The sequence below is a fragment of the Oryzias latipes genome, chromosome 18 (genome assembly GCF_053564925.1).
Source record: "Oryzias latipes strain Hd-rR chromosome 18, Olatipes_Hd-rR_3.1".
Classification (NCBI taxonomy): Eukaryota; Metazoa; Chordata; class Actinopteri; order Beloniformes; family Adrianichthyidae; genus Oryzias; species Oryzias latipes.
In genome coordinates, this window is record NC_136254.1 from 15469748 (window position 1) to 15541836 (window position 72089).

At 30.9% G+C, this 72089-nt stretch overlaps 2 long non-coding RNA genes across 2 annotated transcripts; one reads left to right on the plus strand and one right to left on the minus strand.

Annotated features, from left to right (window-relative positions):
• The first annotated feature begins 24719 nt into the window (after window positions 1-24719).
• LOC144987133 (uncharacterized) lies at window positions 24720-26154 on the plus strand. Its single transcript, XR_013651009.1, has 2 exons — window positions 24720-25132; window positions 25882-26154. It is a non-coding gene; the product is annotated as an uncharacterized LOC144987133 (long non-coding RNA).
• A 6-nt stretch (window positions 26155-26160) lies between these two features.
• Window positions 26161-27682, minus strand: LOC144987132 (uncharacterized). The gene is made up of 3 exons (XR_013651008.1): window positions 27284-27682; window positions 26578-26657; window positions 26161-26499 (listed from the first exon to the last, which is right to left on the minus strand). It is a non-coding gene; the product is annotated as an uncharacterized LOC144987132 (long non-coding RNA).
• Between the last annotated feature and the right edge of the window lie 44407 nt (window positions 27683-72089).

The following is a 72089-nucleotide window of genomic DNA, read 5'->3' on the forward strand; positions in this document are numbered from 1 at the left end:
ACCAAAAAACAACACTTTTTTGAACTACAAATGAGATCATTGCCTTTTGAGTGCATTTTGTATTTAAAAATCATTTTGTCACTAAAAAGAAGCCAAAAGTGTCAAAAAAGCATTTTGACTCAAATTATGACTGTTTTGACTATTCAACTTGAAATGTGACCAAAAAACAACACTTTTTTGAACTACAAATGAGATCTTTGCCTTTTGAGTGCATTTTGTATTTAAAAATCATTTTGTCACTAAAAAGAGCCAAAAGTGTCAAAAAAGCATTTTGGTTGAAATTCTGACTGTTTTGACTATTCAACTTGAAATGTGACCAAAGAAACAATACTTTTTTGAACTACAAATGAGATCTTTGCCTATTGAGTGTATTTTGTTTTTAAAAATCATTTTGTCACTAAATAGAAGCCAAAAGTGTCAAAAAAGCATTTTGGTTGAAATTCTGACTGTTTTCACTTTTCAACTTGAAATGTGACCAAAAAACAACACTTTTTTGAACTATAAATGAGATCTTTGCCTTTTGAGTGCATTTTGTATTTAAAAATCATTTTGTGACTAAAAAGAGCCAAAAGTGTCAAAAAAGCATTTTGGTTGAAATTCTGACTGTTTTGACTATTCAACTTGAAATGTGACCAAAAAACAACACTTTTTTGAACTACAAATGAGATCATTGCCTTTTGAGTGCATTTTGTATTTAAAAATCATTTTGTCACTAAAAAGAAGCCAAAAGTGTCAAAAAAGCATTTTGACTCAAATTATGACTGTTTTGACTATTCAACTTGAAATGTGACCAAAAAACAACACTTTTTTGAACTATAAATGAGATCTTTGCCTTTTGAGTGCATTTTGTATTTAAAAATCATTTTGTGACTAAAAAGAGCCAAAAGTGTCAAAAAAGCATTTTGGTTGAAATTCTGACTGTTTTGACTATTCAACTTGAAATGTGACCAAAAAACAACACTTTTTTGAACTACAAATGAGATCTTTGCCTTTTGAGTGCATTTTGTATTTAAAAATCATTTTGTCACTAAAAAGAAGCCAAAAGTGTCAAAAAAGCATTTTGACTCAAATTATGACTGTTTTGACTATTCAACTTGAAATGTGACCAAAAAACAACACTTTTTTGAACTACAAATGAGATCTTTGCCTTTTGAGTGCATTTTGTATTTAAAAATCATTTTGTCACTAAAAAGAAGCCAAAAGTGTCAAAAAAGCATTTTGACTCAAATTATGACTGTTTTGACTATTCAACTTGAAATGTGACCAAAAAACAACACTTTTTTGAACTACAAATGAGATCTTTGCCTTTTGAGTGCATTTTGTATTTAAAAATCATTTTGTCACTAAAAAGAGCCAAAAGTGTCAAAAAAGCATTTTGGTTGAAATTCTGACTGTTTTGACTATTCAACTTGAAATGTGACCAAAAAACAACACTTTTTTGAACTACAAATGAGATCTTTGCCTTTTGAGTGCATTTTGTATTTAAAAATCATTTTGTCACTAAAAAGAGCCAAACGTGTCAAAAAAGCATTTTGACTCAAATTCTGACTGTTTTCACTTTGCAACTTGAAATGTGACCAAAAAACAACACTTTTTTGAACTACAAATGAGATCTTTGCCTTTTGAGTGCATTTTGTATTTAAAAATCATTTTGTCATTAAAAAGAGCCAAAAGTGTCAAAAAAGCATTTTGACTCAAATTCTGACTGTTTTCACTTTGCAACTTGAAATGTGAGCAAAAAACAACACTTTTTTGAACTACAAATGACATCTTTGCCTATTGAGTGTATTTTGTTTTTAGAAATCATTTTGTCACTAAATAGAAGCCAAAAGAGTCAAAAAAGCATTTTGACTCAAATTCTGACTGTTTTCACTTTGCAACTTGAAATGTGACAAAAAACAACACTTTTCTGAACTACAAATGAGATCTTTGCCTTTTGAGTCTATTTTGTATTTAAAAATTATTTTGTCACTAAAAAGAGCAATACGTGTCAAAAAAGCATTTTGACTGAAATTATGACTGTTTTGACTTTTCAACTTGAAATGTGACAAAAAAACAACACTTTTTTGAACTACAAATGACATATTTGCCTTTTGAGTGCATTTTGTATTTAAAAATCATTTTGTCACTAAATAGAAGCCAAAAGTGTCAAAAAAGCATTTTGACTCAAATTATGACTGTTTTGACTTTTCAACTTGAAATGTGACCAAGACACCACACTTTTTTGAACTACAAATGAGATCTTTGCCTTTTGAGTGCATTTTGTATTTAAAAATCATTTTGACACTAAAAAGAGCCAAAAGTGTCAAAAAAGCATTTTGGTTGAAATTCTGACTGTTTTGACTATTCAACTTGAAATGTGACCAAAGAAACAATACTTTTTTGAACTACAAATGACATCTTTGCCTATTGAGTGTATTTTGTTTTTAGGAATCATTTTTGTCACTAAATAGAAGCCAAAAGTGTCAAAAAAGCATTTTGACTCAAATTATGACTGTTTTGACTTTTCAACTTGAAATGTGACCAAAAAACAACACTTTTTTGAACTATAAATGAGATCTTTGCCTTTTGAGTGCATTTTGTATTTAAAAATCATTTTGTGACTAAAAAGAGCCAAAAGTGTCAAAAAAGCATTTTGGTTGAAATTCTGACTGTTTTGACTATTCAACTTGAAATGTGACCAAAGAAACAATACTTTTTTGAACTACAAATGACATCTTTGCCTATTGAGTGTATTTTGTTTTTAGGAATCATTTTTGTCACTAAATAGAAGCCAAAAGTGTCAAAAAAGCATTTTGACTCAAATTATGACTGTTTTGACTTTTCAACTTGAAATGTGACCAAAAAACAACACTTTTTTGAACTATAAATGAGATTTTTGCCTTTTGAGTGCATTTTGTATTTAAAAATCATTTTGTGACTAAAAAGAGCCAAAAGTGTCAAAAAAGCATTTTGGTTGAAATTCTGACTGTTTTGACTATTCAACTTGAAATGTGACCAAAAAACAACACTTTTTTGAACTACAAATGAGATCATTGCCTTTTGAGTGCATTTTGTATTTAAAAATCATTTTGTCACTAAAAAGAAGCCAAAAGTGTCAAAAAAGCATTTTGACTCAAATTATGACTGTTTTGACTATTCAACTTGAAATGTGACCAAAAAACAACACTTTTTTGAACTACAAATGAGATCTTTGCCTTTTGAGTGCATTTTGTATTTAAAAATCATTTTGTCACTAAAAAGAGCCAAAAGTGTCAAAAAAGCATTTTGGTTGAAATTCTGACTGTTTTGACTATTCAACTTGAAATGTGACCAAAGAAACAATACTTTTTTGAACTACAAATGAGATCTTTGCCTATTGAGTGTATTTTGTTTTTAGAAATCATTTTGTCACTAAATAGAAGCCAAAAGTGTCAAAAAAGCATTTTGACTCAAATTATGACTGTTTTGACTTTTCAACTTGAAATGTGACCAAAAAACAACACTTTTTTGAACTACAAATGAGATCATTGCCTTTTGAGTGCATTTTGTATTTAAAAATCATTTTGTCACTAAAAAGAAGCCAAAAGTGTCAAAAAAGCATTTTGACTCAAATTATGACTGTTTTGACTATTCAACTTAAAATGTGACCAAAAAACAACACTTTTTTGAACTACAAATGAGATCATTGCCTTTTGAGTGCATTTTGTATTTAAAAATCATTTTGTCACTAAAAAGAAGCCAAAAGTGTCAAAAAAGTATTTTGACTCAAATTCTGACTTTTTTGACTATTCAACTTGAAATGTGATCAAAAAACAACACTTTTTTTGAACTACAAATAAGATCTTTGCCTATTGAGTGTATTTTGTTTTTAAAAATCATTTTGTCACTAAAAAGAGCCAAACGTGTCAAAAAAGCATTTTGACTGAAATTATGACTGTTTTGACTTTTCAACTTGAAATGTGACAAAAAAGCAACACTTTTTTGAACTACAAATGACATATTTGCCTTTTGAGTGCATTTTGTATTTAAAAATCATTTTGTCACTAAATAGAAGCCAAAAGTGTCAAAAAAGCATTTTGACTCAAATTATGACTGTTTTGACTTTTCAACTTGAAATGTGACCAAGACACCACACTTTTTTGAACTACAAATGAGATCTTTGCCTTTTGAGTGCATTTTGTATTTAAAAATCATTTTGACACTAAAAAGAGCCAAAAGAGGCAAAAAAACATTTTGACTCAAATTCTGACTGTTTTCACTTTGCAACTTGAAATGTGACAAAAAACAACACTTTTCTGAACTACAAATGAGATCTTTGCCTTTTGAGTCTATTTTGTATTTAAAAATCATTTTGTCACTAAAAAGAGCAAAACGTGTCAAAAAAGCATTTTGGTTGAAATTCTGACTGTTTTGACTATTCAACTTGAAATGTGACCAAAAAACAACACTTTTTTGAACTACAAATGACATATTTGCCTTTTGAGTGCATTTTGTATTTAAAAATCATTTTGTCACTAAATAGAAGCCAAAAGTGTCAAAAAAGCATTTTGACTCAAATTATGACTGTTTTGACTTTTCAACTTGAAATGTGACCAAGACACCACACTTTTTTGAACTACAAATGAGATCTTTGCCTTTTGAGTGCATTTTGTATTTAAAAATCATTTTGACACTAAAAAGAGCCAAAAGTGTCAAAAAAGCATTTTGGTTGAAATTCTGACTGTTTTGACTATTCAACTTGAAATGTGACCAAAGAAACAATACTTTTTTGAACTACAAATGACATCTTTGCCTATTGAGTGTATTTTGTTTTTAGGAATCATTTTTGTCACTAAATAGAAGCCAAAAGTGTCAAAAAAGCATTTTGACTCAAATTATGACTGTTTTGACTTTTCAACTTGAAATGTGACCAAAAAACAACACTTTTTTGAACTATAAATGAGATTTTTGCCTTTTGAGTGCATTTTGTATTTAAAAATCATTTTGTGACTAAAAAGAGCCAAAAGTGTCAAAAAAGCATTTTGGTTGAAATTCTGACTGTTTTGACTATTCAACTTGAAATGTGACCAAAAAACAACACTTTTTTGAACTACAAATGAGATCATTGCCTTTTGAGTGCATTTTGTATTTAAAAATCATTTTGTCACTAAAAAGAAGCCAAAAGTGTCAAAAAAGCATTTTGACTCAAATTATGACTGTTTTGACTATTCAACTTGAAATGTGACCAAAAAACAACACTTTTTTGAACTACAAATGAGATCTTTGCCTTTTGAGTGCATTTTGTATTTAAAAATCATTTTGTCACTAAAAAGAGCCAAAAGTGTCAAAAAAGCATTTTGGTTGAAATTCTGACTGTTTTGACTATTCAACTTGAAATGTGACCAAAGAAACAATACTTTTTTGAACTACAAATGAGATCTTTGCCTATTGAGTGTATTTTGTTTTTAGAAATCATTTTGTCACTAAATAGAAGCCAAAAGTGTCAAAAAAGCATTTTGACTCAAATTATGACTGTTTTGACTTTTCAACTTGAAATGTGACCAAAAAACAACACTTTTTTGAACTACAAATGAGATCATTGCCTTTTGAGTGCATTTTGTATTTAAAAATCATTTTGTCACTAAAAAGAAGCCAAAAGTGTCAAAAAAGCATTTTGACTCAAATTGTGACTGTTTTGACTATTCAACTTAAAATGTGACCAAAAAACAACACTTTTTTGAACTACAAATGAGATCATTGCCTTTTGAGTGCATTTTGTATTTAAAAATCATTTTGTCACTAAAAAGAAGCCAAAAGTGTCAAAAAAGTATTTTGACTCAAATTCTGACTTTTTTGACTATTCAACTTGAAATGTGATCAAAAAACAACACTTTTTTTGAACTACAAATAAGATCTTTGCCTATTGAGTGTATTTTGTTTTTAAAAATCATTTTGTCACTAAAAAGAGCCAAACGTGTCAAAAAAGCATTTTGACTGAAATTATGACTGTTTTGACTTTTCAACTTGAAATGTGACAAAAAAGCAACACTTTTTTGAACTACAAATGACATATTTGCCTTTTGAGTGCATTTTGTATTTAAAAATCATTTTGTCACTAAATAGAAGCCAAAAGTGTCAAAAAAGCATTTTGACTCAAATTATGACTGTTTTGACTTTTCAACTTGAAATGTGACCAAGACACCACACTTTTTTGAACTACAAATGAGATCTTTGCCTTTTGAGTGCATTTTGTATTTAAAAATCATTTTGACACTAAAAAGAGCCAAAAGAGTCAAAAAAGCATTTTGACTCAAATTCTGACTGTTTTCACTTTGCAACTTGAAATGTGACAAAAAACAACACTTTTCTGAACTACAAATGAGATCTTTGCCTTTTGAGTCTATTTTGTATTTAAAAATCATTTTGTCACTAAAAAGAGCAAAACGTGTCAAAAAAGCATTTTGACTAAAATTATGACTGTTTTGACTTTTCAACTTGAAATGTGACAAAAAAACAACACTTTTTTGAACTACAAATGACATATTTGCCTTTTGAGTGCATTTTGTATTTAAAAATCATTTTGTCACTAAATAGAAGCCAAAAGTGTCAAAAAAGCATTTTGACTCAAATTATGACTGTTTTGACTTTTCAACTTGAAATGTGACCAAGACACCACACTTTTTTGAACTACAAATGAGATCTTTGCCTTTTGAGTGCATTTTGTATTTAAAAATCATTTTGACACTAAAAAGAGCCAAAAGTGTCAAAAAAGCATTTTGGTTGAAATTCTGACTGTTTTGACTATTCAACTTGAAATGTGACCAAAGAAACAATACTTTTTTGAACTACAAATGAGATCTTTGCCTATTGAGTGTATTTTGTTTTTAGAAATCATTTTGTCACTAAATAGAAGCCAAAAGGGTCAAAAAAGCATTTTGGTTGAAATTCTGACTGTTTTCACTTTTCAACTTGAAATGTGACCAAAAAACAACACTTTTTTGAACTATAAATGAGATCTTTGCCTTTTGAGTGCATTTTGTATTTAAAAATCATTTTGTCACTAAAAAGAGCCAAAAGTGTCAAAAAAGCATTTTGGTTGAAATTCTGACTGTTTTGACTATTCAACTTGAAATGTGACCAAAAAACAACACTTTTTTGAACTACAAATGAGATCATTGCCTTTTGAGTGCATTTTGTATTTAAAAATCATTTTGTCACTAAATAGAAGCCAAAAGTGTCAAAAAAGCATTTTGGTTGAAATTCTGACTGTTTTCACTTTTCAACTTGAAATGTGACCAAAAAACAACACTTTTTTGAACTATAAATGAGATCTTTGCCTTTTGAGTGCATTTTGTATTTAAAAATCATTTTGTCATTAAAAAGAGCCAAAAGTGTCAAAAAAGCATTTTGGTTGAAATTCTGACTGTTTTGACTATTCAACTTGAAATGTGACCAAAAAACAACACTTTTTTGAACTACAAATGAGATCATTGCCTTTTGAGTGCATTTTGTATTTAAAAATCATTTTGTCACTAAAAAGAAGCCAAAAGTGTCAAAAAAGCATTTTGACTCAAATTATGACTGTTTTGACTATTCAACTTGAAATGTGACCAAAAAACAACACTTTTTTGAACTATAAATGAGATCTTTGCCTTTTGAGTGCATTTTGTATTTAAAAATCATTTTGTCATTAAAAAGAGCCAAAAGTGTCAAAAAAGCATTTTGACTCAAATTCTGACTGTTTTCACTTTGCAACTTGAAATGTGAGCAAAAAACAACACTTTTTTGAACTACAAATGACATCTTTGCCTATTGAGTGTATTTTGTTTTTAGAAATCATTTTGTCACTAAATAGAAGCCAAAAGAGTCAAAAAAGCATTTTGACTCAAATTCTGACTGTTTTCACTTTGCAACTTGAAATGTGACAAAAAACAACACTTTTCTGAACTACAAATGAGATCTTTGCCTTTTGAGTCTATTTTGTATTTAAAAATCATTTTGTCACTAAAAAGAGCAAAACGTGTCAAAAAAGCATTTTGACTGAAATTATGACTGTTTTGACTTTTCAACTTGAAATGTGACCAAAGAAACAATACTTTTTTGAACTACAAATGAGATCTTTGCCTATTGAGTGTATTTTGTTTTTAGAAATCATTTTGTCACTAAATAGAAGCCAAAAGTGTCAAAAAAGCATTTTGACTCAAATTATGACTGTTTTGACTTTTCAACTTGAAATGTGACCAAAAAACAACACTTTTTTGAACTACAAATGAGATCATTGCCTTTTGAGTGCATTTTGTATTTAAAAATCATTTTGTCACTAAAAAGAAGCCAAAAGTGTCAAAAAAGCATTTTGACTCAAATTATGACTGTTTTGATTATTCAACTTGAAATGTGACCAAAAAACAACACTTTTTTGAACTACAAATGAGATCTTTGCCTTTTGAGTGCATTTTGTATTTAAAAATCATTTTGTCACTAAAAAGAGCCAAAAGTGTCAAAAAAGCATTTTGGTTGAAATTCTGACTGTTTTGACTATTCAACTTGAAATGTGACCAAAGAAACAATACTTTTTTGAACTACAAATGAGATCTTTGCCTATTGAGTGTATTTTGTTTTTAGAAATCATTTTGTCACTAAATAGAAGCCAAAAGGGTCAAAAAAGCATTTTGGTTGAAATTCTGACTGTTTTCACTTTTCAACTTGAAATGTGACCAAAAAACAACACTTTTTTGAACTATAAATGAGATCTTTGCCTTTTGAGTGCATTTTGTATTTAAAAATCATTTTGTCACTAAAAAGAGCCAAAAGTGTCAAAAAAGCATTTTGGTTGAAATTCTGACTGTTTTGACTATTCAACTTGAAATGTGACCAAAAAACAACACTTTTTTGAACTACAAATGAGATCATTGCCTTTTGAGTGCATTTTGTATTTAAAAATCATTTTGTCACTAAAAAGAAGCCAAAAGTGTCAAAAAAGCATTTTGACTCAAATTATGACTGTTTTGACTATTCAACTTGAAATGTGACCAAAAAACAACACTTTTTTGAACTATAAATGAGATCTTTGCCTTTTGAGTGCATTTTGTATTTAAAAATCATTTTGTCATTAAAAAGAGCCAAAAGTGTCAAAAAAGCATTTTGACTCAAATTCTGACTGTTTTCACTTTGCAACTTGAAATGAGAGCAAAAAACAACACTTTTTTGAACTACAAATGACATCTTTGCCTATTGAGTGTATTTTGTTTTTAGAAATCATTTTGTCACTAAATAGAAGCCAAAAGAGTCAAAAAAGCATTTTGACTCAAATTCTGACTGTTTTCACTTTGCAACTTGAAATGTGACAAAAAACAACACTTTTCTGAACTACAAATGAGATCTTTGCCTTTTGAGTCTATTTTGTATTTAAAAATCATTTTGTCACTAAAAAGAGCAAAACGTGTCAAAAAAGCATTTTGACTGAAATTATGACTGTTTTGACTTTTCAACTTGAAATGTGACCAAAAAACAACACTTTTTTGAACTACAAATGACATATTTGCCTTTTGAGTGCATTTTGTATTTAAAAATCATTTTGTCACTAAATAGAAGCCAAAAGTGTCAAAAAAGCATTTTGACTCAAATTATGACTGTTTTGACTTTTCAACTTGAAATGTGACCAAGACACCACACTTTTTTGAACTACAAATGAGATTTTTTTGAGTGCATTTTGTATTTAAAAATCATTTTGACACTAAAAAGAGCCAAAAGTGTCAAAAAAGCATTTTGGTTGAAATTCTGACTGTTTTGACTATTCAACTTGAAATGTGACCAAAGAAACAATACTTTTTTGAACTACAAATGAGATCTTTGCCTATTGAGTGTATTTTGTTTTTAGAAATCATTTTGTCACTAAATAGAAGCCAAAAGTGTCAAAAAAGCATTTTGACTCAAATTATGACTGTTTTGACTTTTCAACTTGAAATGTGACCAAAAAACAACACTTTTTTGAACTATAAATGAGATCTTTGCCTTTTGAGTGCATTTTGTATTTAAAAATCATTTTGTGACTAAAAAGAGCCAAAAGTGTCAAAAAAGCATTTTGGTTGAAATTCTGACTGTTTTGACTATTCAACTTGAAATGTGACCAAAAAACAACACTTTTTTGAACTACAAATGAGATCATTGCCTTTTGAGTGCATTTTGTATTTAAAAATCATTTTGTCACTAAAAGAAGCTAAAAGTGTCAAAAAAGCATTTTGACTCAAATTCTGACTTTTTTGACTATTCAACTTGAAATGTGATCAAAAAACAACACTTTTTTTGAACTACAAATAAGATCTTTGCCTATTGAGTGTATTTTGTTTTTAGAAATAATTTTGTCACTAAATAGAAGCCAAAAGTGTCAAAAAAGCATTTTGGTTGAAATTCTGACTGTTTTCACTTTGCAACTTGAAATGTGACCAAAAAACAACACTTTTTTGAACTACAAATGAAATCTATGCCTTTTGAGTGCATTTTGTATTTAAAAATCATTTTGTCACTAAAAAGAGCCAAAAGTGTCAAAAAAGCATTTTCTGTTGAAATTCTGACTGTTTTCACTTTGCAACTTGAAATGTGACAAAAAAACAACACTTTTTTGAACTACAAATGACATCTTTGCCTTTTGAGTGCATTTTGTATTTAAAAATCATTTTGTCACTAAATAGAAGCCAAAAGTGTCAAAAAAGCATTTTGACTCAAATTCTGACTTTTTTGACTTTTCAACTTGAAATGTGACCAAAAAAACAACACTTTTTTGAACTACAAATGAGATCATTGCCTTTTGAGTGCATTTTGTATTTAAAAATCATTTTGTCACTAAAAAGAAGCCAAAAGTGTCAAAAAAGCATTTTGACTCAAATTCTGACTGTTTTCACTTTGCAACTTGAAATGTGACAAAAAAACAACACTTTTTTGAACTACAAATGACATCTTTGCCTATTGAGTGTATTTTGTTTTTAGAAATCATTTTGTCACTAAATAGAAGCCAAAAGAGTCAAAAAAGCATTTTGACTCAAATTCTGACTGTTTTCACTTTGCAACTTGAAATGTGATCAAAAAACAACACTTTTTTTGAACTACAAATAAGATCTTTGCCTATTGAGTGTATTTTGTTTTTAGAAATCATTTTGTCACTAAATAGAAGCCAAAAGTGTCAAAAAAGCATTTTGGTTGAAATTCTGACTGTTTTCACTTTGCAACTTGAAATGTGACCAAAAAACAACACTTTTTTGAACTACAAATGAAATCTATGCCTTTTGAGTGCATTTTGTATTTAAAAATCATTTTGTCACTAAATAGAAGCCAAAAGTGTCAAAAAAGCATTTTGACTCAAATTATGACTGTTTTGACTTTTCAACTTGAAATGTGACCAAGACACCACACTTTTTTGAACTACAAATGAGATTTTTTTGAGTGCATTTTGTATTTAAAAATCATTTTGACACTAAAAAGAGCCAAAAGTGTCAAAAAAGCATTTTGGTTGAAATTCTGACTGTTTTGACTATTCAACTTGAAATGTGACCAAAGAAACAACACTTTTTTGAACTATAAATGAGATCTTTGCCTTTTGAGTGCATTTTGTATTTAAAAATCATTTTGTGACTAAAAAGAGCCAAAAGTGTCAAAAAAGCATTTTGGTTGAAATTCTGACTGTTTTGACTTTTCAACTTGAAATGTGACCAAAAAACAACACTTTTTTGAACTATAAATGAGATCTTTGCCTTTTGAGTGCATTTTGTATTTAAAAATCATTTTGTGACTAAAAAGAGCCAAAAGTGTCAAAAAAGCATTTTGGTTGAAATTCTGACTGTTTTGACTATTCAACTTGAAATGTGACCAAAAAACAACACTTTTTTGAACTACAAATGAGATCATTGCCTTTTGAGTGCATTTTGTATTTAAAAATCATTTTGTCACTAAAAAGAAGCCAAAAGTGTCAAAAAAGCATTTTGACTCAAATTATGACTGTTTTGACTATTCAACTTGAAATGTGACCAAAAAACAACACTTTTTTGAACTATAAATGAGATCTTTGCCTTTTGAGTGCATTTTGTATTTAAAAATCATTTTGTCATTAAAAAGAGCCAAAAGTGTCAAAAAAGCATTTTGACTCAAATTCTGACTGTTTTCACTTTGCAACTTGAAATGAGAGCAAAAAACAACACTTTTTTGAACTACAAATGACATCTTTGCCTATTGAGTGTATTTTGTTTTTAGAAATCATTTTGTCACTAAATAGAAGCCAAAAGAGTCAAAAAAGCATTTTGACTCAAATTCTGACTGTTTTCACTTTGCAACTTGAAATGTGACAAAAAACAACACTTTTCTGAACTACAAATGAGATCTTTGCCTTTTGAGTCTATTTTGTATTTAAAAATCATTTTGTCACTAAAAAGAGCAAAACGTGTCAAAAAAGCATTTTGACTGAAATTATGACTGTTTTGACTTTTCAACTTGAAATGTGACCAAAAAACAACACTTTTTTGAACTACAAATGACATATTTGCCTTTTGAGTGCATTTTGTATTTAAAAATCATTTTGTCACTAAATAGAAGCCAAAAGTGTCAAAAAAGCATTTTGACTCAAATTATGACTGTTTTGACTTTTCAACTTGAAATGTGACCAAGACACCACACTTTTTTGAACTACAAATGAGATTTTTTTGAGTGCATTTTGTATTTAAAAATCATTTTGACACTAAAAAGAGCCAAAAGTGTCAAAAAAGCATTTTGGTTGAAATTCTGACTGTTTTGACTATTCAACTTGAAATGTGACCAAAGAAACAATACTTTTTTGAACTACAAATGAGATCTTTGCCTATTGAGTGTATTTTGTTTTTAGAAATCATTTTGTCACTAAATAGAAGCCAAAAGTGTCAAAAAAGCATTTTGACTCAAATTATGACTGTTTTGACTTTTCAACTTGAAATGTGACCAAAAAACAACACTTTTTTGAACTATAAATGAGATCTTTGCCTTTTGAGTGCATTTTGTATTTAAAAATCATTTTGTGACTAAAAAGAGCCAAAAGTGTCAAAAAAGCATTTTGGTTGAAATTCTGACTGTTTTGACTATTCAACTTGAAATGTGACCAAAAAACAACACTTTTTTGAACTACAAATGAGATCATTGCCTTTTGAGTGCATTTTGTATTTAAAAATCATTTTGTCACTAAAAGAAGCTAAAAGTGTCAAAAAAGCATTTTGACTCAAATTCTGACTTTTTTGACTATTCAACTTGAAATGTGATCAAAAAACAACACTTTTTTTGAACTACAAATAAGATCTTTGCCTATTGAGTGTATTTTGTTTTTAGAAATAATTTTGTCACTAAATAGAAGCCAAAAGTGTCAAAAAAGCATTTTGGTTGAAATTCTGACTGTTTTCACTTTGCAACTTGAAATGTGACCAAAAAACAACACTTTTTTGAACTACAAATGAAATCTATGCCTTTTGAGTGCATTTTGTATTTAAAAATCATTTTGTCACTAAAAAGAGCCAAAAGTGTCAAAAAAGCATTTTCTGTTGAAATTCTGACTGTTTTCACTTTGCAACTTGAAATGTGACAAAAAAACAACACTTTTTTGAACTACAAATGACATCTTTGCCTTTTGAGTGCATTTTGTATTTAAAAATCATTTTGACACTAAAAAGAGCCAAAAGTGTCAAAAAAGCATTTTGGTTGAAATTCTGACTGTTTTGACTATTCAACTTGAAATGTGACCAAAGAAACAATACTTTTTTGAACTACAAATGACATCTTTGCCTATTGAGTGTATTTTGTTTTTAGAAATCATTTTGTCACTAAATAGAAGCCAAAAGTGTCAAAAAAGCATTTTGGTTGAAATTCTAACTGTTTTCACTTTTCAACTTGAAATGTGACCAAAAAACAACACTTTTTTGAACTACAAATGAGATCATTGCCTTTTGAGTGCATTTTGTATTTAAAAATCATTTTGTCACTAAAAAGAAGCCAAAAGTGTCAAAAAAGCATTTTGACTCAAATTATGACTGTTTTGACTATTCAACTTGAAATGTGACCAAAAAACAACACTTTTTTGAACTACAAATGAAATCATTGCCTTTTGAGTGCATTTTGTATTTAAAAATCATTTTGTCACTAAAAAGAAGCCAAAAGTGTCAAAAAAGTATTTTGACTCAAATTCTGACTTTTTTGACTATTCAACTTGAAATGTGATAAAAAAACAACACTTTTTTTGAACTACAAATAAGATCTTTGCCTATTGAGTGTATTTTGTTTTTAAAAATCATTTTGTCACTAAAAAGAGCCAAACGTGTCAAAAAAGCATTTTGACTGAAATTATGACTGTTTTGACTTTTCAACTTGAAATGTGACAAAAAAGCAACACTTTTTTGAACTACAAATGACATATTTGCCTTTTGAGTGCATTTTGTATTTAAAAATCATTTTGTCACTAAATAGAAGCCAAAAGTGTCAAAAAAGCATTTTGACTCAAATTATGACTGTTTTGACTTTTCAACTTGAAATGTGACCAAGACACCACACTTTTTTGAACTACAAATGAGATCTTTGCCTTTTGAGTGCATTTTGTATTTAAAAATCATTTTGACACTAAAAAGAGCCAAAAGAGTCAAAAAAGCATTTTGGTTGAAATTCTGACTGTTTTGACTATTCAACTTGAAATGTGACCAAAGAAACAATACTTTTTTGAACTACAAATGAGATCTTTGCCTATTGAGTGTATTTTGTTTTTAGAAATCATTTTGTCACTAAATAGAAGCCAAAAGTGTCAAAAAAGCATTTTGACTCAAATTATGACTGTTTTGACTTTTCAACTTGAAATGTGACCAAAAAACAACACTTTTTTGAACTATAAATGAGATCTTTGCCTTTTGAGTGCATTTTGTATTTAAAAATCATTTTGTGACTAAAAAGAGCCAAAAGTGTCAAAAAAGCATTTTGGTTGAAATTCTGACTGTTTTGACTATTCAACTTGAAATGTGACCAAAAAACAACACTTTTTTGAACTACAAATGAGATCACTGCCTTTTGAGTGCATTTTGTATTTAAAAATCATTTTGTCACTAAAAAGAAGCCAAAAGTGTCAAAAAAGCATTTTGACTCAAATTATGACTGTTTTGATTATTCAACTTGAAATGTGACCAAAAAACAACACTTTTTTGAACTACAAATGAGATCTTTGCCTTTTGAGTGCATTTTGTATTTAAAAATCATTTTGTCACTAAAAAGAGCCAAAAGTGTCAAAAAAGCATTTTGGTTGAAATTCTGACTGTTTTGACTATTCAACTTGAAATGTGACCAAAGAAACAATACTTTTTTGAACTACAAATGAGATCTTTGCCTATTGAGTGTATTTTGTTTTTAGAAATCATTTTGTCACTAAATAGAAGCCAAAAGTGTCAAAAAAGCATTTTGACTCAAATTATGACTGTTTTGACTTTTCAACTTGAAATGTGACCAAAAAACAACACTTTTTTGAACTACAAATGAGATCATTGCCTTTTGAGTGCATTTTGTATTTAAAAATCATTTTGTCACTAAAAAGAAGCCAAAAGTGTCAAAAAAGCATTTTGACTGAAATTATGACTGTTTTGACTTTTCAACTTGAAATGTGACCAAAAAAAAACACTTTTTTGAACTACAAATGAGATCTTTGCCTTTTGAGTGCATTTTGTATTTAAAAATCATTTTGTCACTAAAAAGAGCCAAAAGTGTCAAAAAAGCTTTTTGGTTGAAATTCTGACTGTTTTCACTTTGCAACTTGAAATGTGACCAAAAAACAACACTTTTTTGAACTACAAATGACATCCTTGCCTATTGAGTGTATTTTGTTTTTAGAAATCATTTTGTCACTAAATAGAAGCCAAAAGAGTCAAAAAAGCATTTTGACTCAAATTATGACTGTTTTCACTTTGCAACTTGAAATGTGACCAAAAAACAACACTTTTTTGAACTACAAATGAGATCTTTGCCTTTTGAGTGCATTTTGTATTTAAAAATCATTTTGTCACTAAAAAGAGCCAAAAGTGTCAAAAAAGCATTTTGACTGAAATTATGACTGTTTTGACTATTCAACTTGAAATGTGACCAAAAAACAACACTTTTTTGAACTATAAATGAGATCTATGCCTTTTGAGTGCATTTTGTATTTAAAAATCATTTTGTCACTAAAAAGAGCCAAAAGTGTCAAAAAAGCATTTTGGTTGAAATTCTGACTGTTTTGACTATTCAACTTGAAATGTGACCAAAAAACAACACTTTTTTGAACTACAAATGAGATCTATGCCTTTTGAGTGCATTTTGTATTTAAAAATCATTTTGTCACTAAAAAGAAGCCAAAAGTGTCAAAAAAGCATTTTGACTCAAATTCTGACTTTTTTGACTATTCAACTTGAAATGTGACCAAAAAACAACACTTTTTTGAACTACAAATAAGATCTTTGCCTATTGAGTGTATTTTGTTTTTAGAAATCATTTTGTCACTAAATAGAAGCCAAAAGTGTCAAAAAAGCATTTTGGTTGAAATTCTGACTGTTTTCACTTTGCAACTTGAAATGTGACAAAAAAACAACACTTTTTTGAACTACAAATGACATATTTGCCTTTTGAGTGCATTTTGTATTTAAAAATCATTTTGTCACTAAATAGAAGCCAAATGTGTCAAAAAAGCATTTTGACTCAAATTCTGACTTTTTTGACTATTCAACTTGAAATGTGACCAAGACACCACACTTTTTTGATCTACAAATGAGATCTTTGCCTTTTGAGTGCATTTTGTATTTAAAAATCATTTTGACACTAAAAAGAGCCAAAAGTGTCAAAAAAGCATTTTGGTTGAAATTCTGACTGTTTTGACTATTCAACTTGAAATGTGACCAAAAAAACAATACTTTTTTGAACTACAAATGAGATCTTTGCCTATTGAGTGTATTTTGTTTTTAGAAATCATTTTGTCACTAAATAGAAGCCAAAAGTGTCAAAAAAGCATTTTGACTCAAATTCTGACTGTTTTGACTTTTCAACTTGAAATGTGACCAAAAAACAACACTTTTTTGAACTATAAATGAGATCTTTGCCTTTTGAGTGCATTTTGTATTTAGAAATCATTTTGTCACTAAATAGAAGCCAAAAGTGTCAAAAAAGCAGTTTGACTCAAATTCTGACTGTTTTGACTTTTCAACTTGAAATGTGACAAAAAAACAACACTTTTCTGAACTACAAATGAGATCTTTGCCTTTTGAGTCCATTTTGTATTTAAAAATCATTTTGTCACTAAAAAGAGCCAAACGTGTCAAAAAAGCATTTTGACTGAAATTATGACTGTTTTGACTATTCAACTTGAAATGTGACCAAAAAACAACACTTTTTTGAACTATAAATGAGATCTATGCCTTTTGAGTGCATTTTGTATTTAAAAATCATTTTGTCACTAAAAAGAGCCAAAAGTGTCAAAAAAGCATTTTGGTTGAAATTCTGACTGTTTTGACTATTCAACTTGAAATGTGACCAAAAAACAACACTTTTTTGAACTACAAATGAGATCTTTGCCTTTTGAGTGCATTTTGTATTTAAAAATCATTTTGTCATTAAAAAGAGCCAAAAGTGTCAAAAAAGCATTTTGACTCAAATTATGACTGTTTTCACTTTGCAACTTGAAATGTGAGCAAAAAACAACACTTTTTTGAACTACAAATGACATCTTTGCCTATTGAGTGTATTTTGTTTTTAGAAATCATTTTGTCACTAAATAGAAGCCAAAAGAGTCAAAAAAGCATTTTGACTCAAATTCTGACTGTTTTCACTTTGCAACTTGAAATGTGACAAAAAACAACACTTTTCTGAACTACAAATGAGATTTTTGCCTTTTGAGTCTATTTTGTATTTAAAAATCATTTTGTCACTAAAAAGAGCAAAACGTGTCAAAAAAGCATTTTGACTGAAATTATGACTGTTTTGACTTTTCAACTTGAAATGTGACAAAAAAACAACACTTTTTTGAACTACAAATGACATATTTGCCTTTTGAGTGCATTTTGTATTTAAAAATCATTTTGTCACTAAATAGAAGCCAAAAGTGTCAAAAAAGCATTTTGACTCAAATTATGACTGTTTTGACTTTTCAACTTGAAATGTGACCAAGACACCACACTTTTTTGAACTACAAATTAGATTTTTTTGAGTGCATTTTGTATTTAAAAATCATTTTGTGACTAAAAAGAGCCAAAAGTGTCAAAAAAGCATTTTGGTTGAAATTCTGACTGTTTTGACTATTCAACTTGAAATGTGACCAAAGAAACAATACTTTTTTGAACTACAAATGACATCTTTGCCTATTGAGTGTATTTTGTTTTTAGGAATCATTTTTGTCACTAAATAGAAGCCAAAAGTGTCAAAAAAGCATTTTGACTCAAATTATGACTGTTTTGACTTTTCAACTTGAAATGTGACCAAAAAACAACACTTTTTTGAACTATAAATAAGATCTTTGCCTTTTGAGTGCATTTTGTATTTAAAAATCATTTTGTGACTAAAAAGAGCCAAAAGTGTCAAAAAAGCATTTTGGTTGAAATTCTGACTGTTTTGACTATTCAACTTGAAATGTGACCAAAAAACAACACTTTTTTGAACTACAAATGAGATCATTGCCTTTTGAGTGCATTTTGTATTTAAAAATCATTTTGTCACTAAAAAGAAGCCAAAAGTGTCAAAAAAGCATTTTGACTCAAATTATGACTGTTTTGACTATTCAACTTGAAATGTGACCAAAAAACAACACTTTTTTGAACTACAAATGAGATCTTTGCCTTTTGAGTGCATTTTGTATTTAAAAATCATTTTGTCACTAAAAAGAGCCAAAAGTGTCAAAAAAGCATTTTGGTTGAAATTCTAACTGTTTTCACTTTTCAACTTGAAATGTGACCAAAAAACAACACTTTTTTGAACTACAAATGAGATCATTGCCTTTTGAGTGCATTTTGTATTTAAAAATCATTTTGTCACTAAAAAGAAGCCAAAAGTGTCAAAAAAGCATTTTGACTCAAATTATGACTGTTTTGACTATTCAACTTGAAATGTGACCAAAAAACAACACTTTTTTGAACTACAAATGAGATCATTGCCTTTTGAGTGCATTTTGTATTTAAAAATCATTTTGTCACTAAAAAGAAGCCAAAAGTGTCAAAAAAGTATTTTGACTCAAATTCTGACTTTTTTGACTATTCAACTTGAAATGTGATAAAAAAACAACACTTTTTTTGAACTACAAATAAGATCTTTGCCTATTGAGTGTATTTTGTTTTTAAAAATCATTTTGTCACTAAAAAGAGCCAAACGTGTCAAAAAAGCATTTTGACTGAAATTATGACTGTTTTGACTTTTCAACTTGAAATGTGACAAAAAAGCAACACTTTTTTGAACTACAAATGACATATTTGCCTTTTGAGTGCATTTTGTATTTAAAAATCATTTTGTCACTAAATAGAAGCCAAAAGTGTCAAAAAAGCATTTTGACTCAAATTATGACTGTTTTGACTTTTCAACTTGAAATGTGACCAAGACACCACACTTTTTTGAACTACAAATGAGATCTTTGCCTTTTGAGTGCATTTTGTATTTAAAAATCATTTTGACACTAAAAAGAGCCAAAAGTGTCAAAAAAGCATTTTGGTTGAAATTCTGACTGTTTTGACTATTCAACTTGAAATGTGACCAAAGAAACAATACTTTTTTGAACTACAAATGAGATCTTTGCCTATTGAGTGTATTTTGTTTTTAGAAATCATTTTGTCACTAAATAGAAGCCAAAAGTGTCAAAAAAGCATTTTGACTCAAATTATGACTGTTTTGACTTTTCAACTTGAAATGTGACCAAAAAACAACACTTTTTTGAACTATAAATGAGATCTTTGCCTTTTGAGTGCATTTTGTATTTAAAAATCATTTTGTGACTAAAAAGAGCCAAAAGTGTCAAAAAAGCATTTTGGTTGAAATTCTGACTGTTTTGACTATTCAACTTGAAATGTGACCAAAAAACAACACTTTTTTGAACTACAAATGAGATCACTGCCTTTTGAGTGCATTTTGTATTTAAAAATCATTTTGTCACTAAAAAGAAGCCAAAAGTGTCAAAAAAGCATTTTGACTCAAATTATGACTGTTTTGATTATTCAACTTGAAATGTGACCAAAAAACAACACTTTTTTGAACTACAAATGAGATCTTTGCCTTTTGAGTGCATTTTGTATTTAAAAATCATTTTGTCACTAAAAAGAGCCAAAAGTGTCAAAAAAGCATTTTGGTTGAAATTCTGACTGTTTTGACTATTCAACTTGAAATGTGACCAAAGAAACAATACTTTTTTGAACTACAAATGACATATTTGCCTTTTGAGTGCATTTTGTATTTAAAAATCATTTTGTCACTAAATAGAAGCCAAAAGTGTCAAAAAAGCATTTTGACTCAAATTATGACTGTTTTGACTTTTCAACTTGAAATGTGACCAAGACACCACACTTTTTTGAACTACAAATGAGATCTTTGCCTTTTGAGTGCATTTTGTATTTAAAAATCATTTTGACACTAAAAAGAGCCAAAAGTGTCAAAAAAGCATTTTGGTTGAAATTCTGACTGTTTTGACTATTCAACTTGAAATGTGACCAAAGAAACAATACTTTTTTGAACTACAAATGAGATCTTTGCCTATTGAGTGTATTTTGTTTTTAGAAATCATTTTGTCACTAAAAAGAGCCAAACGTGTCAAAAAAGCATTTTGACTGAAATTATGACTGTTTTGACTATTCAACTTGAAATGTGACCAAAAAACAACACTTTTTTGAACTATAAATGAGATCTATGCCTTTTGAGTGCATTTTGTATTTAAAAATCATTTTGTCACTAAAAAGAGCCAAAAGTGTCAAAAAAGCATTTTGGTTGAAATTCTGACTGTTTTGACTATTCAACTTGAAATGTGACCAAAAAACAACACTTTTTTGAACTACAAATGAGATCTTTGCCTTTTGAGTGCATTTTGTATTTAAAAATCATTTTGTCATTAAAAAGAGCCAAAAGTGTCAAAAAAGCATTTTGACTCAAATTATGACTGTTTTCACTTTGCAACTTGAAATGTGAGCAAAAAACAACACTTTTTTGAACTACAAATGACATCTTTGCCTATTGAGTGTATTTTGTTTTTAGAAATCATTTTGTCACTAAATAGAAGCCAAAAGAGTCAAAAAAGCATTTTGACTCAAATTCTGACTGTTTTCACTTTGCAACTTGAAATGTGACAAAAAACAACACTTTTCTGAACTACAAATGAGATTTTTGCCTTTTGAGTCTATTTTGTATTTAAAAATCATTTTGTCACTAAAAAGAGCAAAACGTGTCAAAAAAGCATTTTGACTGAAATTATGACTGTTTTGACTTTTCAACTTGAAATGTGACAAAAAAACAACACTTTTTTGAACTACAAATGACATATTTGCCTTTTGAGTGCATTTTGTATTTAAAAATCATTTTGTCACTAAATAGAAGCCAAAAGTGTCAAAAAAGCATTTTGACTCAAATTATGACTGTTTTGACTTTTCAACTTGAAATGTGACCAAGACACCACACTTTTTTGAACTACAAATTAGATTTTTTTGAGTGCATTTTGTATTTAAAAATCATTTTGTGACTAAAAAGAGCCAAAAGTGTCAAAAAAGCATTTTGGTTGAAATTCTGACTGTTTTGACTATTCAACTTGAAATGTGACCAAAGAAACAATACTTTTTTGAACTACAAATGACATCTTTGCCTATTGAGTGTATTTTGTTTTTAGGAATCATTTTTGTCACTAAATAGAAGCCAAAAGTGTCAAAAAAGCATTTTGACTCAAATTATGACTGTTTTGACTTTTCAACTTGAAATGTGACCAAAAAACAACACTTTTTTGAACTATAAATAAGATCTTTGCCTTTTGAGTGCATTTTGTATTTAAAAATCATTTTGTGACTAAAAAGAGCCAAAAGTGTCAAAAAAGCATTTTGGTTGAAATTCTGACTGTTTTGACTATTCAACTTGAAATGTGACCAAAAAACAACACTTTTTTGAACTACAAATGAGATCATTGCCTTTTGAGTGCATTTTGTATTTAAAAATCATTTTGTCACTAAAAAGAAGCCAAAAGTGTCAAAAAAGCATTTTGACTCAAATTATGACTGTTTTGACTATTCAACTTGAAATGTGACCAAAAAACAACACTTTTTTGAACTACAAATGAGATCTTTGCCTTTTGAGTGCATTTTGTATTTAAAAATCATTTTGTCACTAAAAAGAGCCAAAAGTGTCAAAAAAGCATTTTGGTTGAAATTCTAACTGTTTTCACTTTTCAACTTGAAATGTGACCAAAAAACAACACTTTTTTGAACTACAAATGAGATCATTGCCTTTTGAGTGCATTTTGTATTTAAAAATCATTTTGTCACTAAAAAGAAGCCAAAAGTGTCAAAAAAGCATTTTGACTCAAATTATGACTGTTTTGACTATTCAACTTGAAATGTGACCAAAAAACAACACTTTTTTGAACTACAAATGAGATCATTGCCTTTTGAGTGCATTTTGTATTTAAAAATCATTTTGTCACTAAAAAGAAGCCAAAAGTGTCAAAAAAGTATTTTGACTCAAATTCTGACTTTTTTGACTATTCAACTTGAAATGTGATAAAAAAACAACACTTTTTTTGAACTACAAATAAGATCTTTGCCTATTGAGTGTATTTTGTTTTTAAAAATCATTTTGTCACTAAAAAGAGCCAAACGTGTCAAAAAAGCATTTTGACTGAAATTATGACTGTTTTGACTTTTCAACTTGAAATGTGACAAAAAAGCAACACTTTTTTGAACTACAAATGACATATTTGCCTTTTGAGTGCATTTTGTATTTAAAAATCATTTTGTCACTAAATAGAAGCCAAAAGTGTCAAAAAAGCATTTTGACTCAAATTATGACTGTTTTGACTTTTCAACTTGAAATGTGACCAAGACACCACACTTTTTTGAACTACAAATGAGATCTTTGCCTTTTGAGTGCATTTTGTATTTAAAAATCATTTTGACACTAAAAAGAGCCAAAAGTGTCAAAAAAGCATTTTGGTTGAAATTCTGACTGTTTTGACTATTCAACTTGAAATGTGACCAAAGAAACAATACTTTTTTGAACTACAAATGAGATCTTTGCCTATTGAGTGTATTTTGTTTTTAGAAATCATTTTGTCACTAAATAGAAGCCAAAAGTGTCAAAAAAGCATTTTGACTCAAATTATGACTGTTTTGACTTTTCAACTTGAAATGTGACCAAAAAACAACACTTTTTTGAACTATAAATGAGATCTTTGCCTTTTGAGTGCATTTTGTATTTAAAAATCATTTTGTGACTAAAAAGAGCCAAAAGTGTCAAAAAAGCATTTTGGTTGAAATTCTGACTGTTTTGACTATTCAACTTGAAATGTGACCAAAAAACAACACTTTTTTGAACTACAAATGAGATCACTGCCTTTTGAGTGCATTTTGTATTTAAAAATCATTTTGTCACTAAAAAGAAGCCAAAAGTGTCAAAAAAGCATTTTGACTCAAATTATGACTGTTTTGATTATTCAACTTGAAATGTGACCAAAAAACAACACTTTTTTGAACTACAAATGAGATCTTTGCCTTTTGAGTGCATTTTGTATTTAAAAATCATTTTGTCACTAAAAAGAGCCAAAAGTGTCAAAAAAGCATTTTGGTTGAAATTCTGACTGTTTTGACTATTCAACTTGAAATGTGACCAAAGAAACAATACTTTTTTGAACTACAAATGACATATTTGCCTTTTGAGTGCATTTTGTATTTAAAAATCATTTTGTCACTAAATAGAAGCCAAAAGTGTCAAAAAAGCATTTTGACTCAAATTATGACTGTTTTGACTTTTCAACTTGAAATGTGACCAAGACACCACACTTTTTTGAACTACAAATGAGATCTTTGCCTTTTGAGTGCATTTTGTATTTAAAAATCATTTTGACACTAAAAAGAGCCAAAAGTGTCAAAAAAGCATTTTGGTTGAAATTCTGACTGTTTTGACTATTCAACTTGAAATGTGACCAAAGAAACAATACTTTTTTGAACTACAAATGAGATCTTTGCCTATTGAGTGTATTTTGTTTTTAGAAATCATTTTGTCACTAAATAGAAGCCAAAAGTGTCAAAAAAGCATTTTGACTCAAATTATGACTGTTTTGACTTTTCAACTTGAAATGTGACCAAAAAACAACACTTTTTTGAACTATAAATGAGATCTTTGCCTTTTGAGTGCATTTTGTATTTAAAAATCATTTTGTGACTAAAAAGAGCCAAAAGTGTCAAAAAAGCATTTTGACTCAAATTATGACTGTTTTCACTTTGCAACTTGAAATGTGACCAAAAAACAACACTTTTTTGAACTACAAATGAGATCATTGCCTTTTGAGTGCATTTTGTATTTAAAAATCATTTTGTCACTAAAAAGAAGCCAAAAGTGTCAAAAAAGCATTTTGACTCAAATTATGACTGTTTTGATTATTCAACTTGAAATGTGACCAAAAAACAACACTTTTTTGAACTACGAATGAGATCTTTGCCTTTTGAGTGCATTTTGTATTTAAAAATCATTTTGTCACTAAAAAGAGCCAAAAGTGTCAAAAAAGCATTTTGGTTGAAATTCTGACTGTTTTGTATGGTGTCAAAATAGAGCCTAAAGTATTGCGCATCAAAACAGTAAAACCGCGCATCAAAACCCCAAATCTGCGAATCAAAATGCATAAATTGAGAACCAAAACCCACAATTTGCAACCAAAAGCCTTTCCCCAAAGCACAATCCTATTTCTCAGCTGCCGATTTGTTTTCTCGCCATTCTGAAATCCTGTTTTTGAGTTGCAGTTTTATTTTGAAACTGTCTTTTTGAGTTGCGCTTTTATTTTTTGAGTTGCGCTTTTATTTTTTGCGGTTTTGATTCTAAAACCTGTCGACACGTAAAAACAGCGACATGTCAGTCAAGGGGAGGGGAGGCGGGACATCCCTGATATCCAGAAGCTCATTGGCTACCGAATAAGACCGAGTCTTACGTCAACAGACCAGTTTAGAATGTGCCGGTAAGTTTCTCATGTTTTTCATATCTTTTACTATATTAAAATATCAAAATTGTACTTTATTTAACCAGAGGACGCCAGCACATTCAGATGAGGAGCTCCCCCAGTAGCTGCTAGTGAAAAAAGATGTTAGAAAGTTAGATGTTGCATGACAAACTATCAGCATTGTTCTCCTGTGTTAGCATGCTAGCTAGCTCAATGCTAGCGGGGTATCCAGCTCTTCTCATGACTTTTGTGGATTAAACAAAGTACATTTTTTACCACAGTGTCAGGATCAGTCATGTCAACCTGGGAATAATTGCCCGTGGATTGTCACTAGGGTTAATCAAATAGTTTTTTAAGAAGTACATTCATGTGTATATATAAGGTTTTTCAATATTTCCTTAGGGATTACACAGATGGATTGAACAACAAAGCAACATATTACTGCAAGAAAGTGACACCTTTCCTAGTTTGGGATCAAGTTAATCCCTATTTAAAATAAATAAATAAAAGAAACACAATTTTTATTTGAAGTACCAGAGCAAATTTCCCACAGGTGGGATCAATAAAGTTTTTCTGATTCTGAACTGTATTCCAAAATAATTTTCTCAACCTTAAAGATTGCAGGTTAACACAGGAAGTTACCTTTCACAATATGCAGCTACTGAGTAGCAATTAAGGTGTGTGTGTGTGTGTATATATATATATAAATATATACACACACACACACTCATTTTAACTGTCTTAAATACATTTTTCTTTGTGTGCAGGATGCTGTGGACATTGGACGACAGACTAACTTAAACCAGGCAGAGCAGGAAACTGTTGGAGTTGTTGTTCCCTCTGTGGCTTGTCCTTTCTCCTCTCAGACCTGTTCAACCCTTGTGGGACATCAGAAAACCATGGCCAAGACATTAACATTTATGTACTGATCTATGCATGTCATCACAGCAGGATGTAACAAAAACTAACAATGTGAACAGATCTCATCTGCCTTACAAAATACTGCCCCCCTTAAGAAAATAAATGGCTAATAATCACCACTGGTATTTTGTAAAGCTTCATTTTTTAATGTGTGACCATTGAATGTGTTTTGTACAAAAGACTGATGGTTTTGCAAAGATCTTTGAAACACAGAGTCAAGTGCATTAGGTTCTGTGAAATTCTGAACCACAATTCAGAGAAATTAAAATAACTGTTTTTAAAACTCCTTAAAAGACTTGAGGTGGAAAAGTCACTGTTTTCGTACAGGCACTAAGAAATGGGAAGCAGACAGTGTGGTCGAAATGGACAACTATTTTAAAGGCTTCTCTTTCAGTTGACAGGAGAGGTCTGTGAGCCTGCTGGACAGCCTTTGCATCACACTGGGACGTCTTTGGGGCCTGCATCTGGAAAGAAACAAAAACAGCATGGTTAATTAACCAAAAAAAGAAGAGAAAAATTAAGATTAAATTTTTTTTCATTACCTTAAAGAAGATGTAGACATCCACGTCGTAGCTGCCTCAGTATTCCTGCCTTTTTTGTTATGGTATGCATAACAACGGCCCTTATAGAAAACAACAAACATTCAGCAATAGTCAATTTTAAAACCACCACCCAATTAAATATACTAATAATTCTATTGATGTCTAATACTGGAATAATTTTAAGTGGAATAAAACACGTTTTTGCTGGTCTGCTACAATTTACTCTGCTCTGGTTCACTCGAATACCGGACTTCTGCCAGTCTGCATAGTGCAGACGCATACATTTTGAATAATATGGCACAGCAATATTGTTTCTCTAATAATTCCCTCTGTCTGTAAACCCTGAAAAATATTGAGAAACCTTATAGGTTATAACATATTTGATTAACCATAGTGACAATTCACGGACAATTATTCCCAGGTTTACATGACCGATCCTGACACTGTGGTAAAAAATGGACTTTGTTTAATCCACAAAAGTCATGAAAAGAGCTGGAAACCCCGCTAGCATTGAGCTAGCTAGCATGCTAACACGGGAGAACAATGGTGGTAGTTTTTCATGCAACATCTAACTTTCTAACATCTTTTTTCACTAGCAGCTACTGGGGGAGCTCCTCATCTGAATGTGCTGGCGTCCTCTGGTTAAATAAAGTACAATTTTGATCTTTTAATATAGTAAAAGATATGAAAAACATGAGAAACTTACCGGCACATTCTAAACTGGTCTGTTGACGTAAGACTCGGTCTTATTCGGTAGCCAATGAGCTTCTGGATATCAGGGATGTCCCGCCTCCCCTCCCCTTGACTGACATGTCGCTGTTTTTACGTGTCGACAGGTTTTAGAATCAAAACCGCAAAAAATAAAAGCGCAACTCAAAAAATAAAAGCGCAACTCAAAAAGACAGTTTCAAAATAAAACTGCAACTCAAAAACAGGATTTCAGAATGGCGAGAAAACAAATCGGCAGCTGAGAAATAGGATTGTGCTTTGGGGAAAGGCTTTTGGTTGCAAATTGTGGGTTTTGGTTCTCAATTTATGCATTTTGATTCGCAGATTTGGGGTTTTGATGCGCGGTTTTACTGTTTTGATGCGCAATACTTTAGGCTCTATTTTGACACCATAGTTTTGACTATTCAACTTGAAATGTGACCAAAAAACAACACTTTTTTGAACTACAAATAAGATCTTTGCCTATTGAGTGTATTTTGTTTTTAGAAATCATTTTGTCACTAAATAGAAGCCAAAAGTGTCAAAAAAGCATTTTGACTCAAATTCTGACTGTTTTCACTTTGCAACTTGAAATGTGACCAAAAAACAACACTTTTTTGAACTACAAATGAGATCTTTGCCTTTTGAGTGCATTTTGTATTTAAAAATCATTTTGTCATTAAAAAGAGCCAAAAGTGTCAAAAAAGCATTTTGACTCAAATTCTGACTGTTTTCACTTTGCAACTTGAAATGTGAGCAAAAAACAACACTTTTTTGAACTACAAATGACATCTTTGCCTATTGAGTGTATTTTGTTTTTAGAAATCATTTTGTCACTAAATAGAAGCCAAAAGAGTCAAAAAAGCATTTTGACTCAAATTCTGACTGTTTTCACTTTGCAACTTGAAATGTGACAAAAAACAGCACTTTTCTGAACTACAAATGAGATCTTTGCCTTTTGAGTCTATTTTGTATTTAAAAATCATTTTGTCACTAAAAAGAGCAAAACGTGTCAAAAAAGCATTTTGACTGAAATTATGACTGTTTTGACTTTTCAACTTGAAATGTGACCAAGACACCACACTTTTTTGAACTACAAATGAGATCTTTGCCTTTTGAGTGCATTTTGTATTTAAAAATCATTTTGTCACTAAATAGAAGCCAAAAGTGTCAAAAAAGCATTTTGACTCAAATTATGACTGTTTTGACTTTTCAACTTGAAATGTGACCAAGACACCACACTTTTTTGAACTACAAATGAGATCTTTGCCTTTTGAGTGCATTTTGTATTTAAAAATCATTTTGACACTAAAAAGAGCCAAAAGTGTCAAAAAAGCATTTTGGTTGAAATTCTGACTGTTTTGACTATTCAACTTGAAATGTGACCAAAGAAACAATACTTTTTTGAACTACAAATGACATCTTTGCCTATTGAGTGTATTTTGTTTTTAGGAATCATTTTTGTCACTAAATAGAAGCCAAAAGTGTCAAAAAAGCATTTTGACTCAAATTATGACTGTTTTGACTTTTCAACTTGAAATGTGACCAAAAAACAACACTTTTTTGAACTATAAATGAGATCTTTGCCTTTTGAGTGCATTTTGTATTTAAAAATCATTTTGTGACTAAAAAGAGCCAAAAGTGTCAAAAAAGCATTTTGGTTGAAATTCTGACTGTTTTGACTATTCAACTTGAAATGTGACCAAAAAACAACACTTTTTTGAACTACAAATGAGATCATTGCCTTTTGAGTGCATTTTGTATTTAAAAATCATTTTGTCACTAAAAAGAGCCAAAAGTGTCAAAAAAGCATTTTAGTTGAAATTCTGACTGTTTTGACTATTCAACTTGAAATGTGACCAAAGAAACAATACTTTTTTGAACTACAAATGAGATCTTTGCCTATTGAGTGTATTTTGTTTTTAAAAATCATTTTGTCACTAAATAGAAGCCAAAAGTGTCAAAAAAGCATTTTGGTTGAAATTCTGACTGTTTTGACTTTTCAACTTGAAATGTGACCAAAAAACAACACTTTTTTGAACTACAAATGAGATCATTGCCTTTTGAGTGCATTTTGTATTTAAAAATCATTTTGTCACTAAAAAGAAGCCAAAAGTGTCAAAAAAGCATTTTGACTCAAATTCTGACTTTTTTGACTATTCAACTTGAAATGTGACCAAAAAACAACACTTTTTTGAACTACAAATAAGATCTTTGCCTATTGAGTGTATTTTGTTTTTAGAAATCATTTTGTCACTAAATAGAAGCCAAAAGTGTCAAAAAAGCATTTTGGTTGAAATTCTGACTGTTTTCACTTTGCAACTTGAAATGTGACAAAAAAACAACACTTTTTTGAACTACAAATGACATATTTGCCTTTTGAGTGCATTTTGTATTTAAAAATCATTTTGTCACTAAATAGAAGCCAAAAGTGTCAAAAAAGCATTTTGACTCAAATTCTGACTTTTTTGACTATTCAACTTGAAATGTGACCAAGACACCACACTTTTTTGAACTACAAATGAGATCTTTGCCTTTTGAGTGCATTTTGTATTTAAAAATCATTTTGTCACTAAAAAGAGCCAAAAGTGTCAAAAAAGCATTTTGGTTGAAATTCTGACTGTTTTCACTTTGCAACTTGAAATGTGACCAAAAAACAACACTTTTTTGAACTACAAATGAGATCTTTGCCTATTGAGTGTATTTTGTTTTTAGAAATCATTTTGTCACTAAAAAGAAGCCAAAAGTGTCAAAAAAGCATTTTGACTCAAATTATGACTGTTTTGACTATTCAACTTGAAATGTGACCAAAAAACAACACTTTTTTGAACTACAAATGAGATCTTTGCCTTTTGAGTGCATTTTGTATTTAAAAATCATTTTGTCACTAAAAAGAGCCAAAAGTGTCAAAAAAGCATTTTGGTTGAAATTCTGACTGTTTTGACTATTCAACTTGAAATGTGACCAAAGAAACAATATTTTTTTGAACTACAAATGACATCTTTGCCTATTGAGTGTATTTTGTTTTCAGAAATCATTTTGTCACTAAATAGAAGCCAAAAGTGTCAAAAAAGCATTTTGGTTGAAATTCTGACTATTTTCACTTTTCAACTTGAAATGTGACCAAAAAACAACACTTTTTTGAACTATAAATGAGATCTTTGCCTTTTGAGTGCATTTTGTATTTAAAAATCATTTTGTGACTAAAAAGAGCCAAAAGTGTCAAAAAAGCATTTTGGTTGAAATTCTGACTGTTTTGACTATTCAACTTGAAATGTGACCAAAAAACAACACTTTTTTGAACTACAAATGAAATCTATGCCTTTTGAGTGCATTTTGTATTTAAAAATCATTTTGTCACTAAAAAGAGCCAAAAGTGTCAAAAAAGCATTTTGACTGAAATTATGACTGTTTTGACAATTCAACTTGAAATGTGACCAAAAAACAACACTTTTTTGAACTATAAATGAGATCTATGCCTTTTGAGTGCATTTTGTATTTAAAAATCATTTTGTGACTAAAAAGAGCCAAAAGTGTCAAAAAAGCATTTTGGTTGAAATTCTGACTGTTTTGACTATTCAACTTGAAATGTGACCAAAAAACAACACTTTTTTGAACTACAAATGAGATCATTGCCTTTTGAGTGCATTTTCTATTTAAAAATCATTTTGTCACTAAAAAGAAGCCAAAGGTGTCAAAAAAGCATTTTGACTCAAATTATGACTGTTTTGACTATTCAACTTGAAATGTGACCAAAAAACAACACTTTTTTGAACTACAAATGAGATCTTTGCCTTTTGAGTGCATTTTGTATTTAAAAATCATTTTGTCACTAAAAAGAGCCAAAAGTGTCAAAAAAGCATTTTAGTTGAAATTCTGACTTTTTTGACTATTCAACTTGAAATGTGACCAAAGAAACAATACTTTTTTGAACTACAAATGAGATCTTTGCCTATTGAGTGTATTTTGTTTTTAAAAATCATTTTGTCACTAAATAGAAGCCAAAAGTGTCAAAAAAGCATTTTGACTCAAATTATGACTGTTTTGACTTTTCAACTTGAAATGTGACCAAGACACCACACTTTTTTGAACTACAAATGAGATCATTGCCTTTTGAGTGCATTTTGTATTTAAAAATCATTTTGTCACTAAAAAGAAGCCAAAAGTGTCAAAAAAGCATTTTGACTCAAATTATGACTGTTTTGACTATTCAACTTGAAATGTGACCAAAAAACAACACTTTTTTGAACTACAAATGAGATCTATGCCTTTTGAGTGCATTTTGTATTTAAAAATCATTTTGTCACTAAAAAGAAGCCAAAAGTGTCAAAAAAGCATTTTGACTCAAATTCTGACTTTTTTGACTATTCAACTTGAAATGTGACCAAAAAACAACACTTTTTTGAACTACAAATAAGATCTTTGCCTATTGAGTGTATTTTGTTTTTAGAAATCATTTTGTCACTAAATAGAAGCCAAAAGTGTCAAAAAAGCATTTTGGTTGAAATTCTGACTGTTTTCACTTTGCAACTAGAAATGTGACAAAAAAACAACACTTTTTTGAACTACAAATGACATATTTGCCTTTTGAGTGCATTTTGTATTTAAAAATCATTTTGTCACTAAAAAGAAGCCAAAAGTGTCAAAAAAGCATTTTGACTCAAATTATGACTGTTTTGACTATTCAACTTGAAATGTGACCAAAAAACAACACTTTTTTGAACTACAAATGAGATCTTTGCCTTTTGAGTGCATTTTGTATTTAAAAATCATTTTGTCACTAAAAAGAGCCAAAAGTGTCAAAAAAGCATTTTGGTTGAAATTCTGACTGTTTTGACTATTCAACTTGAAATGTGACCAAAGAAACAATACTTTTTTGATCTACAAATGAGATCTTTGCCTATTGAGTGTATTTTGTTTTTAAAAATCATTTTGTCACTAAATAGAAGCCAAAAGTGTCAAAAAAGCATTTTGGTTGAAATTCTGACTGTTTTCACTTTTCAACTTGAAATGTGACCAAAAAACAACACTTTTTTTGAACTATAAATGAGATCTTTGCCTTTTGAGTGCATTTTGTATTTAAAAATCATTTTGTGACTAAAAAGAGCCAAAAGTGTCAAAAAAGCATTTTGGTTGAAATTCTGACTGTTTTGACTATTCAACTTGAAATGTGACCAAAAAACAACACTTTTTTGAACTACAAATGAGATCATTGCCTTTTGAGTGCATTTTATATTTAAAAATCATTTTGTCACTAAAAAGAAGCCAAAAGTGTCAAAAAAGCATTTTGACTCAAATTATGACTGTTTTGACTATTCAACTTGAAATGTGACCAAAAAACAACACTTTTTTGAACTATAAATGAGATCTTTGCCTTTTGAGTGCATTTTGTATTTAAAAATCATTTTGTGACTAAAAAGAGCCAAAAGTGTCAAAAAAGCATTTTGGTTGAAATTCTGACTGTTTTGACTATTCAACTTGAAATGTGACCAAAAAACAACACTTTTTTGAACTACAAATGAGATCTTTGCCTTTTGAGTGCATTTTGTATTTAAAAATCATTTTGTCACTAAAAAGAGCCAAAAGTGTCAAAAAAGCATTTTGGTTGAAATTCTGACTGTTTTGACTATTCAACTTGAAATGTGACCAAAGAAACAATACTTTTTTGAACTACAAATGAGATCTTTGCCTATTGAGTGTATTTTGTTTTTAGAAATCATTTTGTCACTAAATAGAAGCCAAAAGTGTCAAAAAAGCATTTTGGTTGAAATTCTGACGTTTTTCACTTTTCAACTTGAAATGTGACCAAAAAACAACACTTTTTTGAACTATAAATGAGATCTTTGCCTTTTGAGTGCATTTTGTATTTAAAAATCATTTTGTGACTAAAAAGAGCCAAAAGTGTCAAAAAAGCATTTTGGTTGAAATTCTGACTGTTTTGACTATTCAACTTGAAATGTGACCAAAAAACAACACTTTTTTGAACTACAAATGAGATCATTGCCTTTTGAGTGCATTTTGTACTTAAAAATCATTTTGTCACTAAATAGAAGCCAAAAGTGTCAAAAAAGCATTTTGACTCAAATTATGACTGTTTTGACTATTCAACTTGAAATGTGACCAAAAAACAACACTTTTTTGAACTACAAATGAGATCTTTGCCTTTTGAGTGCATTTTGTATTTAAAAATCATTTTGTCACTAAAAAGAGCCAAACGTGTCAAAAAAGCATTTTGACTCAAATTCTGACTGTTTTCACTTTGCAACTTGAAATGTGACCAAAAAACAACACTTTTTTGAACTACAAATGAGATCTTTGCCTTTTGAGTGCATTTTGTATTTAAAAATCATTTTGTCAATAAAAAGAGCCAAAAGTGTCAAAAAAGCATTTTGACTCAAATTCTGACTGTTTTCACTTTGCAACTTGAAATGTGAGCAAAAAACAACACTTTTTTGAACTACAAATGAGATCATTGCCTTTTGAGTGCATTTTGTATTTAAAAATCATTTTGTCACTAAAAAGAAGCCAAAAGTGTCAAAAAAGCATTTTGACTCAAATTATGACTGTTTTGACTATTCAACTTGAAATGTGACCAAAAAACAACACTTTTTTGAACTACAAATGAGATCTTTGCCTTTTGAGTGCATTTTGTATTTAAAAATCATTTTGTCACTAAAAAGAGCCAAAAGTGTCAAAAAAGCATTTTGGTTGAAATTCTGACTGTTTTGACTATTCAACTTGAAATGTGACCAAAGAAACAATACTTTTTTGAACTACAAATGAGATCTTTGCCTATTGAGTGTATTTTGTTTTTAGAAATCATTTTGTCACTAAATAGAAGCCAAAAGTGTCAAAAAAGCATTTTGGTTGAAATTCTGACGTTTTTCACTTTTCAACTTGAAATGTGACCAAAAAACAACACTTTTTTGAACTATAAATGAGATCTTTGCCTTTTGAGTGCATTTTGTATTTAAAAATCATTTTGTGACTAAAAAGAGCCAAAAGTGTCAAAAAAGCATTTTGGTTGAAATTCTGACTGTTTTGACTATTCAACTTGAAATGTGACCAAAAAACAACACTTTTTTGAACTACAAATGAGATCTTTGCCTTTTGAGTGCATTTTGTATTTAAAAATCATTTTGTCACTAAAAAGAGCCAAACGTGTCAAAAAAGCATTTTGACTCAAATTCTGACTGTTTTCACTTTGCAACTTGAAATGTGACCAAAAAACAACACTTTTTTGAACTACAAATGAGATCTTTGCCTTTTGAGTCTATTTTGTATTTAAAAATCATTTTGTCACTAAAAAGAGCAATACATGTCAAAAAAGCATTTTGACTGAAATTATGACTGTTTTGACTTTTCAACTTGAAATGTGACAAAAAAACAACACTTTTTTGAACTACAAATGACATATTTGCCTTTTGAGTGCATTTTGTATTTAAAAATCATTTTGTCACTAAATAGAAGCCAAAAGTGTCAAAAAAGCATTTTGACTCAAATTATGACTGTTTTGACTTTTCAACTTGAAATGTGACCAAGACACCACACTTTTTTGAACTACAAATGACATATTTGCCTATTGAGTGTATTTTGTTTTTAGAAATCATTTTGTCACTAAATAGAAGCCAAAAGTGTCAAAAAAGCATTTTGACTCAAATTATGACTGTTTTGACTTTTCAACTTGAAATGTGACCAAAAAACAACACTTTTTTGAACTATAAATGAGATCTTTGCCTTTTGAGTGCATTTTGTATTTAAAAATCATTTTGACACTAAAAAGAGCCAAAAGTGTCAAAAAAGCATTTTGGTTGAAATTCTGACTGTTTTGACTATTCAACTTGAAATGTGACCAAAGAAACAATACTTTTTTGAACTACAAATGACATCTTTGCCTATTGAGTGTATTTTGTTTTTAGGAATCATTTTTGTCACTAAATAGAAGCCAAAAGTGTCAAAAAAGCATTTTGACTCAAATTATGACTGTTTTGACTTTTCAACTTGAAATGTGACCAAAAAACAACACTTTTTTGAACTATAAATGAGATCTTTGCCTTTTGAGTGCATTTTGTATTTAAAAATCATTTTGTGACTAAAAAGAGCCAAAAGTGTCAAAAAAGCATTTTGGTTGAAATTCTGACTGTTTTGACTATTCAACTTGAAATGTGACCAAAGAAACAATATTTTTTTGAACTACAAATGACATCTTTGCCTATTGAGTGTATTTTGTTTTCAGAAATCATTTTGTCACTAAATAGAAGCCAAAAGTGTCAAAAAAGCATTTTGGTTGAAATTCTGACTGTTTTCACTTTTCAACTTGAAATGTGACCAAAAAACAACACTTTTTTGAACTATAAATGAGATCTTTGCCTTTTGAGTGCATTTTGTATTTAAAAATCATTTTGTGACTAAAAAGAGCCAAAAGTGTCAAAAAAGCATTTTGGTTGAAATTCTGACTGTTTTGACTATTCAACTTGAAATGTGACCAAAAAACAACACTTTTTTGAACTACAAATGAGATCATTGCCTTTTGAGTGCATTTTGTATTTAAAAATCATTTTGACACAAAAAAGAGCCAAACGTGTCAAAAAAGCATTTTGGTTGAAATTCTGACTGTTTTGACTATTCAACTTGAAATGTGACCAAAAAACAACACTTTTTTGAACTACAAATGAAATCTATGCCTTTTGAGTGCATTTTGTATTTAAAAATCATTTTGTCACTAAAAAGAGCCAAAAGTGTCAAAAAAGTATTTTGACTGAAATTATGACTGTTTTGACAATTCAACTTGAAATGTGACCAAAAAACAACACTTTTTTGAACTATAAATGAGATCTATGCCTTTTGAGTGCATTTTGTATTTAAAAATCATTTTGTGACTAAAAAGAGCCAAAAGTGTCAAAAAAGCATTTTGGTTGAAATTCTGACTGTTTTGACTATTCAACTTGAAATGTGACCAAAAAACAACACTTTTTTGAACTACAAATGAGATCATTGCCTTTTGAGTGCATTTTCTATTTAAAAATCATTTTGTCACTAAAAAGAAGCCAAAGGTGTCAAAAAAGCATTTTGACTCAAATTATGACTGTTTTGACTATTCAACTTGAAATGTGAGCAAAAAACAACACTTTTTTGAACTACAAATGAGATCTTTGCCTTTTGAGTGCATTTTGTATTTAAAAATCATTTTGTCACTAAAAAGAGCCAAAAGTGTCAAAAAAGCATTTTAGTTGAAATTCTGACTGTTTTGACTATTCAACTTGAAATGTGACCAAAGAAACAATACTTTTTTGAACTACAAATGAGATCTTTGCCTATTGAGTGTATTTTGTTTTTAAAAATCATTTTGTCACTAAATAGAAGCCAAAAGTGTCAAAAAAGCATTTTGACTCAAATTATGACTGTTTTGACTTTTCAACTTGAAATGTGACCAAGAAACAACACTTTTTTGAACTACAAATGAGATCATTGCCTTTTGAGTGCATTTTGTATTTAAAAATCATTTTGTCACTAAAAAGAAGCCAAAAGTGTCAAAAAAGCATTTTGACTCAAATTATGACTGTTTTGACTATTCAACTTGAAATGTGACCAAAAAACAACACTTTTTTGAACTACAAATGAGATCTATGCCTTTTGAGTGCATTTTGTATTTAAAAATCATTTTGTCACTAAAAAGAAGCCAAAAGTGTCAAAAAAGCATTTTGACTCAAATTCTGACTTTTTTGACTATTCAACTTGAAATGTGACCAAAAAACAACACTTTTTTGAACTACAAATGACATATTTGCCTTTTGAGTGCATTTTGTATTTAAAAATCATTTTGTCACTAAAAAGAAGCCAAAAGTGTCAAAAAAGCATTTTGACTCAAATTATGACTGTTTTGACTATTCATCTTGAAATGTGACCAAAAAACAACACTTTTTTGAACTACAAATGACATATTTGCCTTTTGAGTGCACTTTGTATTTAAAAATCATTTTGTCACTAAAAAGAAGCCAAAAGTGTCAAAAAAGCATTTTGACTCAAATTATGACTGTTTTGACTATTCAACTTGAAATGTGACCAAAAAACAACACTTTTTTGAACTACAAATGAAATCTATGCCTTTTGAGTGCATTTTGTATTTAAAAATCATTTTGTCACTAAAAAGAGCCAAAAGTGTCAAAAAAGCATTTTGGTTGAAATTCTGACTGTTTTGACTATTCAACATGAAATGTGACCAAAGAAACAATACTTTTTTGATCTACAAATGAGATCTTTGCCTATTGACTGTATTTTGTTTTTAAAAATCATTTTGTCACTAAATAGAAGCCAAAAGTGTCAAAAAAGCATTTTGGTTAAAATTCTGACTGTTTTCACTTTTCAACTTGAAATGTGACAAAAAAACAACACTTTTTTGAACTATAAATGAGATCTTTGCCTTTTGAGTGCATTTTGTATTTAAAAATCATTTTGTGACTAAAAAGAGCCAAAAGTGTCAAAAAAGCATTTTGGTTGAAATTCTGACTGTTTTGACTATTCAACTTGAAATGTGACCAAAAAACAACACTTTTTTGAACTACAAATGAGATCTATGCCTTTTGAGTGCATTTTGTATTTAAAAATCATTTTGTCATTAAAAAGAGCCAAAAGTGTCAAAAAAGCATTTTGACTCAAATTCTGACTGTTTTCACTTTGCAACTTGAAATGTGAGCAAAAAACAACACTTTTCTGAACTACAAATGAGATTTTTGCCTTTTGAGTCTATTTTGTATTTAAAAATCATTTTGTCACTAAAAAGAGCAAAACGTGTCAAAAAAGCATTTTGACTGAAATTATGACTGTTTTGACTTTTCAACTTGAAATGTGACAAAAAAACAACACTTTTTTGAACTACAATTGACATATTTGCCTTTTGAGTGCATTTTGTATTTAAAAATCATTTTGTCACTAAATAGAAGCCAAAAGTGTCAAAAAAGCATTTTGACTCAAATTATGACTGTTTTGACTTTTCAACTTGAAATGTGACCAAGACACCACACTTTTTTGAACTACAAATGAGATTTTTTTGAGTGCATTTTGTATTTAAAAATCATTTTGTGACTAAAAAGAGCCAAAAGTGTCAAAAAAGCATTTTGGTTGAAATTCTGACTGTTTTGACTATTCAACTTGAAATGTGACCAAAGAAACAATACTTTTTTGAACTACAAATGACATCTTTGCCTATTGAGTGTATTTTGTTTTTAGGAATCATTTTTGTCACTAAATAGATGCCAAAAGTGTCAAAAAAGCATTTTGACTCAAATTATGACTGTTTTGACTTTTCAACTTGAAATGTGACCAAAAAACAACACTTTTTTGAACTATAAATAAGATATTTGCCTTTTGAGTGCATTTTGTATTTAAAAATCATTTTGTGACTAAAAAGAGCCAAAAGTGTCAAAAAAGCATTTTGGTTGAAATTCTGACTGTTTTGACTATTCAACTTGAAATGTGACCAAAAAACAACACTTTTTTGAACTACAAATGAGATCATTGCCTTTTGAGTGCATTTTGTATTTAAAAATCATTTTGTCACTAAAAAGAAGCCAAAAGTGTCAAAAAAGCATTTTGACTCAAATTATGACTGTTTTGACTATTCAACTTGAAATGTGACCAAAAAACAACACTTTTTTGAACTACAAATGAGATCTTTGCCTTTTGAGTGCATTTTGTATTTAAAAATCATTTTGTCACTAAAAAGAGCCAAAAGTGTCAAAAAAGCATTTTGGTTGAAATTCTGACTGTTTTGACTATTCAACTTGAAATGTGACCAAAGAAACAATACTTTTTTGAACTACAAATGAGATCTTTGCCTATTGAGTGTATTTTGTTTTTAGAAATCATTTTGTCACTAAATAGAAGCCAAAAGTGTCAAAAAAGCATTTTGGTTGAAATTCTAACTGTTTTCACTTTTCAACTTGAAATGTGACCAAGAAACAACACTTTTTTGAACTACAAATGAGATCATTGCCTTTTGAGTGCATTTTGTATTTAAAAATCATTTTGTCACTAAAAAGAAGCCAAAAGTGTCAAAAAAGTATTTTGACTCAAATTCTGACTTTTTTGACTATTCAACTTGAAATGTGATAAAAAAACAACACTTTTTTTGAACTACAAATAAGATCTTTGCCTATTGAGTGTATTTTGTTTTTAAAAATCATTTTGTCACTAAAAAGAGCCAAACGTGTCAAAAAAGCATTTTGACTGAAATTATGACTGTTTTGACTTTTCAACTTGAAATGTGACAAAAAAGCAACACTTTTTTGAACTACAAATGACATATTTGCCTTTTGAGTGCATTTTGTATTTAAAAATCATTTTGACACTAAAAAGAGCCAAAAGTGTCAAAAAAGCATTTTGACTCAAATTATGACTGTTTTGACTATTCAACTTGAAATGTGACCAAAGAAACAATACTTTTTTGAACTACAAATGAGATCTTTGCCTATTGAGTGTATTTTGTTTTTAGAAATCATTTTGTCACTAAATAGAAGCCAAAAGTGTCAAAAAAGCATTTTGACTCAAATTATGACTGTTTTGACTTTTCAACTTGAAATGTGACCAAAAAACAACACTTTTTTGAACTATAAATGAGATCTTTGCCTTTTGAGTGCATTTTGTATTTAAAAATCATTTTGTGACTAAAAAGAGCCAAAAGTGTCAAAAAAGCATTTTGGTTGAAATTCTGACTGTTTTGACTATTCAACTTGAAATGTGACCAAAAAACAACACTTTTTTGAACTACAAATGAGATCACTGCCTTTTGAGTGCATTTTGTATTTAAAAATCATTTTGTCACTAAAAAGAAGCCAAAAGTGTCAAAAAAGCATTTTGACTCAAATTATGACTGTTTTGATTATTCAACTTGAAATGTGACCAAAAAACAACACTTTTTTGAACTACAAATGAGATCTTTGCCTTTTGAGTGCATTTTGTATTTAAAAATCATTTTGTCACTAAAAAGAGCCAAAAGTGTCAAAAAAGCATTTTAGTTGAAATTCTGACTGTTTTGACTATTCAACTTGAAATGTGACCAAAGAAACAATACTTTTTTGAACTACAAATGAGATCTTTGCCTATTGAGTGTATTTTGTTTTTAAAAATCATTTTGTCACTAAATAGAAGCCAAAAGTGTCAAAAAAGCATTTTGACTCAAATTATGACTGTTTTGACTTTTCAACTTGAAATGTGACCAAGAAACAACACTTTTTTGAACTACAAATGAGATCATTGCCTTTTGAGTGCATTTTGTATTTAAAAATCATTTTGTCACTAAAAAGAAGCCAAAAGTGTCAAAAAAGCATTTTGACTCAAATTATGACTGTTTTGACTATTCAACTTGAAATGTGACCAAAAAACAACACTTTTTTGAACTACAAATGAGATCTATGCCTTTTGAGTGCATTTTGTATTTAAAAATCATTTTGTCACTAAAAAGAAGCCAAAAGTGTCAAAAAAGCATTTTGACTCAAATTCTGACTTTTTTGACTATTCAACTTGAAATGTGACCAAAAAACAACACTTTTTTGAACTACAAATGACATATTTGCCTTTTGAGTGCATTTTGTATTTAAAAATCATTTTGTCACTAAAAAGAAGCCAAAAGTGTCAAAAAAGCATTTTGACTCAAATTATGACTGTTTTGACTATTCATCTTGAAATGTGACCAAAAAACAACACTTTTTTGAACTACAAATGACATATTTGCCTTTTGAGTGCACTTTGTATTTAAAAATCATTTTGTCACTAAAAAGAAGCCAAAAGTGTCAAAAAAGCATTTTGACTCAAATTATGACTGTTTTGACTATTCAACTTGAAATGTGACCAAAAAACAACACTTTTTTGAACTACAAATGAAATCTATGCCTTTTGAGTGCATTTTGTATTTAAAAATCATTTTGTCACTAAAAAGAGCCAAAAGTGTCAAAAAAGCATTTTGGTTGAAATTCTGACTGTTTTGACTATTCAACATGAAATGTGACCAAAGAAACAATACTTTTTTGATCTACAAATGAGATCTTTGCCTATTGAGTGTATTTTGTTTTTAAAAATCATTTTGTCACTAAATAGAAGCCAAAAGTGTCAAAAAAGCATTTTGGTTAAAATTCTGACTGTTTTCACTTTTCAACTTGAAATGTGACCAAAAAACAACACTTTTTTGAACTATAAATGAGATCTTTGCCTTTTGAGTGCATTTTGTATTTAAAAATCATTTTGTGACTAAAAAGAGCCAAAAGTGTCAAAAAAGCATTTTGGTTGAAATTCTGACTGTTTTGACTATTCAACTTGAAATGTGACCAAAAAACAACACTTTTTTGAACTACAAATGAGATCTATGCCTTTTGAGTGCATTTTGTATTTAAAAATCATTTTGTCATTAAAAAGAGCCAAAAGTGTCAAAAAAGCATTTTGACTCAAATTCTGACTGTTTTCACTTTGCAACTTGAAATGTGAGCAAAAAACAACACTTTTCTGAACTACAAATGAGATTTTTGCCTTTTGAGTCTATTTTGTATTTAAAAATCATTTTGTCACTAAAAAGAGCAAAACGTGTCAAAAAAGCATTTTGACTGAAATTATGACTGTTTTGACTTTTCAACTTGAAATGTGACAAAAAAACAACACTTTTTTGAACTACAATTGACATATTTGCCTTTTGAGTGCATTTTGTATTTAAAAATCATTTTGTCACTAAATAGAAGCCAAAAGTGTCAAAAAAGCATTTTGACTCAAATTATGACTGTTTTGACTTTTCAACTTGAAATGTGACCAAGACACCACACTTTTTTGAACTACAAATGAGATTTTTTTGAGTGCATTTTGTATTTAAAAATCATTTTGTGACTAAAAAGAGCCAAAAGTGTCAAAAAAGCATTTTGGTTGAAATTCTGACTGTTTTGACTATTCAACTTGAAATGTGACCAAAGAAACAATACTTTTTTGAACTACAAATGACATCTTTGCCTATTGAGTGTATTTTGTTTTTAGGAATCATTTTTGTCACTAAATAGATGCCAAAAGTGTCAAAAAAGCATTTTGACTCAAATTATGACTGTTTTGACTTTTCAACTTGAAATGTGACCAAAAAACAACACTTTTTTGAACTATAAATAAGATATTTGCCTTTTGAGTGCATTTTGTATTTAAAAATCATTTTGTGACTAAAAAGAGCCAAAAGTGTCAAAAAAGCATTTTGGTTGAAATTCTGACTGTTTTGACTATTCAACTTGAAATGTGACCAAAAAACAACACTTTTTTGAACTACAAATGAGATCATTGCCTTTTGAGTGCATTTTGTATTTAAAAATCATTTTGTCACTAAAAAGAAGCCAAAAGTGTCAAAAAAGCATTTTGACTCAAATTATGACTGTTTTGACTATTCAACTTGAAATGTGACCAAAAAACAACACTTTTTTGAACTACAAATGAGATCTTTGCCTTTTGAGTGCATTTTGTATTTAAAAATCATTTTGTCACTAAAAAGAGCCAAAAGTGTCAAAAAAGCATTTTGGTTGAAATTCTGACTGTTTTGACTATTCAACTTGAAATGTGACCAAAGAAACAATACTTTTTTGAACTACAAATGAGATCTTTGCCTATTGAGTGTATTTTGTTTTTAGAAATCATTTTGTCACTAAATAGAAGCCAAAAGTGTCAAAAAAGCATTTTGGTTGAAATTCTAACTGTTTTCACTTTTCAACTTGAAATGTGACCAAGAAACAACACTTTTTTGAACTACAAATGAGATCATTGCCTTTTGAGTGCATTTTGTATTTAAAAATCATTTTGTCACTAAAAAGAAGCCAAAAGTGTCAAAAAAGTATTTTGACTCAAATTCTGACTTTTTTGACTATTCAACTTGAAATGTGATAAAAAAACAACACTTTTTTTGAACTACAAATAAGATCTTTGCCTATTGAGTGTATTTTGTTTTTAAAAATCATTTTGTCACTAAAAAGAGCCAAACGTGTCAAAAAAGCATTTTGACTGAAATTATGACTGTTTTGACTTTTCAACTTGAAATGTGACAAAAAAGCAACACTTTTTTGAACTACAAATGACATATTTGCCTTTTGAGTGCATTTTGTATTTAAAAATCATTTTGACACTAAAAAGAGCCAAAAGTGTCAAAAAAGCATTTTGACTCAAATTATGACTGTTTTGACTATTCAACTTGAAATGTGACCAAAGAAACAATACTTTTTTGAACTACAAATGAGATCTTTGCCTATTGAGTGTATTTTGTTTTTAGAAATCATTTTGTCACTAAATAGAAGCCAAAAGTGTCAAAAAAGCATTTTGACTCAAATTATGACTGTTTTGACTTTTCAACTTGAAATGTGACCAAAAAACAACACTTTTTTGAACTATAAATGAGATCTTTGCCTTTTGAGTGCATTTTGTATTTAAAAATCATTTTGTGACTAAAAAGAGCCAAAAGTGTCAAAAAAGCATTTTGGTTGAAATTCTGACTGTTTTGACTATTCAACTTGAAATGTGACCAAAAAACAACACTTTTTTGAACTACAAATGAGATCACTGCCTTTTGAGTGCATTTTGTATTTAAAAATCATTTTGTCACTAAAAAGAAGCCAAAAGTGTCAAAAAAGCATTTTGACTCAAATTATGACTGTTTTGATTATTCAACTTGAAATGTGACCAAAAAACAACACTTTTTTGAACTACAAATGAGATCTTTGCCTTTTGAGTGCATTTTGTATTTAAAAATCATTTTGTCACTAAAAAGAGCCAAAAGTGTCAAAAAAGCATTTTGGTTGAAATTCTGACTGTTTTGACTATTCAACTTGAAATGTGACCAAAGAAACAATACTTTTTTGAACTACAAATGACATATTTGCCTTTTGAGTGCATTTTGTATTTAAAAATCATTTTGTCACGAAATAGAAGCCAAAAGTGTCAAAAAAGCATTTTGACTCAAATTATGACTGTTTTGACTTTTCAACTTGAAATGTGACCAAGACACCACACTTTTTTGAACTACAAATGAGATCTTTGCCTTTTGAGTGCATTTTGTATTTAAAAATCATGTTGACACTAAAAAGAGCCAAAAGTGTCAAAAAAGCATTTTGGTTGAAATTCTGACTGTTTTGACTATTCAACTTGAAATGTGACCAAAGAAACAATACTTTTTTGAACTACAAATGAGATCTTTGCCTATTGAGTGTATTTTGTTTTTAGAAATCATTTTGTCACTAAATAGAAGCCAAAAGTGTCAAAAAGCATTTTGACTCAAATTATGACTGTTTTGACTTTTCAACTTGAAATGTGACCAAAAAACAACACTTTTTTGAACTATAAATGAGATCTTTGCCTTTTGAGTGCATTTTGTATTTAAAAATCATTTTGTGACTAAAAAGAGCCAAAAGTGTCAAAAAAGCATTTTGGTTGAAATTCTGACTGTTTTGACTATTCAACTTGAAATGTGACCAAAAAACAACACTTTTTTGAACTACAAATGAGATCATTGCCTTTTGAGTGCATTTTGTATTTAAAAATCATTTTGTCACTAAAAAGAAGCCAAAAGTGTCAAAAAAGCATTTTGACTCAAATTATGACTGTTTTGATTATTCAACTTGAAATGTGACCAAGACACCACACTTTTTTGAACTACAAATGAGATCTTTGCCTTTTGAGTGCATTTTGTATTTAAAAATCATTTTGTGACTAAAAAGAGCCAAAAGTGTCAAAAAAGCATTTTGGTTGAAATTCTGACTGTTTTGACTATTCAAATTGAAATGTGACCAAAAAACAACACTTTTTTGAACTACAAATGAGATCTTTGCCTTTTGAGTGCATTTTGTATTTAAAAATCATTTTGTCACTAAAAAGAGCCAAACGTGTCAAAAAAGCATTTTGACTCAAATTCTGACTGTTTTCACTTTGCAACTTGAAATGTGACCAAAAAACAACACTTTTTTGAACTACAAATGAGATCTTTGCCTTTTGAGTCTATTTTGTATTTAAAAATCATTTTGTCACTAAAAAGAGCAATACATGTCAAAAAAGCATTTTGACTGAAATTATGACTGTTTTGACTTTTCAACTTGAAATGTGACAAAAAAACAACACTTTTTTGAACTACAAATGACATATTTGCCTTTTGAGTGCATTTTGTATTTAAAAATCATTTTGTCACTAAATAGAAGCCAAAAGTGTCAAAAAAGCATTTTGACTCAAATTATGACTGTTTTGACCTTTCAACTTGAAATGTGACCAAGACACCACACTTTTTTGAACTACAAATGACATATTTGCCTATTGAGTGTATTTTGTTTTTAGAAATCATTTTGTCACTAAATAGAAGCCAAAAGTGTCAAAAAAGCATTTTGACTCAAATTATGACTGTTTTGACTTTTCAACTTGAAATGTGACCAAAAAACAACACTTTTTTGAACTATAAATGAGATCTTTGCCTTTTGAGTGCATTTTGTATTTAAAAATCATTTTGACACTAAAAAGAGCCAAAAGTGTCAAAAAAGCATTTTGGTTGAAATTCTGACTGTTTTGACTATTCAACTTGAAATGTGACCAAAGAAACAATACTTTTTTGAACTACAAATGACATCTTTGCCTATTGAGTGTATTTTGTTTTTAGGAATCATTTTTGTCACTAAATAGAAGCCAAAAGTGTCAAAAAAGCATTTTGACTCAAATTATGACTGTTTTGACTTTTCAACTTGAAATGTGACCAAAAAACAACACTTTTTTGAACTATAAATGAGATCTTTGCCTTTTGAGTGCATTTTGTATTTAAAAATCATTTTGTGACTAAAAAGAGCCAAAAGTGTCAAAAAAGCATTTTGGTTGAAATTCTGACTGTTTTGACTATTCAACTTGAAATGTGACCAAAGAAACAATATTTTTTTGAACTACAAATGACATCTTTGCCTATTGAGTGTATTTTGTTTTCAGAAATCATTTTGTCACTAAATAGAAGCCAAAAGTGTCAAAAAAGCATTTTGGTTGAAATTCTGACTGTTTTCACTTTTCAACTTGAAATGTGACCAAAAAACAACACTTTTTTGAACTATAAATGAGATCTTTGCCTTTTGAGTGCATTTTGTATTTAAAAATCATTTTGTGACTAAAAAGAGCCAAAAGTGTCAAAAAAGCATTTTGGTTGAAATTCTGACTGTTTTGACTATTCAACTTGAAATGTGACCAAAAAACAACACTTTTTTGAACTACAAATGAGATCATTGCCTTTTGAGTGCATTTTGTATTTAAAAATCATTTTGACACTAAAAAGAGCCAAACGTGTCAAAAAAGCATTTTGGTTGAAATTCTGACTGTTTTGACTATTCAACTTGAAATGTGACCAAAAAACAACACTTTTTTGAACTACAAATGAAATCTATGCCTTTTGAGTGCATTTTGTATTTAAAAATCATTTTGTCACTAAAAAGAGCCAAAAGTGTCAAAAAAGTATTTTGACTGAAATTATGACTGTTTTGACAATTCAACTTGAAATGTGACCAAAAAACAACACTTTTTTGAACTATAAATGAGATCTATGCCTTTTGAGTGCATTTTGTATTTAAAAATCATTTTGTGACTAAAAAGAGCCAAAAGTGTCAAAAAAGCATTTTGGTTGAAATTCTGACTGTTTTGACTATTCAACTTGAAATGTGACCAAAAAACAACACTTTTTTGAACTACAAATGAGATCATTGCCTTTTGAGTGCATTTTCTATTTAAAAATCATTTTGTCACTAAAAAGAAGCCAAAGGTGTCAAAAAAGCATTTTGACTCAAATTATGACTGTTTTGACTATTCAACTTGAAATGTGAGCAAAAAACAACACTTTTTTGAACTACAAATGAGATCTTTGCCTTTTGAGTGCATTTTGTATTTAAAAATCATTTTGTCACTAAAAAGAGCCAAAAGTGTCAAAAAAGCATTTTAGTTGAAATTCTGACTGTTTTGACTATTCAACTTGAAATGTGACCAAAGAAACAATACTTTTTTGAACTACAAATGAGATCTTTGCCTATTGAGTGTATTTTGTTTTTAAAAATCATTTTGTCACTAAATAGAAGCCAAAAGTGTCAAAAAAGCATTTTGACTCAAATTATGACTGTTTTGACTTTTCAACTTGAAATGTGACCAAGAAACAACACTTTTTTGAACTACAAATGAGATCATTGCCTTTTGAGTGCATTTTGTATTTAAAAATCATTTTGTCACTAAAAAGAAGCCAAAAGTGTCAAAAAAGCATTTTGACTCAAATTATGACTGTTTTGACTATTCAACTTGAAATGTGACCAAAAAACAACACTTTTTTGAACTACAAATGAGATCTATGCCTTTTGAGTGCATTTTGTATTTAAAAATCATTTTGTCACTAAAAAGAAGCCAAAAGTGTCAAAAAAGCATTTTGACTCAAATTCTGACTTTTTTGACTATTCAACTTGAAATGTGACCAAAAAACAACACTTTTTTGAACTATAAATGAGATCTTTGCCTTTTGAGTGCATTTTGTATTTAAAAATCATTTTGTGACTAAAAAGAGCCAAAAGTGTCAAAAAAGCATTTTGGTTGAAATTCTGACTGTTTTGACTATTCAACTTGAAATGTGACCAAAAAACAACACTTTTTTGAACTACAAATGAGATCATTGCCTTTTGAGTGCATTTTGTATTTAAAAATCATTTTGACACTAAAAAGAGCCAAACGTGTCAAAAAAGCATTTTGGTTGAAATTCTGACTGTTTTGACTATTCAACTTGAAATGTGACCAAAAAACAACACTTTTTTGAACTACAAATGAAATCTATGCCTTTTGAGTGCATTTTGTATTTAAAAATCATTTTGTCACTAAAAAGAGCCAAAAGTGTCAAAAAAGTATTTTGACTGAAATTATGACTGTTTTGACAATTCAACTTGAAATGTGACCAAAAAACAACACTTTTTTGAACTATAAATGAGATCTATGCCTTTTGAGTGCATTTTGTATTTAAAAATCATTTTGTGACTAAAAAGAGCCAAAAGTGTCAAAAAAGCATTTTGGTTGAAATTCTGACTGTTTTGACTATTCAACTTGAAATGTGACCAAAAAACAACACTTTTTTGAACTACAAATGAGATCATTGCCTTTTGAGTGCATTTTCTATTTAAAAATCATTTTGTCACTAAAAAGAAGCCAAAGGTGTCAAAAAAGCATTTTGACTCAAATTATGACTGTTTTGACTATTCAACTTGAAATGTGAGCAAAAAACAACACTTTTTTGAACTACAAATGAGATCTTTGCCTTTTGAGTGCATTTTGTATTTAAAAATCATTTTGTCACTAAAAAGAGCCAAAAGTGTCAAAAAAGCATTTTAGTTGAAATTCTGACTGTTTTGACTATTCAACTTGAAATGTGACCAAAGAAACAATACTTTTTTGAACTACAAATGAGATCTTTGCCTATTGAGTGTATTTTGTTTTTAAAAATCATTTTGTCACTAAATAGAAGCCAAAAGTGTCAAAAAAGCATTTTGACTCAAATTATGACTGTTTTGACTTTTCAACTTGAAATGTGACCAAGAAACAACACTTTTTTGAACTACAAATGAGATCATTGCCTTTTGAGTGCATTTTGTATTTAAAAATCATTTTGTCACTAAAAAGAAGCCAAAAGTGTCAAAAAAGCATTTTGACTCAAATTATGACTGTTTTGACTATTCAACTTGAAATGTGACCAAAAAACAACACTTTTTTGAACTACAAATGAGATCTATGCCTTTTGAGTGCATTTTGTATTTAAAAATCATTTTGTCACTAAAAAGAAGCCAAAAGTGTCAAAAAAGCATTTTGACTCAAATTCTGACTTTTTTGACTATTCAACTTGAAATGTGACCAAAAAACAACACTTTTTTGAACTACAAATGACATATTTGCCTTTTGAGTGCATTTTGTATTTAAAAATCATTTTGTCACTAAAAAGAAGCCAAAAGTGTCAAAAAAGCATTTTGACTCAAATTATGACTGTTTTGACTATTCATCTTGAAATGTGACCAAAAAACAACACTTTTTTGAACTACAAATGAGATCATTGCCTTTTGAGTGCATTTTGTATTTAAAAATCATTTTGTCACTAAAAAGAAGCCAAAAGTGTCAAAAAAGCATTTTGACTCAAATTATGACTGTTTTGACTATTCAACTTGAAATGTGACCAAAAAACAACACTTTTTTGAACTACAAATGAAATCTATGCCTTTTGAGTGCATTTTGTATTTAAAAATCATTTTGTCACTAAAAAGAGCCAAAAGTGTCAAAAAAGCATTTTGGTTGAAATTCTGACTGTTTTGACTATTCAACTTGAAATGTGACCAAAGAAACAATACTTTTTTGATCTACAAATGAGATCTTTGCCTATTGAGTGTATTTTGTTTTTAAAAATCATTTTGTCACTAAATAGAAGCCAAAAGTGTCAAAAAAGCATTTTGGTTAAAATTCTGACTGTTTTCACTTTTCAACTTGAAATGTGACCAAAAACAACACTTTTTTGAACTATAAATGAGATCTTTGCCTTTTGAGTGCATTTTGTATTTAAAAATCATTTTGTGACTAAAAAGAGCCAAAAGTGTCAAAAAAGCATTTTGGTTGAAATTCTGACTGTTTTGACTATTCAACTTGAAATGTGACCAAAAAACAACACTTTTTTGAACTACAAATGAGATCTATGCCTTTTGAGTGCATTTTGTATTTAAAAATCATTTTGTCATTAAAAAGAGCCAAAAGTGTCAAAAAAGCATTTTGACTCAAATTCTGACTGTTTTCACTTTGCAACTTGAAATGTGAGCAAAAAACAACACTTTTCTGAACTACAAATGAGATTTTTGCCTTTTGAGTCTATTTTGTATTTAAAAATCATTTTGTCACTATAAAGAGCAAAACGTGTCAAAAAAGCATTTTGACTGAAATTATGACTGTTTTGACTTTTCAACTTGAAATGTGACAAAAAAACAACACTTTTTTGAACTACAATTGACATATTTGCCTTTTGAGTGCATTTTGTATTTAAAAATCATTTTGTCACTAAATAGAAGCCAAAAGTGTCAAAAAAGCATTTTGACTCAAATTATGACTGTTTTGACTTTTCAACTTGAAATGTGACCAAGACACCACACTTTTTTGAACTACAAATGAGATTTTTTTGAGTGCATTTTGTATTTAAAAATCATTTTGTGACTAAAAAGAGCCAAAAGTGTCAAAAAAGCATTTTGGTTGAAATTCTGACTGTTTTGACTATTCAACTTGAAATGTGACCAAAGAAACAATACTTTTTTGAACTACAAATGACATCTTTGCCTATTGAGTGTATTTTGTTTTTAGGAATCATTTTTGTCACTAAATAGATGCCAAAAGTGTCAAAAAAGCATTTTGACTCAAATTATGACTGTTTTGACTTTTCAACTTGAAATGTGACCAAAAAACAACACTTTTTTGAACTATAAATAAGATATTTGCCTTTTGAGTGCATTTTGTATTTAAAAATCATTTTGTGACTAAAAAGAGCCAAAAGTGTCAAAAAAGCATTTTGGTTGAAATTCTGACTGTTTTGACTATTCAACTTGAAATGTGACCAAAAAACAACACTTTTTTGAACTACAAATGAGATCATTGCCTTTTGAGTGCATTTTGTATTTAAAAATCATTTTGTCACTAAAAAGAAGCCAAAAGTGTCAAAAAAGCATTTTGACTCAAATTATGACTGTTTTGACTATTCAACTTGAAATGTGACCAAAAAACAACACTTTTTTGAACTACAAATGAGATCTTTGCCTTTTGAGTGCATTTTGTATTTAAAAATCATTTTGTCACTAAAAAGAGCCAAAAGTGTCAAAAAAGCATTTTGGTTGAAATTCTGACTGTTTTGACTATTCAACTTGAAATGTGACCAAAGAAACAATACTTTTTTGAACTACAAATGAGATCTTTGCCTATTGAGTGTATTTTGTTTTTAGAAATCATTTTGTCACTAAATAGAAGCCAAAAGTGTCAAAAAAGCATTTTGGTTGAAATTCTAACTGTTTTCACTTTTCAACTTGAAATGTGACCAAGAAACAACACTTTTTTTGAACTACAAATAAGATCTTTGCCTATTGAGTGTATTTTGTTTTTAAAAATCATTTTGTCACTAAAAAGAGCCAAACGTGTCAAAAAAGCATTTTGACTGAAATTATGACTGTTTTGACTTTTCAACTTGAAATGTGACAAAAAAGCAACACTTTTTTGAACTACAAATGACATATTTGCCTTTTGAGTGCATTTTGTATTTAAAAATCATTTTGACACTAAAAAGAGCCAAAAGTGTCAAAAAAGCATTTTGACTCAAATTATGACTGTTTTGACTATTCAACTTGAAATGTGACCAAAGAAACAATACTTTTTTGAACTACAAATGAGATCTTTGCCTATTGAGTGTATTTTGTTTTTAGAAATCATTTTGTCACTAAATAGAAGCCAAAAGTGTCAAAAAAGCATTTTGACTCAAATTATGACTGTTTTGACTTTTCAACTTGAAATGTGACCAAAAAACAACACTTTTTTGAACTATAAATGAGATCTTTGCCTTTTGAGTGCATTTTGTATTTAAAAATCATTTTGTGACTAAAAAGAGCCAAAAGTGTCAAAAAAGCATTTTGGTTGAAATTCTGACTGTTTTGACTATTCAACTTGAAATGTGACCAAAAAACAACACTTTTTTGAACTACAAATGAGATCACTGCCTTTTGAGTGCATTTTGTATTTAAAAATCATTTTGTCACTAAAAAGAAGCCAAAAGTGTCAAAAAAGCATTTTGACTCAAATTATGACTGTTTTGATTATTCAACTTGAAATGTGACCAAAAAACAACACTTTTTTGAACTACAAATGAGATCTTTGCCTTTTGAGTGCATTTTGTATTTAAAAATCATTTTGTCACTAAAAAGAGCCAAAAGTGTCAAAAAAGCATTTTGGTTGAAATTCTGACTGTTTTGACTATTCAACTTGAAATGTGACCAAAGAAACAATACTTTTTTGAACTACAAATGACATATTTGCCTTTTGAGTGCATTTTGTATTTAAAAATCATTTTGTCACTAAATAGAAGCCAAAAGTGTCAAAAAAGCATTTTGACTCAAATTATGACTGTTTTGACTTTTCAACTTGAAATGTGACCAAGACACCACACTTTTTTGAACTACAAATGAGATCTTTGCCTTTTGAGTGCATTTTGTATTTAAAAATCATGTTGACACTAAAAAGAGCCAAAAGTGTCAAAAAAGCATTTTGGTTGAAATTCTGACTGTTTTGACTATTCAACTTGAAATGTGACCAAAGAAACAATACTTTTTTGAACTACAAATGAGATCTTTGCCTATTGAGTGTATTTTGTTTTTAGAAATCATTTTGTCACTAAATAGAAGCCAAAAGTGTCAAAAAGCATTTTGACTCAAATTATGACTGTTTTGACTTTTCAACTTGAAATGTGACCAAAAAACAACACTTTTTTGAACTATAAATGAGATCTTTGCCTTTTGAGTGCATTTTGTATTTAAAAATCATTTTGTGACTAAAAAGAGCCAAAAGTGTCAAAAAAGCATTTTGGTTGAAATTCTGACTGTTTTGACTATTCAACTTGAAATGTGACCAAAAAACAACACTTTTTTGAACTACAAATGAGATCATTGCCTTTTGAGTGCATTTTGTATTTAAAAATCATTTTGTCACTAAAAAGAAGCCAAAAGTGTCAAAAAAGCATTTTGACTCAAATTATGACTGTTTTGATTATTCAACTTGAAATGTGACCAAGACACCACACTTTTTTGAACTACAAATGAGATCTTTGCCTTTTGAGTGCATTTTGTATTTAAAAATCATTTTGTGACTAAAAAGAGCCAAAAGTGTCAAAAAAGCATTTTGGTTGAAATTCTGACTGTTTTGACTATTCAAATTGAAATGTGACCAAAAAACAACACTTTTTTGAACTACAAATGAGATCTTTGCCTTTTGAGTGCATTTTGTATTTAAAAATCATTTTGTCACTAAAAAGAGCCAAAAGTGTCAAAAAAGCATTTTGGTTGAAATTCTGACTGTTTTGACTATTCAACTTGAAATGTGACCAAAGAAACAATACTTTTTTGAACTACAAATGAGATCTTTGCCTATTGAGTGTATTTTGTTTTTAGAAATCATTTTGTCACTAAATAGAAGCCAAAAGTGTCAAAAAAGCATTTTGGTTGAAATTCTGACGTTTTTCACTTTTCAACTTGAAATGTGACCAAAAAACAACACTTTTTTGAACTATAAATGAGATCTTTGCCTTTTGAGTGCATTTTGTATTTAAAAATCATTTTGTGACTAAAAAGAGCCAAAAGTGTCAAAAAAGCATTTTGGTTGAAATTCTGACTGTTTTGACTATTCAACTTGAAATGTGACCAAAAAACAACACTTTTTTGAACTACAAATGAAATCTATGCCTTTTGAGTGCATTTTGTATTTAAAAATCATTTTGTCACTAAATAGAAGCCAAAAGTGTCAAAAAAGCATTTTGACTCAAATTATGACTGTTTTGACTATTCAACTTGAAATGTGACCAAAAAACAACACTTTTTTGAACTACAAATGAGATCTTTGCCTTTTGAGTGCATTTTGTATTTAAAAATCATTTTGTCACTAAAAAGAGCCAAACGTGTCAAAAAAGCATTTTGACTCAAATTCTGACTGTTTTCACTTTGCAACTTGAAATGTGACCAAAAAACAACACTTTTTTGAACTACAAATGAGATCTTTGCCTTTTGAGTGCATTTTGTATTTAAAAATCATTTTGTCATTAAAAAGAGCCAAAAGTGTCAAAAAAGCATTTTGGTTGAAATTCTGACTGTTTTGACTATTCAAATTGAAATGTGACCAAAAAACAACACTTTTTTGAACTACAAATGAGATCACTGCCTTTTGAGTGCATTTTGTATTTAAAAATCATTTTGTCACTAAAAAGAAGCCAAAAGTGTCAAAAAAGCATTTTGACTCAAATTATGACTGTTTTGACTATTCAACTTGAAATGTGACCAAAAAACAACACTTTTTTGAACTACAAATGAGATCTTTGCCTTTTGAGTGCATTTTGTATTTAAAAATCATTTTGTCACTAAAAAGAGCCAAAAGTGTCAAAAAAGCATTTTGGTTGAAATTCTGACTGTTTTGACTATTCAACTTGAAATGTGACCAAAGAAACAATACTTTTTTGAACTACAAATGAGATCTTTGCCTATTGAGTGTATTTTGTTTTTAGAAATCATTTTGTCACTAAATAGAAGCCAAAAGTGTCAAAAAAGCATTTTGGTTGAAATTCTAACTGTTTTCACTTTTCAACTTGAAATGTGACCAAGAAACAACACTTTTTTTGAACTACAAATAAGATCTTTGCCTATTGAGTGTATTTTGTTTTTAAAAATCATTTTGTCACTAAAAAGAGCCAAACGTGTCAAAAAAGCATTTTGACTGAAATTATGACTGTTTTGACTTTTCAACTTGAAATGTGACAAAAAAGCAACACTTTTTTGAACTACAAATGACATATTTGCCTTTTGAGTGCATTTTGTATTTAAAAATCATTTTGACACTAAAAAGAGCCAAAAGTGTCAAAAAAGCATTTTGACTCAAATTATGACTGTTTTGACTATTCAACTTGAAATGTGACCAAAGAAACAATACTTTTTTGAACTACAAATGAGATCTTTGCCTATTGAGTGTATTTTGTTTTTAGAAATCATTTTGTCACTAAATAGAAGCCAAAAGTGTCAAAAAAGCATTTTGACTCAAATTATGACTGTTTTGACTTTTCAACTTGAAATGTGACCAAAAAACAACACTTTTTTGAACTATAAATGAGATCTTTGCCTTTTGAGTGCATTTTGTATTTAAAAATCATTTTGTGACTAAAAAGAGCCAAAAGTGTCAAAAAAGCATTTTGGTTGAAATTCTGACTGTTTTGACTATTCAACTTGAAATGTGACCAAAAAACAACACTTTTTTGAACTACAAATGAGATCACTGCCTTTTGAGTGCATTTTGTATTTAAAAATCATTTTGTCACTAAAAAGAAGCCAAAAGTGTCAAAAAAGCATTTTGACTCAAATTATGACTGTTTTGATTATTCAACTTGAAATGTGACCAAAAAACAACACTTTTTTGAACTACAAATGAGATCTTTGCCTTTTGAGTGCATTTTGTATTTAAAAATCATTTTGTCACTAAAAAGAGCCAAAAGTGTCAAAAAAGCATTTTGGTTGAAATTCTGACTGTTTTGACTATTCAACTTGAAATGTGACCAAAGAAACAATACTTTTTTGAACTACAAATGACATATTTGCCTTTTGAGTGCATTTTGTATTTAAAAATCATTTTGTCACTAAATAGAAGCCAAAAGTGTCAAAAAAGCATTTTGACTCAAATTATGACTGTTTTGACTTTTCAACTTGAAATGTGACCAAGACACCACACTTTTTTGAACTACAAATGAGATCTTTGCCTTTTGAGTGCATTTTGTATTTAAAAATCATGTTGACACTAAAAAGAGCCAAAAGTGTCAAAAAAGCATTTTGGTTGAAATTCTGACTGTTTTGACTATTCAACTTGAAATGTGACCAAAGAAACAATACTTTTTTGAACTACAAATGAGATCTTTGCCTATTGAGTGTATTTTGTTTTTAGAAATCATTTTGTCACTAAATAGAAGCCAAAAGTGTCAAAAAGCATTTTGACTCAAATTATGACTGTTTTGACTTTTCAACTTGAAATGTGACCAAAAAACAACACTTTTTTGAACTATAAATGAGATCTTTGCCTTTTGAGTGCATTTTGTATTTAAAAATCATTTTGTGACTAAAAAGAGCCAAAAGTGTCAAAAAAGCATTTTGGTTGAAATTCTGACTGTTTTGACTATTCAACTTGAAATGTGACCAAAAAACAACACTTTTTTGAACTACAAATGAGATCATTGCCTTTTGAGTGCATTTTGTATTTAAAAATCATTTTGTCACTAAAAAGAAGCCAAAAGTGTCAAAAAAGCATTTTGACTCAAATTATGACTGTTTTGATTATTCAACTTGAAATGTGACCAAGACACCACACTTTTTTGAACTACAAATGAGATCTTTGCCTTTTGAGTGCATTTTGTATTTAAAAATCATTTTGTGACTAAAAAGAGCCAAAAGTGTCAAAAAAGCATTTTGGTTGAAATTCTGACTGTTTTGACTATTCAAATTGAAATGTGACCAAAAAACAACACTTTTTTGAACTACAAATGAGATCTTTGCCTTTTGAGTGCATTTTGTATTTAAAAATCATTTTGTCACTAAAAAGAGCCAAAAGTGTCAAAAAAGCATTTTGGTTGAAATTCTGACTGTTTTGACTATTCAACTTGAAATGTGACCAAAGAAACAATACTTTTTTGAACTACAAATGAGATCTTTGCCTATTGAGTGTATTTTGTTTTTAGAAATCATTTTGTCACTAAATAGAAGCCAAAAGTGTCAAAAAAGCATTTTGGTTGAAATTCTGACGTTTTTCACTTTTCAACTTGAAATGTGACCAAAAAACAACACTTTTTTGAACTATAAATGAGATCTTTGCCTTTTGAGTGCATTTTGTATTTAAAAATCATTTTGTGACTAAAAAGAGCCAAAAGTGTCAAAAAAGCATTTTGGTTGAAATTCTGACTGTTTTGACTATTCAACTTGAAATGTGACCAAAAAACAACACTTTTTTGAACTACAAATGAAATCTATGCCTTTTGAGTGCATTTTGTATTTAAAAATCATTTTGTCACTAAATAGAAGCCAAAAGTGTCAAAAAAGCATTTTGACTCAAATTATGACTGTTTTGACTATTCAACTTGAAATGTGACCAAAAAACAACACTTTTTTGAACTACAAATGAGATCTTTGCCTTTTGAGTGCATTTTGTATTTAAAAATCATTTTGTCACTAAAAAGAGCCAAACGTGTCAAAAAAGCATTTTGACTCAAATTCTGACTGTTTTCACTTTGCAACTTGAAATGTGACCAAAAAACAACACTTTTTTGAACTACAAATGAGATCTTTGCCTTTTGAGTGCATTTTGTATTTAAAAATCATTTTGTCATTAAAAAGAGCCAAAAGTGTCAAAAAAGCATTTTGACTCAAATTCTGACTGTTTCCACTTTGCAACTTGAAATGTGAGCAAAAAACAACACTTTTTTGAACTACAAATGAGATCATTGCCTTTTGAGTGCATTTTGTATTTAAAAATCATTTTGTCACTAAAAAGAAGCCAAAAGTGTCAAAAAAGCATTTTGACTCAAATTATGACTGTTTTGACTATTCAACTTGAAATGTGACCAAAAAACAACACTTTTTTGAACTACAAATGAGATCTTTGCCTTTTGAGTGCATTTTGTATTTAAAAATCATTTTGTCACTAAAAAGAGCCAAAAGTGTCAAAAAAGCATTTTGGTTGAAATTCTGACTGTTTTGACTATTCAACTTGAAATGTGACCAAAGAAACAATACTTTTTTGAACTACAAATGAGATCTTTGCCTATTGAGTGTATTTTGTTTTTAGAAATCATTTTGTCACTAAATAGAAGCCAAAAGTGTCAAAAAAGCATTTTGGTTGAAATTCTGACGTTTTTCACTTTTCAACTTGAAATGTGACCAAAAAACAACACTTTTTTGAACTATAAATGAGATCTTTGCCTTTTGAGTGCATTTTGTATTTAAAAATCATTTTGTGACTAAAAAGAGCCAAAAGTGTCAAAAAAGCATTTTGGTTGAAATTCTGACTGTTTTGACTATTCAACTTGAAATGTGACCAAAAAACAACACTTTTTTGAACTACAAATGAGATCTTTGCCTTCTGAGTGCATTTTGTATTTAAAAATCATTTTGTCACTAAAAAGAGCCAAACGTGTCAAAAAAGCATTTTGACTCAAATTCTGACTGTTTTCACTTTGCAACTTGAAATGTGACAAAAAAGCAACACTTTTTTGAACTACAAATGACATATTTGCCTTTTGAGTGCATTTTGTATTTAAAAATCATTTTGTCACTAAATAGAAGCCAAAAGTGTCAAAAAAGCATTTTGACTCAAATTATGACTGTTTTGACTTTTCAACTTGAAATGTGACCAAGACACCACACTTTTTTGAACTACAAATGAGATCTTTGCCTTTTGAGTTCATTTTGTATTTAAAAATCATTTTGACACTAAAAAGAGCCAAAAGTGTCAAAAAAGCATTTTGGTTGAAATTCTGACTGTTTTGACTATTCAACTTGAAATGTGACCAAAGAAACAATACTTTTTTGAACTACAAATGAGATCTTTGCCTATTGAGTGTATTTTGTTTTTAGAAATCATTTTGTCACTAAATAGAAGCCAAAAGTGTCAAAAAAGCATTTTGACTCAAATTATGACTGTTTTGACTTTTCAACTTGAAATGTGACCAAAAAACAACACTTTTTTGAACTATAAATGCGATCTTTGCCTTTTGAGTGCATTTTGTATTTAAAAATCATTTTGTGACTAAAAAGAGCCAAAAGTGTCAAAAAAGCATTTTGGTTGAAATTCTGACTGTTTTGACTATTCAACTTGAAATGTGACCAAAAAACAACACTTTTTTGAACTACAAATGAGATCACTGCCTTTTGAGTGCATTTTGTATTTAAAAATCATTTTGTCACTAAAAAGAAGCCAAAAGTGTCAAAAAAGCATTTTGACTCAAATTATGACTGTTTTGATTATTCAACTTGAAATGTGACCAAAAAACAACACTTTTTTGAACTACAAATGAGATCTTTGCCTTTTGAGTGCATTTTGTATTTAAAAATCATTTTGTCACTAAAAAGAGCCAAAAGTGTCAAAAAAGCATTTTGGTTGAAATTCTGACTGTTTTGACTATTCAACTTGAAATGTGACCAAAGAAACAATACTTTTTTGAACTACAAATGACATATTTGCCTTTTGAGTGCATTTTGTATTTAAAAATCATTTTGTGACTAAATAGAAGCCAAAAGTGTCAAAAAAGCATTTTGACTCAAATTATGACTGTTTTGACTTTTCAACTTGAAATGTGACCAAGACACCACACTTTTTTGAACTACAAATGAGATCTTTGCCTTTTGAGTGCATTTTGTATTTAAAAATCATTTTGACACTAAAAAGAGCCAAAAGTGTCAAAAAAGCATTTTGGTTGAAATTCTGACTGTTTTGACTATTCAAATTGAAATGTGACCAAAAAACAACACTTTTTTGAACTACAAATGAGATCTTTGCCTTTTGAGTGCATTTTGTATTTAAAAATCATTTTGTCACTAAAAAGAGCCAAAAGTGTCAAAAAAGCATTTTGGTTGAAATTCTGACTGTTTTGACTATTCAACTTGAAATGTGACCAAAGAAACAATACTTTTTTGAACTACAAATGAGATCTTTGCCTATTGAGTGTATTTTGTTTTTAGAAATCATTTTGTCACTAAATAGAAGCCAAAAGTGTCAAAAAAGCATTTTGGTTGAAATTCTGACGTTTTTCACTTTTCAACTTGAAATGTGACCAAAAAACAACACTTTTTTGAACTATAAATGAGATCTTTGCCTTTTGAGTGCATTTTGTATTTAAAAATCATTTTGTGACTAAAAAGAGCCAAAAGTGTCAAAAAAGCATTTTGGTTGAAATTCTGACTGTTTTGACTATTCAACTTGAAATGTGACCAAAAAACAACACTTTTTTGAACTACAAATGAAATCTATGCCTTTTGAGTGCATTTTGTATTTAAAAATCATTTTGTCACTAAATAGAAGCCAAAAGTGTCAAAAAAGCATTTTGACTCAAATTATGACTGTTTTGACTATTCAACTTGAAATGTGACCAAAAAACAACACTTTTTTGAACTACAAATGAGATCTTTGCCTTTTGAGTGCATTTTGTATTTAAAAATCATTTTGTCACTAAAAAGAGCCAAACGTGTCAAAAAAGCATTTTGACTCAAATTCTGACTGTTTTCACTTTGCAACTTGAAATGTGACCAAAAAACAACACTTTTTTGAACTACAAATGAGATCTTTGCCTTTTGAGTGCATTTTGTATTTAAAAATCATTTTGTCATTAAAAAGAGCCAAAAGTGTCAAAAAAGCATTTTGACTCAAATTCTGACTGTTTCCACTTTGCAACTTGAAATGTGAGCAAAAAACAACACTTTTTTGAACTACAAATGAGATCATTGCCTTTTGAGTGCATTTTGTATTTAAAAATCATTTTGTCACTAAAAAGAAGCCAAAAGTGTCAAAAAAGCATTTTGACTCAAATTATGACTGTTTTGACTATTCAACTTGAAATGTGACCAAAAAACAACACTTTTTTGAACTACAAATGAGATCTTTGCCTTTTGAGTGCATTTTGTATTTAAAAATCATTTTGTCACTAAAAAGAGCCAAAAGTGTCAAAAAAGCATTTTGGTTGAAATTCTGACTGTTTTGACTATTCAACTTGAAATGTGACCAAAGAAACAATACTTTTTTGAACTACAAATGAGATCTTTGCCTATTGAGTGTATTTTGTTTTTAGAAATCATTTTGTCACTAAATAGAAGCCAAAAGTGTCAAAAAAGCATTTTGGTTGAAATTCTGACGTTTTTCACTTTTCAACTTGAAATGTGACCAAAAAACAACACTTTTTTGAACTATAAATGAGATCTTTGCCTTTTGAGTGCATTTTGTATTTAAAAATCATTTTGTGACTAAAAAGAGCCAAAAGTGTCAAAAAAGCATTTTGGTTGAAATTCTGACTGTTTTGACTATTCAACTTGAAATGTGACCAAAAAACAACACTTTTTTGAACTACAAATGAGATCTTTGCCTTCTGAGTGCATTTTGTATTTAAAAATCATTTTGTCACTAAAAAGAGCCAAACGTGTCAAAAAAGCATTTTGACTCAAATTCTGACTGTTTTCACTTTGCAACTTGAAATGTGACAAAAAAGCAACACTTTTTTGAACTACAAATGACATATTTGCCTTTTGAGTGCATTTTGTATTTAAAAATCATTTTGTCACTAAATAGAAGCCAAAAGTGTCAAAAAAGCATTTTGACTCAAATTATGACTGTTTTGACTTTTCAACTTGAAATGTGACCAAGACACCACACTTTTTTGAACTACAAATGAGATCTTTGCCTTTTGAGTTCATTTTGTATTTAAAAATCATTTTGACACTAAAAAGAGCCAAAAGTGTCAAAAAAGCATTTTGGTTGAAATTCTGACTGTTTTGACTATTCAACTTGAAATGTGACCAAAGAAACAATACTTTTTTGAACTACAAATGAGATCTTTGCCTATTGAGTGTATTTTGTTTTTAGAAATCATTTTGTCACTAAATAGAAGCCAAAAGTGTCAAAAAAGCATTTTGACTCAAATTATGACTGTTTTGACTTTTCAACTTGAAATGTGACCAAAAAACAACACTTTTTTGAACTATAAATGCGATCTTTGCCTTTTGAGTGCATTTTGTATTTAAAAATCATTTTGTGACTAAAAAGAGCCAAAAGTGTCAAAAAAGCATTTTGGTTGAAATTCTGACTGTTTTGACTATTCAACTTGAAATGTGACCAAAAAACAACACTTTTTTGAACTACAAATGAGATCACTGCCTTTTGAGTGCATTTTGTATTTAAAAATCATTTTGTCACTAAAAAGAAGCCAAAAGTGTCAAAAAAGCATTTTGACTCAAATTATGACTGTTTTGATTATTCAACTTGAAATGTGACCAAAAAACAACACTTTTTTGAACTACAAATGAGATCTTTGCCTTTTGAGTGCATTTTGTATTTAAAAATCATTTTGTCACTAAAAAGAGCCAAAAGTGTCAAAAAAGCATTTTGGTTGAAATTCTGACTGTTTTGACTATTCAACTTGAAATGTGACCAAAGAAACAATACTTTTTTGAACTACAAATGACATATTTGCCTTTTGAGTGCATTTTGTATTTAAAAATCATTTTGTGACTAAATAGAAGCCAAAAGTGTCAAAAAAGCATTTTGACTCAAATTATGACTGTTTTGACTTTTCAACTTGAAATGTGACCAAGACACCACACTTTTTTGAACTACAAATGAGATCTTTGCCTTTTGAGTGCATTTTGTATTTAAAAATCATTTTGACACTAAAAAGAGCCAAAAGTGTCAAAAAAGCATTTTGGTTGAAATTCTGACTGTTTTGACTATTCAACTTGAAATGTGACCAAAGAAACAATACTTTTTTGAACTACAAATGAGATCTTTGCCTATTGAGTGTATTTTGTTTTTAGAAATCATTTTGTCACTAAATAGAAGCCAAAAGTGTCAAAAAAGCATTTTGACTCAAATTATGACTGTTTTGACTTTTCAACTTGAAATGTGACCAAAAAACAACACTTTTTTGAACTATAAATGAGATCTTTGCCTTTTGAGTGCATTTTTTATTTAAAAATCATTTTGTGACTAAAAAGAGCCAAAAGTGTCAAAAAAGCATTTTGGTTGAAATTCTGACTGTTTTGACTATTCAACTTGAAATGTGACCAAAAAACAACACTTTTTTGAACTACAAATGAGATCATTGCCTTTTGAGTGCATTTTGTATTTAAAAATCATTTTGTCACTAAAAAGAAGCCAAAAGTGTCAAAAAAGCATTTTGACTCAAATTATGACTGTTTTGACTATTCAACTTGAAATGTGACCAAAAAACAACACTTTTTTGAACTACGAATGAGATCTTTGCCTTTTGAGTGCATTTTGTATTTAAAAATCATTTTGTCACTAAAAAGAGCCAAAAGTGTCAAAAAAGCATTTTGGTTGAAATTCTGACTGTTTTGACTATTCAACTTGAAATGTGACCAAAAAACAACACTTTTTTGAACTACAAATAAGATCTTTGCCTATTGAGTGTATTTTGTTTTTAGAAATCATTTTGTCATTAAAAAGAGCCAAAAGTGTCAAAAAAGCATTTTGACTCAAATTCTGACTGTTTTCACTTTGCAACTTGAAATGTGAGCAAAAAACAACACTTTTTTGAACTACAAATGACATCTTTGCCTATTGAGTGTATTTTGTTTTTAGAAATCATTTTGTCACTAAATAGAAGCCAAAAGAGTCAAAAAAGCATTTTGACTCAAATTCTGACTGTTTTCACTTTGCAACTTGAAATGTGACAAAAAACAGCACTTTTCTGAACTACAAATGAGATCTTTGCCTTTTGAGTCTATTTTGTATTTAAAAATCATTTTGTCACTAAAAAGAGCAAAACGTGTCAAAAAAGCATTTTGACTGAAATTATGACTGTTTTGACTTTTCAACTTGAAATGTGACCAAGACACCACACTTTTTTGAACTACAAATGAGATCTTTGCCTTTTGAGTGCATTTTGTATTTAAAAATCATTTTGTCACTAAATAGAAGCCAAAAGTGTCAAAAAAGCATTTTGACTCAAATTATGACTGTTTTGACTTTTCAACTTGAAATGTGACCAAGACACCACACTTTTTTGAACTACAAATGAGATCTTTGCCTTTTGAGTGCATTTTGTATTTAAAAATCATTTTGACAGTTGCCTCCATCTGCTCTGACAAATGAAAATATGAACCTTGTTGGCTTCTCTGGGAAACCCCAAAACCTGCAAAGAACTATTCCACTGACATTTCAACTGGCTGGTCAGACGGTGGAACATTCATTTGTGCATTCACCACAAACGCCTGTGAATCTGTTGGGACGGGACATTCTTGTCAAAACAGGAGCCAGCATCCTATGTTCTGCAGATGGGATACAGATCGCCTTCCCAAATGGACATGTTCTGGCTGGGTGCCATGCCACAGAGTATGACGGACAGTGGTTGTTGCAGCCTCAACCACAGCCAACCCCCACGGCAGACATCTACTGGGCCCTGCTCGATCCCGAGTCTTCTGACACGCCAGGTGTGTTCCACGAATTCCAGGTATGGAAGCCATGGATTCTGTCTTTGAAGCCCTATTTTCCGCCTCTGGATGACCTGCACTGCACACTATATTATGACAGAGAGGATGATCAACTATATCAGGAAGCATTTCATCAGGTAGAAGGCCACACGTGGCATTTGAACTCCACTGATATATATATCGGCCCTGAGGGTGTAGCAGCTCATTGTGCATTAACACATTCACAAATGCAATGGTATCGGATGTCAAACACAGCGGTACCGCACATTTCATTAGCATTATCCCCTGGTTATGAGGCTCGGCAACTCGGGCCTATGACAAAAAGGGGAGTTAACAACACAGATTGGCAAAACTGTGCTCTTCCAGGTGTCCAATTTTCTCCCTCTACAAAAATGTACAGGATAACTTTGCCTTTAACGACGAACTCCGCAGTCCTGGAGCATGTGTGCATCGCCAGACATCATGGAAGAGAGATGACAGACCATGAAGATGCAGAGGTGATGTTAAAAACACTGCCTGCCTCTTTATGGTCCGCAGGTCCATTTGATGTTGGTTCATGCTCTGCCGTCCCTCCGGTGGAGATTCAGGTAACTGCAGGAGCACAGGTGTTCAGACCGCAGTACCGATGGGTGCAGGAAGCAGATGCAGGGATGGAGGAAACTCTGACTGGGTTGTGGAACTCAGGTGTCATTGAGCATTCGCATTCTTCGTGGTGTACTCCTTTGAGACCGGTTTTAAAAGCTGATGGTAAAACTTATCGAATGGCACATGATTTAAGGGCTGTTAATGATGTAACCATCACTCCAGTCCTTCCTGTGCCTGATCCACATCGCATGCTTTCAACTTTAACCCCACAATGTGTGTGGTTCACTGCTATTGATTTAGCAAACGCCTTCTTTTGCATTCCATTACATGAGAACAGCAGACACCTCTTCGCATTTCAGTATAAAGGTGTCCGCTTGCAGTACACACGCTTGCCACAAGGATTTAAAAATTCTCCTGGCATTTTCAATCAATGTTTGAAGTCTCTTTTGCAGGATACTGTGCTTCCAGAGGGATGTGTTTTGTTGATGTATGTTGATGATCTTCTGCTCGCAGCTCCAACTGCGGACACCTGTCTTCAGGCAACAAAAGATCTTCTCCTGAAGCTGTATGATTTGGGTTTCAAAGTCTCTCAGAAGAAACTGCAATGTTGCAGAAGGGAAGTCACATTTTTAGGCAGAACTGTTTCCAGCACAGGATCATCGATGTCCACAGAACATAGAATGTCTATTTTGCAGCATAAACGTCCAGAGACAGTAAGAGAAATGTTGGCATTTTTGGGTCTTTGTGGTTACAGCAGACATTTTCTTCCTTGTTTTGTGGAGCGCACTGCCCCCTTGAGGTCAATGATTAAAGAAAAGGGTGCAACTAACCTCGCGGCTGTGCTGGACTGGACCCCAGTGACTGATGAGATTTTTGTAACATTAGTGCAAGACATGGCATGCGCTGCTGCTCTCGCAGCCCCAGATTATACTCAGCCATTTTTTCTCGATGCTACAATGACGCCCACAGTTGTTAATGCTGTTCTTTTCCAGAAAAATCAGGGCAGACGGGATGTGTTAATGTATTCTAGCATCTCCCTGGATGCCGTTGAAGCCCGTTCGCCACTATGTACTCGTTATGCTGCAGGTTTGGCGAAAGTGATTCTCAAAACAGCACACATCGTGATGTCACATCCGTTGATAATTTTGACGGAGCACTCAGTCACATCATATGTTGCGTCATCATCTTTCACGCTATCGTCTTTAAGACAGACGAGGCTGCTGAAAACTCTGACAGCTCCGAACATTCAGTACCAACACACTGGCATTAATATGTCAGAGGGAATTTCTATGGATCCTCATTCTTGCTCTGTAGCTGTGGCGAAAGAACTGCGAACCAGGCCAGATCTGGAAACGAAGCCTCTTCCAGAAGGAAGAATTCTCTTTACAGATGGTTGCTGTTTTCGCTCAACATCTGGAACTCTGCAGGCAGCGGCTGCTGTGGTGGAGTGCTCTAAAGGTGAGTTCATCACCCTAACATCACAAATTTTGACAGTTAAACCATCGGCCCAAGCAGCAGAGGTCTTGGCTCTGTGCTTGGCCCTTGAAGCGGCACCTGGAGAACAGGTAACAGTATACTCTGACTCTGCTTATGCAGTGTCGGCTGCGTTGTTAGATCTTGCTGCATGGAAGAGGAACTGTTTTCTTACAGCGAGAGGGGAGCCTATCGCTCATAAGGACCTGATGCAGCGCCTGGAGCTTGCACTGCAACTTCCCTCCAGAGTGGCTGTGGTCAAAGTTCCAGGTCACAGCAAAGGTAACACCCTGACAACACGAGGAAATAACGCTGCTGACGCGGCTGCTAAGGCAGCAGCAGGGTACACCCCCACACATCAAATGGTGAGTGTTTACACACCACCTGAGCTGTTGGACAGCCCCACACATGATGACCTGGTGACCCTGCAATCCACAACCTCGCCAGAGCAGAAATCATACTGGCTTCAAAAGGGTGCCGTGAGATCATCAGATGGCTTGTGGGTGGGTCCATATGGTCAGCCTGTGGTACCAGACGGACCTCTTCTTCAACGCATCCTCAAGGAAAGCCATGGTCCAGCGCATCTGGGACCATCTATCATGATGACAAAGCTGCTCATGTGGTGGCACCCCAGGTTGCGTGATGTCTGTCATGATTATGTGCACAACTGTACAGTGTGTCAGTCCTATAATGTTAGGCCCACCCTCAAACCTATGCCAGGGAGTTTTGACTCTGCCCCCTGGCCAGGAGCCGAGGTTGTGATTGACTACACTGACATGATCAACCCCGTGCAAGGTAAGCGATATTTGCTTGTTGTTGTTGATTCTTTTTCAGGGTGGCCTGAAGCTTATCCTTGCAAAAGAGAGGACTCCATCTCAGTGATCAAAGCACTGGTAAATCACTACATACCCACACATGGTTTTCCTGCTAAAATCAGATCTGATAATGGGACTCATTTTAACGGTAAGCACCTCCAGCAAGTTGAAGCCTCTCTTGGATTGCAACATAAGTTTGGTTGTGTTTACCATCCTTCTTCACAGGGCTCTGTGGAACGCATGAATCGCACGCTCAAAGAAAAATTGGCAAAAATATGCACCTCAGCTAATATAGATTGGGTTACTGCTCTTCCTCTAGCTTTGTTAGCCGTCAGACAATCCGTAAATCGCAGAACAGGTTTCTCTCCGTTCGAACTTTTGACCGGTAGATTAATGCCAGGTCCTTCGTCGACTATTAGACCCTTAGACGACGCCCACTCACCCAATAGGTCCTTGGTTACCTATTGGAAGTTGTTGCATGCTTTTGCCTCCACTTTTTCTGCGCAGGTTAAGGATAAGGACGAGCCTCCAGCTGAACCACCAGGTGATAACCTGGCTGACTGGACTCGCGTGTACCTGAAAGCGTTCAAAAGGAAGTGGTCAGAACCACGGTGGACGGGTCCTTATCGTGTCACGGCTCGAACGACGTCTGCTGTGCAGCTGCAGGGCAGAGACAATAAGTGGTATCATTACTCGATGTTGCGACCTTGCTATTCACAGGACAGTGGACAGGACGCCTGATTGACCTTGACGGTGCACAGGACTGTTTGTTGTTTTTTGTGTTTACTTCATTTTATATTTTTACTTCATTTTATATTTTTACTTCGATTTCTTTTTTTACTTCAATTTCTATTTTTGCTTTAGATTAGGATTTTTACATTCAATTTCGATTTTTGGATTCAACTTATTTTTTCTATAATTTTGTCTAGTTTTGTATTTTGTGTTTTGCCCCTGTCTGCCTTTGCGATGTTTCCTTCTACTACTGGCCTGGGCCTTCCTCAGGCCAAGAGAGGGAAATGGACATGGGGAGTTATCAGTTTTGTTATATTTTTCCTATTTCTTTTATGGATCTTCTTCCTTGATTTACCTGAGATTCGAGCTAATCGTACTAAATATAACCTGACTCAATCCCATAGGCAGACTGCTACAGGACGTAACAGAACAAGGCGAAGTACATTTTATGATGCCTGGACGTATACCAGGGAAGCTGAACAACTCATGTGTGGCCCTCTTCCGCCCCCTTTAGGGTTCCCGTATTTTTGCTACAATCCCAATCAGACACTAGATGTGTTAATTATAGCACCAAGGGACAGTTTCAGACATAACCACTGGGGAACAGCAAGTAAGTGGCGAGGCTATCACTGGTACATTCGGGGATTGTTGGGGGATGGAGGATGGGGATCAATATTTAGATCCACAGCAGAATCATCTTGGAGGAAAGGTTCCTATGGGTGGACACCCCGAGCTCGTGAGTGGTCCAGAATAATTTCTAATTTTACTGTTTCAGATTCGTTTTTCACTTTCCGTGTTAACACCACTGGTCAGCCTTTCCCTGTTTCTACACAGGGTTACATCACTTTTTGCTCACGATTGCTCATTTGTGCATGGGCAAATGGAAAAGATCCGTGTTGGCAGATTATGTTTTGTCCAGACTTTAATGCTACCACCACCACTCTCTTACGGACAGGATTAGGCTTCAGTCCAGTCAAACAGGTAAAAATCATAGAAGGAACTCCTTCCACAGATAATTGGTTCCAGATTGTGACAGGTATCAGCGGGGAAGCCAACAACTGGTTGCTGATGGTCGAACAAGCAGCAAATGTAATAAAGGAAGACTGTGTTGTGTGTATGGGACCCCGTCCTTTGTTACGTGTGGTTCCCGCAGCAGTTCCAGCAGAATGTGTCGCTGACTTAATGACTAGCACAATTCCTTTTAGCCCGGACTGTCGGAAACTGGATCGCTTTTATCCTCTGGCCCCCAGTGATAAAAGTAAGCCTGTTTTTGACCGACGTGTGGCCCCTCAAAATTTCTCATGTTTCGTGTTACGTAATGGAAATGGTAGTCGATTTATAGGTAATGTTACTGACAATTGGTGTAATGACACACAAGTTCTGACTCATTTCCAGCCACTCTCACGAGCGGATATTTGGATATGGTGTGGCACAAATCAAATATTTGACAGATTACCCCTGAATGCCGCCGGACGGTGTGCATTGGTCACTTTGATCTTACCCGTTTTTATTCAACCCACAGCTTTGACAGGTGTCGCACCCCCGCTGACCCACCAGCCTACCTGGAGACGGTCCAAGCGTGACACGGGCTGGATGGGTCAGAATGATCCGACATACATTGACTCTCTTGGTGTCCCTAGAGGCGTTCCAGATGAGTATAAATTAGTGAATCAGGTGGCTTCTGGGTTTGAGAGTATTCTCTTATGGATTACCCCTAATAAAAACGTTGACAGAATTAACTACATCCATTACAATGTTCAGAAGTTAGGCAATTACACTGTTGCAGGTTTTGAAGCTGTGCATGAACAATTGAAGGCCACCTCCCTCATGGCATTCCAAAACAGAATTGCATTAGATATGTTATTGGCGGAGAAATCTGGTGTTTGTGGTATTTTTGGTGATCAGTGTTGTACTTTTATTCCCAATAATACGCAAGCTGGTGGTAAGTTGACAGTGGCTATTGACGGTATGCGCACATTAAATAAGAAAATGAAGGACCATTCAGGTGTTGACACATCCATGTGGGATGACTGGATGAAAGTGTTTGGTCCCTGGAAAAATTTGATCTCCTCTATTCTTGTTGCAGTTGCCGTCTTTACAGCTATTCTCACTCTGTGTGGTTGTTGCTGCATTCCCTGCATTAGGTCACTTCTGACACGCCTCATAGAGAAGGCGGTGGGCGACAAGGATCGTGAGCATGGGCAATATGCCATGTTGCCTGTCAGTGATCCTTTTCCCCCACCCCAGCTGTCAACTCAGTTTGTGTGATTTTGTTCTGCCTTAACATGTCTCGCATTCCTCCCCCTTAATTCCAGGTGTTCTTTTGTTTTACAGGAACTGTTAACTTTTTTTTTTTTTTACGGTTATGCTTTTTTTTTTTTTTTTACTATTTGAATTTGAATTACACTGAATTAGACTTTGAATTTGTTTTATTTACCTTATTTACTACTTTAGTTTTTGTACTGTGTAACTTTTATTAATGACATTGTGCCAAGGGGTTAGGTCGATCTTGTGAGCATGGGCATCCTTAGGGGTGGTTGTCGCAGGAGCACGGAACCGTCGCGAGACTTTTCCTGTCAGACTACACACTGAATGTTTAACTGATGCTCCAGACAGGTTTCGCTCGCACGTTCATGCATGGACGCCTAACTCCTTTGAAATATTTTGTGTTCCAGATTGTGCGGGCTTTAGACCACAGCTGTCAGGTTAGGTTAGGTTTGTAATGTTTTGTTGTTTTTGAGAGTTGTAGTGTTAAGTCTTTTAGGTGATCACACTTTGTGTGATCAAGAGAGGGAAATGTAGAAAATGTATGTTTTAATATCTTATTCTTTATTATGTTACAGCTTTATCCTTAGTGTGAAGTGAACTTATTTTGAACTATCCAGATTTATGGTCGTGTGACATTCCTTTTTGCTTTATGGTTGCAGCATCCTGTGAAGACATAGGATGTCCTTTGTGCAAACTTAGGTGTTTTTCTTAGGTGCCATAAATATGCCATGGGCGATATCTGTACCATCTGGGTTGAAGATTCTTCCCCTGGGAAAGTGCTAAGATTCGTGTTCTCATGTGGAGGTTGAAGCTGACCTTTGCTCTGGATACCGGTAAAAGGAACCTTGAGTTGTCCAGGAATGATTTACTCTGACCAGATGGGGACTCTCTTGATCATCGGATTGTGTGCGCCGGTGAAATGGGCCCCAGAGAGGCGGAGCGGATCCGAAGCTGGCAATCGTCAGCTATTGGCCAGAGGAAGCAGGCGGGCTATCAGCTGACGAATCAGAGCGACCAGGGGCGGAGGACCAGCGACCATGATCTTTCCGGAAGGCGGAGATTCAAACACATCTTAAAAAGACTGTTTTCTAAGTTTTCCATTGTTCTTGGGTAAATCTACGAATAATTCGCATGTAACTTGTGCGTCAGTAGATCTTTACTTGAGAATCCAGATATCTGCATTAATGTTTTAATCTGTGCTTTAGAACTATTGTCAGGGAAATAAACTCAGTGTGTTTTTGAACCGGTTGAATCCTTGTTTGTTTTACCACTCTCGACTATCGAACACGCATGGATGGAAAGAACCCAAAAACGGACGATTTCTTTCCTTCAGTATTTAAAAATCATTTTGTCACTAAAAAGAGCCAAACGTGTCAAAAAAGCATTTTGACTCAAATTCTGACTGTTTTCACTTTGCAACTTGAAATGTGACCAAAAAACAACACTTTTTTGAACTACAAATGAGATCTTTGCCTTTTGAGTCTATTTTGTATTTAAAAATCATTTTGTCACTAAAAAGAGCAATACATGTCAAAAAAGCATTTTGACTGAAATTATGACTGTTTTGACTTTTCAACTTGAAATGTGACAAAAAAACAACACTTTTTTGAACTACAAATGACATATTTGCCTTTTGAGTGCATTTTGTATTTAAAAATCATTTTGTCACTAAATAGAAGCCAAAAGTGTCAAAAAAGCATTTTGACTCAAATTATGACTGTTTTGACTTTTCAACTTGAAATGTGACCAAGACACCACACTTTTTTGAACTACAAATGAGATCTTTGCCTATTGAGTGTATTTTGTTTTTAGAAATCATTTTGTCACTAAATAGAAGCCAAAAGTGTCAAAAAAGCATTTTGACTCAAATTATGACTGTTTTGACTTTTCAACTTGAAATGTGACCAAAAAACAACACTTTTTTGAACTATAAATGAGATCTTTGCCT